Here is a 72,089-nt window from a genome sequence, read left to right on the forward strand (position 1 = left end):
ATTTCTGAAAAGCTTTGTGAAAATGCAAAATTGAATGATTTCTCAGTTTGTTTACTTCACCTTTTCTTTTGGTAATATTGATTGTTTTGTATGTTTGTCCTTTGCAGTTTTAACTCATTTAGTGAAAATAATATTTATCTCTAAGACATCATTTTCTATTCAGAGTCATTATGTGAACAAGAATATGAATTTGGCATAAATAGAAGTGAGAACTGCATTTTAACCAGAAACAAAAGCAATGCTTTGCCCACCTGAAAAGCAAAGTAGCTATTGCAAGCCGTAAGGAAAAAGAGGCTTAACTGTCACAGCATTCACCTAATTCTTATTCAATAACAAGAATCTCATTTTTTTATATTCAGTGAAAGAAAGTGTCTGCACTGATGTTTTAAAACATGGTATCTGATATTACTCTCATTTGTTTTGTCCCTTCAGCTGTAGGAGAATCAATAAACAACAGGCATAATATTAACATTTTAGATTGTATATAAAGTGATTATTCAGCTGGCCTAGATCTGTAAGTCTGGGTGGTGATTTTGCAATTAGTGTGTTGTGATGTTTCTAAACACTGATTCCTTTATTAAACACTGGTTCAGTTAAGCACTACTATGTTGGATTGATTCTAAAATGCCTTGTTCCAGCTCGGAACAGTAGATGGGACTGTGAGTTTGTTGTCATATTAATTTAATCTCACACCCTGGCAATTAGCCCCACATAGCAATCTTAATCATGTTCCAAAACAACTTCGTTAATAGTTTATTTCAGTAAAATGCACTTTAAGGCAAGAGGAATTGCACTGCTAACATACAAGGTCTATATTGTACTTTTCTTTAAAGACTTGACCAAGTTCATATGGCACTCATTAACTATTTTCCATTTCTTTCTTCTCTTTTAGATTTCTAATCTATTTGGGAAAGCTATTATATTAGCAACTGCCTTCTAAGACCAATATACAGATCCTGAAATTACTTCTGATATTCTCCAAGTCTTGATCTTCATAAAATATATAATTGCTGAACTCTATTTTATCATGTAAAAGCTATTATGTCACATAATTTAATAAGGATAAATGGAGTAACAATATAAACACCTGCCTACAATAGACATTATTTATCAAACATTAACTCCTATTAATGCCTTTTGTTCTGAAACTTTAATTTTTACTCATTCCAAACCTCCTTCTGAAGGAAAATCAAATGCAGTAAACTCAGGCACAAGAATGTTTTGTTTAGGTTAAGAGGCTCATGTTTCAATCCTTTCAATATGTAACATGCAATGAAAGCATGAATAGAACTAGGTCCTGAACACACTATTGGTGTTTCCTTTCCAGGTTCAGTGTCCTGTCTAGATTTAGATGGAGAAGGAGAGGAGGAGGAGGAAGCAGAATGAACAGAGGTAAGATGACCACAATCACCTAAAATCCAACCATCCGTCACTTCTACATAGTGTGTGTGTGTATGTGTGTGTGTGTAGTGATTACGCACACAGCTCGTATCTGAGTTTGCATGTTTAAGGGTTGAAGGCAGGGTCTTGCGCAGAGATAAAAAAAATATGAGACAAATACCCTTCCATTTATATGAGATATCACACTTGTGAGAATACTGTTTTTCTCTAACTTAAGTGCATGATCCCCACCACCATTTGAAAAAAATGTGGAACTACCCAGTATAATTAGAAAAGGAGGAGCATATTTGGAGCTTAGCATTCGTTCCTGCAGAATAAAACAAGACATGCCTGGCTCTCAAACTAGTCAGTTACCTAGTATAATTCTGTTTAGCTACATCAGACATAATAGCAACATGTGTAATGTTGAAATGCACCTAAATACATTTTATGAGGCTTGAACAGTGGGACACTAATTTATCATTATACACAATTCTTTGCTACCTGAACTCAATCAAGACCACTAAAGTTCCATAACTTAATCTCTTCCAGGCAGTAAATAGAAAGTGTCTTAAAAATACACATGCATGTTTTAATATATTTTTCTAACACAAATACTGTATTACAGAAGATTTTGTTTCAAAAATGAAAGTATGCTCAACTCTGAAAATAATTTGTAGTTAAAAATTTAAATCTTAACCCAAGTTTATTTATATTGGCACTTGTCTGTGTTCACGTTTTATTACCCAACAGTTTCTTAAGAGGATTTAGAGTGCTCCAAATAATCTCAAATTTCAGTAGTTTCTGCAATTATTTTTTAAATTTTTATAAACTGAACTTGTTTTCTGTAGAGAAAATGAATAGCTAACTTGAAAGCCTTTTAAAATTATTCTCCTTTATCATATGAATTTTACTTTTAATAAGTTCAACCTTGTTTTCAAAAGTTAATTTCAGATATTTCTGTTATTTAGAAATCGTTTGAGTCTTTTATGTTTTAAGATTAGTATGCATAGCCTAGAAACTAAGAGTATATTTGGTATGCCAATTGAAAGTTGTGTTTACAATGCACTCATATATGTTAATATAAGTTTACACATCTTGCTTACAGTACCAAAAAGTTGCAAGAAGAAACTGAACAATGGAATAAAATACTTAGAAACATTAATAAATAAACAGTTCAAAGGGCTTGGGAATAATGAGAGAGCCCCTGAATAATACAGAGATAAGACCAGTGCAAATGTGCAGGAGGACATTTCTGCAGATATAGAGATGTCACACTGAGCTTGAGCTGTTCTGTCATCACACTTCTCTTCATTCCCCTCAGCCAGGCTTCCTATTGATCCCCTTCTCTAGTCAGGTGTCTACTTGCAGCGTGTTTCCAATAACATCCTCTTTGCTTTCAAGACCTCCTACTCTAAGAGGAAAAAGGAAAAAGAAAGCATACACCTGCTTGTAACAGATTTTCCAAATCTATAATCAAATTCAGTGTATCTTTGAAATCGAATGGAAATTTTAAAAATAAAACAATATTTGTCTGTCTTTTTTCCTACTTACAAGATTAGCCTGAATCTATTATATTATTTCTATTATTTCAGTTCCTGTGCTTGGTATAGGAGAGAAAGCTTGAACTTTTAGCCATGAATTAAGTTCTAATTCTAGAATTTTAAGTTACTATTTTGATGGGCACTCAAATGCCTTAGTATTCCCATATGGAAAGCAGGGAGAGTAATATTCCCTCATAAAATGATACTAAAATATAATATATGGCTGTATGCAAAATACCTGGAAAGTATTTGGTCTTTGTACTGGGTTGAATTGTGTCCCCCTAAAAGATATGTTCAAGTCTTAACCCCCAGTACTGGTGAATGTGATCTTATTTGCAAATAAAATGTTGGCAAATGCAATTAAGTTAAGGATCTCAGAATGAGATCATCCTGAATTTAGGGTGGAACCTAAATGCAATCACCATCACCGGTGTACTTACAAGAGAAAAGAGAGGGAAATATGATACACACAGGGAAGAACACCCCATAAAGAACGTAAAGATGGAGGCATAGATTGTAATTATGAAGCCCCAAGCTGAGGAACATCAGGGGTTTCTGGTGGCCACCTCAAATTAGAAGAGAAGTTTGGAAGGGATTCTCCCTCAGTTCCTCAAGAAGGTATCAATACTGTCAACACCTTGACTGTGGACTGTGAGAGAACAAATTTCTGTTTCTTATGTTGTCTAGTTTCTGATTATTTGTTACAACAGCCATAGGAAACTAATACAGTCTTCAAAATTGATTCTAGTTCTTTTGTTTTACTATGAACTTGTATATTTTCAAGGGTGAGATCTATTCAGTGTGCACCAATATGGCTATATTGGTTAAGTGTGGCTGGCATTGCTTTGTTTAGTGCTCAGCTTGGTAAGATTTGGCCTGTGCCATAACTAGTGCATATTTTGAATATTATTCCTCTCTATTTATTTGATTCATCCTGAGCACTGAAAAAGTACCCACTGATGGGAATAGAGATGAATTTAGAAGGAGGAGAGGAATGCAACGAATTGTGGAAGGCAGAGGATGAGGTCTAACCAGGGTTATATTTTGCCTGGTAAGGCAGGACATACTACAAGTCTTCAGGTAAGAACAGAAATGTATGTAAGCCCGAATAGCATCTCCCTGAAAACAAAAAGTATTAATATTAAGCATGCCAAAGGCAGGCTTAAGAACAAGAGTATCTCTTAAGGTTTTTTCCTAAGGTAATATATGGCCAAAATTCTGTGACCTTTTGGCTAGACTCCAGCTACTCTAAGTCAGCTTCATACAACATGCATAATTAGCTTGGCAGACTCAGACAGTGTTCTAGGTATTTATGGGAAGTGGAAAGTGGACAAGACATTTCTTGTCCTCAAGGATTTTACAGTCTAATTAGAACAGTGAGATATATACACTAGAAAATGTTACAACAAGCAATAACAAGTTATACGTGTCATCTAAGAGTTAGTGACAGAAATCAATTACTGATTTCATTGTTCATTATGGATATAGACCAAGAGCTTGCTGTAGGCTATAGATACCGAAATGTACCCATGTAATGCATATGGCATTTCCTTTGCAGATTGGTATATTACTAAACACTCTCCCCAAAAACATACCTCTGGAAAATTAGGCAAGAGCTGCTTGTTGATAGTAACATTTTATATCTAGCTAGATAGTGTTGAATAATTTTTTTAAAAACTTAAATAACTGAGATTTCCTATTGAAAAACACAATTTTTCCCCTAATGAAATCTGTTTATTTATTGACTATTCCTACTTTAGGAACTGAAGATAGAATTTTATATTTAAAATCATTTCTGTTTTGCTTTCTTGCTTTATTAAAATATAAGATTTTTAAGATTAAAAAATAATATATAGAAGAAATAGACATGATTTCCTATAAGTACAGTTTATTGCCTTTCGTTTTGCTTCTCTTTAAGAACTAATTACCTAAATGGTACTTATTTAAACATATTCTTGCTCCATACAGTAAAAGGGAACAGAAGCAATATTTTTTAATATAAGAAAGGAGCTATTATCCACACTGAAAAAAGTAGGGGAGCAAAGGGAAAAATAACAATTGTCTTAGTTCAGCTGCTATAACAATTTACTAAAGACTAAGTGCCTTATAAATAACAGAAATTTATTTCTTACAGTTCTCGAGGCTGGAAATCTGAGATCAGGGTGCCATGAATTCTCTGATGAGAGCACATTTCCCTGTTAATAGAAGGTTGTTTTCTCATTGTATCCTTACTTGGTAGAGAGCAAAGAGAAACAAGCTCTCCCTTGACTCTTTTAAGGACACTACTCCCACTCATGAGGCCTCTACTCTTATGACTTAATCCAATCCTAATTATCTCCTAAAGGCCCAAGCTCCCAATATCATCACATTGGGGGGGGGAAGGGTTTCAACATGTGAATTTGGGGCGGACACAAACATTCATCCACAACAGTAATGCTCTGTAAAATAAGTTTTTAAAGTAAAATTTATTACTGAGTGGAAAATTCTCTGAATATAAAGCAGATACATCTTTGTATCTTTAATTATTTTTATGTCATGAAAAATAATTGGCAACAGTTACGTTTTCAGTTATGTTTTAAAACTAGAAAATATGCTCCAAAATATATGTGTCTCTGATCTCTGTGAAACAGATAAATATTAGAAATTTGTAATAATTTTCTCTACACACTCCTATTTAAATGTATATGGAAAAGGAAAAAGCATACAAAAAATAAGAAAAAGAAATACAACTGTATTCCGCTCTGGTCTTAGTTAGGTCTGAGTCCAATTTTCAGTGCCTTCCATGTGAGACCAATCTAATTTGGCAAAATTGATTCCTAGGCACTTTAGGCAAGAGTCTCTTTATTGGGGATATTAATTAAAATGAGAAAATTGTATAGACCATCTCTTCAATTCCATCTACCCCAACAGTTTTGAGATGCTGTGCACTTCATTGATGAAACCTGCTAGTCTGTGGATCCTTTTCCATCTAAAACAGCATCTTTCATGGACCAAACATTCTAAAACAGATTCCAGGAATACAATTTTCTGTGGCACCAACAGTTATTCATCCACTGATATTATCCAATAACAGAATTTGTCTCAGTGTATTCTGTGCAAAACAAACAAACACTGCTTAGAGTATTCTGTGACTTGACCAAGAGGCTCAAGATTTCCCCCTTTCTATAGAGGCTGGGACAGGGAAGAGTCTGATGTCCCAGCTATACTAAATGCCATTCTTTAATAATTATCTTTATTTATTACCCTGAAGATCCTTCTTGTGAATACTCCTGACCCTTGTTCAGACTAGTGATTCCCAGCATAAACACAATATTAGAATCACTTCTGGAGTTTCTAAACCTCCCGAGATCCAAGCTGTACCCCAAATCAATTAAAGCAAAATCTTGGGAGTTAGATCCAGGCATCAGTTAAATTTTAAAACTTCGAGACAGAGGGGGACGTTCAAGATGGCAGACATGGAGATCACCTTCCTCCTCACAAATACATCAGAAATACATCTACATGTGGAATAACTCTGACAGAGCACCTACTGAACGCTGGCAGAAGACCTCAGACTTCCCAAAAGGCAAGAAACTCCCCATGTACCTGGGTAAGGCAAAAGAAAAAACAAAAAACAGAGACAAAAGCACAGGGACAAGACCTGCACCTCTGGGAGGGAGCGTGAAGGGGGAAAAGTTTCCACATACTAGGAAGCCCCTTCACTGGTGGAGATGGAGAGTGACGTGGGGGAAGCTTCAGAGCCATGGAGGAAAGAGCAGCAACAGGAGTGCAGAGAGCAAAGCGGGGAGATTCCCACACAGAGGATCGGTGCTGACCTGCACTCACCAGCCCGAGAGGCTTGTCTGCTCACCTGCCGGGATGGGTGGGGCTAGGAGCCGAGGCTTGGGCTTTGGAGGTCAGATCCCAGGGAGAGGACTGGGGTTGGCTGCGTGAACACAGCCTGAAGGGGGCTAGAGCAACACAGCTAGCCAGGAGGGAGTCCAGGAAAGAGTCTGGACCTGCCTAAGTGGAAAGAGAATTGTTTCGGTCTCTTTCTCTGTGCGAGGAGAGGGGATTCAGAGCACTGCCTAAACAAGCTCCAAAGATGGGCCCGGGCTATCAGCGTGGACACCAGAGATGGGCATGAGATGCTAAGACTGCTGCTGCAGCCACCAAGAAGCCTGTGTGCACGCACAGGTCACTATCCACACCTCGCCTCACGGGAGCCTGTGCAGCCTGCCACTGCCAGGGTCCTGTGATCCAGGGACAACTTCCCTGGGAGAACACACAGCACGCCTCAGGCTATTGCAACATCACACCAGCCTCTGCCGCCACAGGCTCTCCCCGCATTTCGTACCCTTCCCTCCCCTGCTCCCCTCAGCATGAGTGAGTCAGAGCCCCCTAATCAGCTGCTCCTTTAACCCTCTCCTGTCTGGGTGAAGAATAGACGCCCTCAGGCAACCTACAAGCAGAGGCGGGACCAAATCCAAAGCTGAGACCTGGGAGCTGTGCAATCAAAGAAGAGAAAGGGAAATCTCTCCCAGCAGCCTCAGGAGCAGCCGATTAAATCTCTACAATCAAGTTGATGTACCCTGCATCTGTGAAATACCTGAATAGACAATGAATCATCCCAAAATTGAGGTGGTGGACTTTGGGAGCAACTGTAGACTTAGGGTTTGCTTTCTGCATCTAATTTGCTTCTAGTTTTATGTTTATATTAGTTTAGCATTTAGAGCTTATTATCATTGGTAGGTTTGTTTATTGGTTTGTTTCCTCTCTTCCTTTTTTTTTAAATATATATATATATATATTTGTTCCTTTTCCTTTTGCTATTTTTGTGAGTGTGTATCTATATGCTTCTTTGTGTGATTTTGTCTGTATAGCTTTGCTTTTACCATTTCTCCTAGGGTTCTGTCTGTTCAGTTCTTTTTTTTTTTGTACAGTTTTTATCGCTTGTTATCATTGTTGGATTTTTTTAAAATTTTGGTTGCTTTCTTCTTTCTTTCTTTTCATTTTATTACTTTTTATTTTTAATAATATTTTTATTTTAATAACTTTGTTTATTTAATTTATTTATTTTCTTTCTTTTTCTCACTTTTCTTCTGAGGCATGTGGCTGACAGAGTCTTGGTGCTCCAGCAGGGTGTCAGGCTTGAGCTGCTGAGTGGGAGAGCTGAGTTCAGGACGTGGGTCGACCAGAGACCTCCTGGCCTCATGTAATATCAAACGGCAAGAGCTCTCCCAGAGATCCCCAACTCAATGCTAAGACCCAGCTCCACTCAATGACCAGCAAGCTCCAGTGCTAGGCAACCTATGCCAAACAACTAGCAAGACAGGACCACAACCACACAAATTATCAGAAAGGCTGCCAAAAATCATAAGTTCACAGACACCCCAAGACACACCACCAGATGTGGTCCTTCCCACCAGAAAGACAAGACCCAGAGTCATCCACCAGAACACAGGCACCACTCCCCTCAACCAGGAAACCTACACAAGCCACTGAAGCAACCTTACCCACTGGGGGCAGACACCAAAAACAATGGGAACTAAGAACCTGCAGCTTACGAAAGGAGACCCCAAACACAGTAAGCTAAGCAAAATGAGAAGACAGAGAAATACACAGTAGATGAAAGAACAAGGTAAAAACCCACCAGACCAAACAAATGAAGAGGAAATAAGCAATATACCTGAAAAAGAATTCAGAGTAATGATAGTAAAGATGATCCAACATTTTGGCAATAGAATGGAGAAAATACAAGAAACTTTTAACAAGGACATAGAAGAACTAAAGACCAAACAAACAATGATGAACAAAACAATAACTGAAATTAAGAATTCTCTAGGAGGAACCAACAGCAGAATAACTGAGGCAGAAGAATGGATAAGTGACCTGAAAGATAAACTAGTGGAAATAACTACCACAGAGCAGAATAAAGAAAAAAGAATTAAAAGAATTGAGGAAAGTCTCAGAGACCTATGGGACATTAAATCCACCAACATTCAAACTATATGGGTCCCAGAAGAAGAAGAGAAAAAGAAAGGCACTGAGAAAATATTTGAAGAGATTATAGTTGAAGACTTCCCTAACATGGGAAAGGAACTAGTCAATCAAGTCCAGTAAGCACAGAGAGTCCCATACAGGATAAATCCAAGGAAAAACATGCCAAGACACATATTAATCAAAGTATCAAAAACTAAATTCAAAGAAAAACTATAATAAGCAGCAAGAGAAAAGCAACAACATACAAGAGAAACCCCAAAACCCTATAAGGTTAACAGCTGATCTTTTAGCCGAAACTCTGCAAGCCAGAAGGCAGTGGCAGGACATATTTAAAGTGATAAAAGGGAAAAACTTCAACTAAGATTACTCTACCCGGCAAGGATCTCATTCAGATTAGATGGAGAAATTAAAACCTTTACAGACAAGCAAACACTAAGAGAATTCAGCACCACCAAACCAGCTTTACAACAAATGCTAAAGGAACTTCTCTAGGCAGGAAACACAAGAGAAGGAAAAGGCCTACAATAACAAACCCAAAACCATTAAGAAAATGGTAATAGGAACATACATATATCAATAACTACTTTAAATGTAAATGGATTAAATGCTCCCACCAAAAGAGATAGACTGGCTGAATGTATACAAAAACAAGACCCGTATATATGCTGCCTACAAGATACCCACTTCAGACCTAGAGACACATACAGACTGAAAGTGAGGGGATGGAAAAATATATTCCATGCAAATGGAAATCAAAAGAAAGCTGAGTAGCAATTCTCATATCAGACAAAATACACTTTAAAGTAAAGACTATTACAAGAGACAAAGAAGGACACTGCATAAGGATCAAGGGGTCAATTCAAGAAGAAGATATAACAATTGTAGATATTTCTGCACCCAACATAGGAGCACCTCAATACATAAGGCAAATACTAACAGCCATAAAAGGGGAAATCAACAGTACCAAAATAATACTAGGGGACTTTAACACCCCACTTTCACCAATGGACAGATCATCCAAAATGGAAATAAATAAGCAAACACAAGCTTTAAATGGCACTTTAAACAAAATGGACTTAATTGATATTTACAGGAATTCCATCCAAAAACAACAGAATACACTTTCTTCTCAAGTGCTCATGGAACATTTTCCAGGATAGACCATATCTTAGTTCACATATCAAGCCTTGGTAAATTTAAGAAAATTGAAATCATATCAAGTATATTTTCTGACCACAATGCTATGAGACTAGGTATCAATTACAGGAAAAATATTTGTACATAATACAAACACATGGAGGCTAAACAATATGCTACTAAACAACCAACAGATCACTGAAGAAATCAAAGAGGAAATGAGAAAATACCTACAAACAAATGACAATGAAAACATGACAACCCCAAACATAAGCGATGCAGCAAAAGCAATTCTAAGAGGGAAGTTTATAGCAATACAATCCTACCTCAAGACACAAGAAACATTTCAAATAAACAACCTAACTTTACACCTAAAGCAATTAGAGAAAGAAGAACAAAAAAAACCCAAAGTTAGCAGAACGAAAGAAATCATAAAGATCAGATAAGAAATAAATGAAAAAGAAATGAAGGAAATGATAGCAAAGGTCAATAAAACTGAAAGCTGGTTCTTTGAGAAGATAAACAAAATTGATAAACCATTAACCAGACTCATCAAGAAAAAAAGGGAGGAGACTCAAATCAATAGAATTAGAAATGAAAAAGGAGAAGTAACAACGAACACTGCAGAAATACAAAGGATCATAAGAGATTACTACAAGCCACTATATGCCAATAAAATGGACAACCTGGAAGAAATGGACAAAATCTTAGAAATGCACAAGCTTCCGAGACTGAACCAGGAAGAAATGGAAAGTATGAACAGACTACTCACAAGCCCTGAAATTGAAACTGTGATTAAAAATCTTCAAACAAACAAAACCCCAGGACCACATGGCTTCACAGGCAAATTCTATCAAACATTTAGAGAAGAGCTAACACTTATCCTTCTCAAACTCTTCCAAGATATAGCACAGGGAGGAACACTCCCAAACTCATTCTATGAGGCCACCATCACCCTGATACCAAAACCTGACAAAGATGTCACAAAGAAAGAAAACTGCAGGCCAATATCACTGATGAACATAGATGCAAAAATCCTCAACAAAATACTAGCAAACAGAATCCAACAACACATTAAAAGGATCATGCACCATGATCAAGTGGGGTCTATCCCAGGAATGCAAGGATTCTTCAATATATGCAAATCTATCAATGTGATAAACCATATTAACAAATTGAAAGAGAAAAAACATATGATCATCTCAATAGATACAGAGAAAGCTTTTGACAAAATTCAACACACATTTACAAGAAAAACCCTCCAGAAAGTAGGCATAGAGGGAACTTTCCTCAACATAATAAAGGCCCTATATGACAAAGCCACAGCCAACATCATCCTCAATGGTGAAAAACTGAAACCATTTCCACTAAGATTAGGAACAAGACAAGGTTACCCACTCTCACCACTCTTATTCAACATAGTTTTTGAAGTTTTAGTCACAACAATCAGAGAAGAAAAAGAAATAAAATAATCCAAATCGGAAAAGAAGAAGTAAAGCTGTCACTGTTTGCAGATGACATGATACTATACATAGACAATCCTAAAGATGCTACTAGAAAACTACTAGAGCTAATCAATGAATTTGGTAAAGTAGCAGGTTATAAAATTAATGCACAGCCATCTCTTGTATTCCTATACACTAATGATGAAAAATCTGAAAGTGAAATTAAGAAAACGCTCCCATTTACCATTGCAACAAAAAGAATAAATTATCTAGGAATAAACCTACCTAAGGAGACAAAAGACCTGTATGCAGAAGATTGTAAGACACTGATGAAAGAAATTAAAGATGATACAAACAGATGGAGCGATATACCATGTTCTTGGATTGGAAGAATCAACATTGTGAAAATGACTATACTACCCAAAGCAATCTACAGATTCAATGCACTGCCTATCAAACTACCACTGGCGTTTTTCTCAGAGCTAGAACAAAAAATTTCACAATTTGCATTGAAACACAAAAGACCCCGAATAGCCAAAGCAATATTGAGAAAGAAAAATGGAGCTGGAGGAATCAGGCTCCCTGACTTCAGACTATACTACAAGGCTACAGTAATCAAGACAGTATGGTACTGGCACAAAAACAGAAATATAGGTCAATGGAACTGAATAGAAAGCCCAGAGATAAACCCACACACATATGGTCACCTTATCTTTGATAAAGGAGGCCAGAATATACAGTGGAGAAAAGACAGCCTCTTCAATAAGTGGTGCTGGGAAAACTGGACAGCTACAAGTAAAAGAATGAAATTAGAACATTTCCTAACATCACACACAAAAATAAACTCAAAATTGATTAAAGACCTAAATGTAAGGCCAGACACTATCAAACTCTTAGAGGAAAACATAGGAAGAACACTCTATGACATGAATCACAGCAAGATCCTTTTTGACCCACCTCCTAGAGAAATGGAAATAAAAACAAAAATAAACAAATGGGACGTAATGAAAGTTAAAAGCTTTTGCACAGCAAAGGAAACCATAAACAAGACGAAAAGACAACCCTCAGAATGGGAGAAAATATTTGCAAATGAAGAAACTGACAAAGGATTAATCTCCAAAATTTACAAGCAGCTCATGCAGCTCAATATCAAAGAAACAAACAACCCAATCCAAAAACGGGCAGAAGATCTAAATAGACATTTCTCCAAAGAAAATATACAGATTGCCATCAAACACATGAAAATATGCTCAACATCATTAATCATTAGAGAAATACAAATCAAAAATAGAACTACCATTCAACCCAGCAATCCCACTACTGGGCATATACCCTGAGAAAACCATAATTCCAAAAGAGTCATGTACCAAAATGTTCATTGCAGCTCTATTTACAATAGCCAGGACATGGTAGCAACCTAAGTGTCCATTGATAGAAGAATGGATAAAGAAGACATGGCACATATATACAACGGAATATTACTCAGCCATAAAAAGAAATGAAATTGAGTTATTTGTAGTGAGGTGGGTGGACCTAGAGACTGTCATACAGAGTGAAGTAAGTCAGAAAGAGAAAAACAAATACCGTATGCTAACACATATATATGGAATCTATAAAAAAACAAAAACAAAAGGTCATGAAGAACCTAGGGGCAGGACAGGAATAAAGACGCAGACATAGAGAATGGACTTGATGACATGGAGAAGGGTAAGGGTAAGCTGGGACGAAGTGAGAGAGTAGCATTGACATATATACACTACCAAATGAAAATAGATAGCTAGTGGGAAGCAGCCACATAGCATAGGGAGATCAGCTCAATGCTTTGTGACCACCTAGAGGGGTGGGAAAGGGAGGTTGGGAGGAAGATGCCAGAGGGAGGGGATATGGGGATATATGTATACTGATAGATGATTCACTTTGTTATACAGCAGAAACTAACACAGCATTGCAAAGCAATTATACTCCAATAAAGATGTTAAAAAAAAAACCTCCAGTTGCTCCAATGTTCAGTTCAGTTATTTTCTCTAATTCTGATATTTGAAAGTACTTACCAGACTCTACAGAATACACTCATATATGGCTTTCATTTAAAGGCAAAGGATAAGATGCAGCAAGAAATGGACAATAATGGCAGGCATTGGAGTTCCAAGAGATATTCCACAATGTGACTTACACAGGGCCAGCTCTTTTGCACACACAGGACCACACAGCCTTTCTGAATTGAATCCATCAAATTCCTTGTGAAGAATCTTGCCTTTGGGAGAGTCCCAAAAAGATGCACAGTATTTAAGTCCTTTAACAAGTCAAGCAATTCTTATCAAGTCGATTAGGCCAGTTGCAGACCATCCCCTTGTATCCCATGGGAATTTCAGATCTTAAACAGCACATCACAAAATCCATTGCACTTATTTTAGCCAAGAATAAAAAACCAGAAACCCAGTCTTCACCAGATATAAAGATTGAGCTCTCCCAGTCTAGCTGTAGACCAGCTCTTGTTCACAGCCATCAAGACTGTGAATCTACATATCTTAGGTTTATTGAATGTTGTTTCCTTTGCTTTTTTCCCAAGGATATCATACCATTTGTTTGCTATCATATAGAAATTTCCCCAAATTTGAAATTTCCTGAATGTATCTTCTTTTAATCCTCTAGTACTCTCATAACTTTCCTTTTTTCTTGTTTTTTATTAACATATTTTATTTCAAATGGAATTTGGGGTTGACTAGAGATAGATACCTGTGCTCAACCTCTGATATAGAACCAGAATTGCTCCTTTAATATTAGTTTATTTGCATTTATTACTTTAATCATTCTTTATTGTAAATCATGACTACTAAACATCATGAGATTATATCTGTATCAGTCAGTTAATTCAAAAGTGCGACATTTAGTAAACCAGAGAGGTATGATTTAAATAAATAAAAAACAGTCTGGGGCTTCCCTGGTGGCTCAGTGGTTGAGAGTCCGCCTGCTGATGCAGGGGACACGGGTTCATGCCCCGGTCAAGGAAGTTCCCACATGCCACGGAGTGGCTAGACCCATGAGCCATGGCCGCTGAGCCTGCATGTCCGGAGCCTGTACTCCACACCAGGAGAGGCCACAACAGTGAGAGGCCCGCGTACTGAAAAAAAACCCAAACCAAAACAAAAACAGTCTGGCATGTCTGTGATAAGTGTCTCATGTTTTGACTTATCGAACTGTTTTTTAATTTCAGTTTGTATAATGTTCTTCAGAAATGTATTTCCCTCTAGTTGAAAGCTTAAAATCCAATCTAATTGTCTTATTGTTAGTTAGCTTCACATTCAAGATATTGAGCAAGTTTCTTGATACTAATTACTCTTAACATCCACAATTCAATAAATACAAAAAGGATCTGGACCCATATTTTCTTCTTTTCTCATTTAATATTTTTGGAAAAATGGACTATAATTTATTAGGAATAATCTCTAACCCTTTGAAATCCTAGGTATTATTTCATTATATAGTCTATTTCTTCCTTTAAATCATGATTTTCTATTATCCCATGGATTAAATTCTATAGTCTCTGAAGCAAAATGTCTCTTTGGTACATTTTAAGAAATTTTTCCAGTGTGTTCATTTTCTCAAAAAGCTACTCAGTTGAAGTCATTAAACATATCTTCTTCTTACCACTAAGGTTATTTTCTTATTAATGACCTATATGGGAGGCATGACCTTTAGGGGAAGCTTGGAGACATCGTTTAATTATAAGCTTCTCATTAAATTATCTGGTTTGCCAATAGTTTATTTAATTAATGCATTTTTTACATTCTGAATGTTACAATGAACTAGGAAAGCATCAGAAAAAAGTACAAACTACTAATATTTTGTAATAAGCCAAATTGTAACTATGTAGTCATCACTATCCATACTCACTATCATGTTTAATAGCAAAAAAGAATTGCTAAGTAAATCTTATAGAGAAGATATCTGTCCCCCATGAGCCGATTTTACAAAGACTTTTGAAGGCACAATAGCCTGAAATGTTAAAAATTTTAGCAGCTTTATTTTGGTGCCAAGTCTGAGTAGAATGGAGGCACAAGCCATTTGCAAACCTAGATGTCATTCTTTTATACTACTGCCTTTAGAATTCAAATATCAGAACATCTCATTAGCCTAATAGTACTGTAAACTTATTAAGTTTTTATACATTCGTTTTTCTTAACTGATCTTCCTAGACATGTTCTTTGAGAAAAAATATAAAATTATTTTACTGCTTTGTAGCTCATTTTCAGCCATTATTGCTAAGATGGATCATTTTATATTCACCTTTCAAACCTGGGCTTTAGAAATTCAACAGTTAATATAGTGCAATTTATGAATGCAAAAGTGAAGCTATCATCTTGGTTATTGGTAGCTGTGGTTAAAATTTTCACCAATGAGTGATACATTGGTCAGGTTTTCCAATAACGGAATTATAAGCTCAAAAAAAATATAAAACTACTTAAAGAATACTTTGTACAATGTGCTATGAAAGAGCCTAAATCCTAACAATAAGACTAGAATTGAAAGAGCTCATATTAAGAGATTAAGTAGGACTGTTCTTGACTTCTTCCCGCATGGCTGTGAAGGCTCTGTGTCAATATTCCACCTACATTGCTTAAGTGGTTAATTAGAGAGCTATAGAAATATAAAATAAAAGAATAACCTTCAGTTTTCCCTGGAGAATATATTGACCTTTTCTAGGCTTTAAGCTCACTTTATTCTTGTTAATATTTAATTCATATAGCAAATGAACAAAAAGGTAAAGCTTTCAGATTTGTCAAACATCGTTGATCATTGCATAATGAAAAGGGAACCTGACTTGGTTACTTTCTCTGGTTTTCATATTGAACTAAGTCAATTTCAGAGCAGCCACCACGGCTTTTTCGATTTGTGAAAAGGTGAGGCAAACATCTTACCAGTTATATTTGCTATGCCTTTCATAGTTCATATATATCTGTGATCATAATCTCAAATTATTTTCTTTTAATAACTGTACCAAGAGACAGATATATTTGAATAGTAAGATGTTAGAAGAATATTCAAAATAAGTGCAACAACAAGAAGCACACAATTAACTCGTTGGATTGTGCTCACTGAAAGAGAATCCCTAAGCTTCAGAATATGTTTTTTTAAAATAGGCATAATGCCATGTTCTTATTCAAAGAAAAGAGCAATGACTAAATTTTTTGGAACATTTTGAACTGTAATGAAAAAGTGAAGATGATTATTTTCTTTTCCACAATATCATATGTCTCCCAAACATTATAGATATTGAGAATTTAAATAAATGGGTTCATAAGAACCTGTCTTTTCTCGAACTGATCGGCCACTATTAAATAGTGTGGGTATGGCAGGAGCCGGCCCCATCCATGAGGAAGTATCTGTGGTGCCTATGACTTAAGAAGTGAGAAAAGGAATCAAGTATTTAGTGAGACGTTAATCTGGGTTGATTTTTCTTGTCAGGTGTATTTTCTGTATTGAATAATTAATTGCAGAGAAAAATATCTGTGAGATAGAGAATGACTTTCTTTAATAGATGATGACACTGAGTCTCTGAGGCTCCTATGATCTACCATAGCATAAGAGGCAGAGTTGAAAGTTGACCCAAGTTCTCTTTATTCCAAAACTATATTGCCCAAAACTCGATCTTGAAATAAAAATTGATTAATTAAATATTAAATAAATGGCCATAATGTAACTATGGAGGATGATTTAGAGGGATAACTTAATTTACAGAAAGTCTATTTTATTTCTCCTTTGCTCATTCCCATGGTTCATCCTACTATTTGATACTGGGCTGTAAAAATGGAAAGAGAAAAAAGCTTTTTTTATTGGGTATAATAAATTTACAAGCAAACACCAATGACACTAGCTGCTGTTTTTCCTACTTCCTAAGTGTTCATAGGTGAAAGATCTTCAGGATGTGGATTGAATAGAACTGGACTCATTTTCAGGTATTTGGCTTTGACTTTATAGAGAAATCCTCAGAGAGAAGCCACATACATTAGGGGAAGAATCCCTGCCCAAAGCTCATCCTTTGGAACCTGGGCAAAGATTCCCTTGTCCCTGCCTCCAAAGCTAATTCCTTCAGAAATCAGAGTGAGTGTGAGAGGTGCTAAAAGGGCTGATATTTCTTTAGGCAACCAGAGACAAGTTTTGACAATACTATACATCACAATAACTCCTTGTCAGATTTTGCCAACAGTACAAAATTATTACAGTTCCACTGTACAGTTAGCAGCTCCATGCTCTTCTGGTCTATTATCACTTATCACCTACCAAAATGCCAACCAGTCTTCCATCTGTCTAGTAACGAATCACCAATGCTTCTCTGTGGTTCCCCTCTCTGATTAATTCCCCACTGTTAGCCACTTTTTGGACTCTCCTAACTACTCTCTGGAAACCTCTTATGTCTTCAACTTCTCGACTGAAAACTTTTCAACCCTGGGGAAAATTGAAACTTGTTTCCCCATCTACAGTACTCTTCTACCTCCCATGTCAGTGTTATTGAACAGTCCTGTGAATATTCCCCCCTGTACATGGGTGCTTTGTCACAGTAGCCATGGTATTCCACTCCTTTCCTAGTCCCATGAAGATACAGAATATCTTGTAGAACATTAAATCGGGCTGGAGAAATGCACTTAAACATGGCAACAGGCAGCCATAGGAATCTACATCATTCATCTTTGAGTTCCTAATAGGTAACTTCCCATGTACTTCTGGAAGGTTTTTTTTTTTTTTGCTTGCCAGCCCAAACAACATAACACGTGGCTATGCCACATTTCCTGAACTGTTACATTACCATTTAAGCACCTGGCTGATACTGGAATGAGTATAATTTTCTAAATTCTAGGGAAACAACTTTGATTCCGTTTGAGTGAATATTTTCCTCTAGTCTAATCATTATTACTGGGGTGAAATAGACTATCATTTTGCACATATAGTTGTGTGTTCAAACTGAGTTTGCACAGAGTGAAAAGACAATCTCCAGATGGTGAAGCTAGACAGATATATTTAAGCATATCAGTACTGAATGAGCATAGAGTAGTTATCTAGATTTGTATCACAATTTTTCACATAGTCTATTTCTCAAGAGATAATCCTACTTCCTACTTTACTGGTAAATGAAGCTTTCTCCTCTCTTGCATATAAACGCTTTTCCATCTGTTGCTGTGATACAGAAACAATTCTTCAACAAACAAAAAATTTGGATAGGTTGCAAATTGAGCTTATGATTTGAGCATCACTTTGATATCAAATCTGATGAAAATAACACAAAACAAATGAAATGCAGTAAAATGCCTCTAATGACCAAAAATGCAAAGTAGAAAATAAAGTATTAATCTCTGAAACAATTAAATTTTTTCCTTCCCTTTTCGGAGCTCAAATACCAGCTTCAATATATAGGTTTACAATTTCTGTTGTTTACTAAATTCCCACCTTTGTACTATATCCCATTTCCTCTAACCTACACAGGACACTACTCAAGCAATATATCACCCCACTCCACTCTTCACATCATCTATTTTTTTCTTCTATACTGGATTGTCCCATCAGCATACAGATGTTTATTTCTCCTATCTTAAAATAAAACAGATAAAACAAGAAGTATTTTTAGCCCCACTTTCCCTTCTAGGCACTAGCCCATAGCAAAATTCTTCAAAACAGTTGTTTATAATCATTGTTTCTAATTATTCTCCTCCCATTCTTTCTGAAACTTATCACTCTACTAACAGCAATCTTAGCAGCTGTTTCCCATACTGTTATCACTGATGGTAAATTTTCAGTCTTCATCTTACCCGTCCATCAGTGCCACTTAATACAAGGGATGTTCATTCAGTCACTCAGTCACTTGGTTTCCTTGACACTTCACTCTCCTGGTCTTTCTCCTACCCCACTAACGTTCCTTCTCATGTTCTTCTGCTAGATCTACTTTATCCTCCAGCCGCATATCATATAATGTCACTAGTTCATTTCTCAGCCCTCATCTCTATCTACAGTTACTCCTTTGATGATTTTATCCTGTCTGTGGCTTTAAATACCATCTATATAGTTACAACTTTCAGATTTATGATTCTATCCAGGACCTCTCCTAACAAATCAGACTCAGATATGCAAACCATCTGCACAAAATATCTACTTGGATATCTACTAGGCAACTGCAGTATAACTTGTCCAAAACCAATCTTCTGATTTCTACTCTCTCCAAACAAACCTGTTGCTTTTCAGGTTTTCCCCCTTCTCAGTTAATTTCAACTCCATTGCTCTAGTTTAAAGCCTTTTATTTATACACCCCATGTACAGTATTTCACCAAATTCTGTCAGTTCTACTTTCAGAACATTCAAATTCTGACAACTTCTCACCACTCCATTGTTTCCAGCCTTATCTGAGCCTCTAACAGCTCTTACTTGTATTCCTATATTCCCTCCTGACCAATTTTCTGATTCCAGCCCTGTCCCCTACTGTCTATTTTTAACCAAGCAGTAGGAAGGATCATCTCAAAACAAAATTCAGATCATCACACTTCCCTGCTCAAAACATTCCAGTGGGTTCATGCCTCACTCAAAATAAAAGTCATTGTCAATTGCCCACCGAGCCAGTAGCCTGTTCCCTCTCTGACCTCACTTCCTCTTACTTTCTTAGAATTTCTTATCCCTTTTCCCTGTTTTGTTTCTCCCCATATCAATTTTCAAGTGATACATTATATATTTTGCTTATTAATTTTCAGTCTTTCCTACTCTAGTATATTAATTCCAATGGGACAGATATTTTTGTGAATACTGCTCCCTGCTGTATCCCCAGCACTCAGAGTAGTTGGCACATAGCAAGTCTAAAAATATTTCCTATGTGATGAAAAATGTATTGAATGTATCTTCACTGTATGGAAAGCCTGGAAACTCTGCTAATTTCCTCCTGAGTTCCCTTTCTTACCATTAGTCACTACCAGAAACTTTGAGTAAGACTCTACTACTCTGGAGCTAATGAATGAAATAAGACAATTGTCCCTTTACCTTGCTGTGATATCCCTTCAGTAGCTCCATAATTACCACCCACGTAAAACAGATGAAGAGATTTTGTGGTTATTTTAGAAAGAAATTGGAGGAAAAGTAAAAGTTCATTGTCATTTATTAATTTGTTCTATAACTGTTAATTATCTGGAATTTCCCTTGAGTCTCAAAGACATTGCTACTAGGTATTTCAACTCTGTACAAGGAAATAGTCACCCTTGAGTTCTACATGTAGCCCACTTCCTTGGCCTTCAGGTTTTATCTCCCCTCAAAACTACTTTTTATTAAATATCCCTCCAAATCATCACAGCTCTCCCAAGCAATTTAATTCTCCATGATTTTAACCACCCTCCCTGCCACCTTCCCAAATGCACCATGGAAAATCCTAAGTACCTTTAAGTCCAAGTAGAATCCCCTTAAGGATTCACAGCTATTTTGTAAGGCCAGTGCAGCCAGAATCTTGCAATATGTGTATTTTATTGGGGAAGGGTGGTCGAAGTAGAGTGGAACAGATGAATTCCTCTTGGTTATATTTCCTTTATGATATTTTTATCTTTGTAAATTTAGTTGTATGTTCAACTATTGCATCTATTAAAAATTAAATATATAAACATCTTCATAAAGAGAAATTAATTTCCACAAGTACTCCAATCTAAATACGTGTTGGAAAAATAATTCTTTCCTCAAATAGCAAGTTTCTTTGTTTCCTTCCAACATCACAAAATTATTATGCTCATTTGGTGTAATGTCTATCACTATTCAAACAGGCTATTTTTTTAAAAGAAACTGACAAAGTAATACCAAAATGTATTTGCAGGAATTCAAAGGTAGATAAAGCTAAAATGAGTATTATTTTTTTTAAAAAAGAGAAAAAGGGATTTTTTTCTTCCTAATTTAAAAATGTACTTCATAAGGATAATGTTTAAAACAGTGTGGTACTAGCCTGCAAAAGAACATATTATACTCTGATTCACAATTAATATCCCAGAAAAGACCCTAATATGTAGGACAATCTAGTGTAATAAACATGAAATTTCAATAGCATGAAAATTGGATTACAATAAATTGTCCCCAAATCATTAGCTAGCTATTGAAGGAAAATTCAACTGCAAACTCATGCCTATACAATTTCCAAATATAAAGATATAATAGAAAGGAAAAACTTAAGAAAACATTGATCAGAAATGTTGTTTGAAATACCTTCTAAACATGACACAAAAGTCAGAAAAAAAAATCACCATTTGAAGTGCAGTGTCATGAGAAATACATTTTGGAAATCTGAATAATTTTTATAATACTAACAAGCAATATACATTTCTAAATATAAGAATGATTTGTCTTTGTATATAAGCTAAAGAGCCTGGAGCTGGAAAGCTACTGCTAGGAGTTTTATTCTCACGGGTCCTTTTCTTATTTTATTCCTCCACCAGCCCTAACTTAAAAGGGCACAGTACGAATCTTGGCAGCTTCGCATGCTCTGTCTAGTGTTCCTGAGATGCCATCTGGCACAGGAATCCTGACTACAGACAAAGCTTAATGACCATCCTAGCTGACAGCTATTATGGATGCAACTTTGCTACTCCTGCCCGATCTATATGCAGTTCTAACCAGAAGGATGACATTCACAGATCTCAACAGAGTTTTAGGTTGCTCTCAATTCCAAAAGCTTTTTAAGAATGCGATATTTAGCAAGAGTAAGCAGACTGGTTAACAAAGGTGGGACATGTCCTCATACATAATGAACTAGTCAGTAAAAAGCACAGGCACAATGCAGACCTCCATGTTCCTGTTCTGAGCTGCCCTGCTGCAGGACTCTCTTACTGAAAGTTAAGAACAATTCCTTTGCTCATAATTCAAATCCAGAAGCCAGCATTACTTTGAACTTCAAACAAAATAAAGATATGTGCCATCTCAGACAAGAAAATATCTATATGAATTTCTTACACAAGCTAAGAATTACATAGGGGCAAAAAATAAAAAGGAAACCAAAGAAAGCTGGAATAAGACTGAGCAATTTATAGCACAATTGCATAGTGAAATGGTGAGAACCACAGAAGTTATACTTGGATTCTAATTTTTACTAAAATAACTACCCATAACAATGTATCCACAGTCCAGGTACATCGGAGAACTTATATATGACCTATATCAGCATAAACTCAGAAATCTCATTAGAAGGAAACCATTAAAGCCTCTTTGTAAACCACATCAGAAGGACTATTTTATGTTTTGGAGCACTTCATTACCATGGCAAAAACCTATTTTGTTTCTGATTTTAAGACACTAACCCAACTGCATCAATAAATTATCTTTATTTGTAGAACTTTGCCCTTAGCTAAAAAATCAGCAGGAGAACAAAGAGAAATAGTATATTTAGTCCCTATTTTCTATCACCATATTGCACGCAAAATCATATTTAAATATTTATATAGTATCAAAATAGTACATTGAAATTTTGTATAAAGAACTGACTCCTTTTGCATAAGACATATGGTATGCTTTTATATAAAAATGGTTCTTTCATTCTTTCAGGGGAGGGCTTTCTATACACTATGTGTGTGCTCGGTGCTGGGCATACTAAGTTGGGAAAAACAAACAGCAAAAAGACATTGACTGTTGCCTCAAGGAACACATTGTTAGGGAGACATGTACTCTGAACATTTCCTAATAAATTTGACTAAATAAACATATTGAATTGTCCATCTTCTCTGGTCTCATTATATTTTGACTAATGCTGTGACTTTTTAAGATTGCTGACTGACAAACCTATAGCTTTGGTCAAAAAATAGGACATGGCCAGAGAAGATGGATATTCTTTGGTCAATAGAAGGAATTATGTTTAGGCATTTATGGTATACCAACATTCAACTTCAATTAGATTATACTTCTGAAAAGACCCACAAGGAGAGAAGGGAAGATCTCTTACTGATGGAGACTTAAGGTAGGCTCATCTTGTTGGAAACAATAATCTAAATCATATGAATGCTCCCATTGCCATCATTTAATTTAAAAGCAATGCAAGCTGCTAAAAATTCACAAAGCAGGGAACAGTCCATGGCCATTCTAAGAAATTATTGAGTGTTGAAATGGCTTGCATGAAACTAGAAAATGACTTTGGAGGTGGCGCTGACTCTCTATCTCTACGTGACCCCTTTCTTTCTGGCCTCAAGCAATATATTGTAAACTCCTGGAAGACATATACATAATAGATCAAAACATGTCAAAACATAATAATTACTAAATATTAATTATAACCTTGTTCAGAAACACACAGATTCTATATTTTGCAAATCAACCTGTGTAAGGATATTCATAATTTATTGTTTAACTCTCTTGCATATTACTTTACCTTTATTTCTATGTTTTCATAGATTTATCTATCATTTCTATGTTTGTGTATATACATGTGGTGTGTATGTAAATTCTGTTTAATGTCATGTTTTGAATGCGAAGTAATAAGGATTCTCACTTTTTTGCCAATGGGTATAAAAATTTAAGATTGTAAAAGCTATTTTTTCATGGAAAATTATTATAAAAGTATTATGGAAATATCTCAAATACATTATAGGTACTTTTGCTTTCTTAAATAATGCATTCTGAAGGCAGTGTACTTTAAAAAAAAATAGTGGCTATTGATCTGTACTCCTCTTAATTAACTCTATTTGTTAATAATACGGGGTGCTTCAGCAGCATTGTATCAGCAGCCTCCTAAGTCTTTAGTCTGCTGTGTTTCTCCCCATGCTAAAATTTCTTTATAGAACCCTAAAGTGATTGTTCATGAAATCAATTCACCATTTATCCGTTTAAAACAAACAAAAAAAATTAAAACTCTTATTTTTTAACATTGACTAAAGAATAAAGTCCACATTTCTTATAAGATGTGCAAGACCCTTAAGAGTCTAACTCCAACCTCTCAATTTTTATTTTCCATTAGTCTTTCAATGATGCCTCAGATCCTAGCTACATTAAATGCCTCAGTTTACTAAATGCATTTCATTATAGCAAATATTTATTGAACATTTGTTTTTAAAAAAAGAAGCAACTCCACTAACCTTTTATACATCCCATCTACTTTGCTTTGTTGACCTGATACAAATAGACTGCCAGCTATTTCTTCAGCAAAGATGGGTTTATTTGGGATCAACAGAGAATTGTATTTCGGGTCTGCAACAATGGTGACCCATGTACAATTATCTGACATGGCAAAGGAAGAAGAACTCTTATGGAGAGGAAGAGGAAGTTGGTAGGGCTATATAAACAGACTCCATGGCTTTTCACTGGCTGAGTCCTTGCTAGGAAAGAAGACAAGTTTTTCTCCTTTATGTTGGGCTCTGCTGTGGTCACAGGGTGTGAAAGCTCCCCATTCTGGTCTCCCAACTTCATTTAATTGAGTTTTCTGTTTTAAAATTTTTCACAGCTCAGAACGCTTTTTTCCACCATTCACACACTGGGCAACTCCCACGTGATTTTTATGACCCAGTATTACTGTCCACTGTCTTGCTCAGCTCCCTGCTCTGATATCCCACAGCACTTTCCCTGTTTATTTGATTATAGCTGTTCATTTATATGTCTGTATCCTTGTGAGGGAGGAGTGACTCTTCTGCTACCAGATATAACTCTTGTTTTCATATTTTATTTGCACTTAAGCTGAGGGAAAAGACAATCCTCATACGTTGCCATTTGGATCTCTGAAAGTGAAATCATTCATGGTGTCCATCAAATGAAGAAAAGGCATGTGTTTCAGAATGTAAACCCAAACTAAGAACCCTCTAAGGAAACCTTTGGGAAAAAAACAAACAAAAGCAAAAAATAAAACAAACAAACAGAATAACCTCACCTCTTGATCTTTTCATAATCATTTTGCATATTACTAGCAGATTGCTTCTGCCTAAGACCTTGTGTGGTAGGTCTTTCCATGAGGAGAGTGAAAGGGAGCTAAGAAATAAAGCAACAAGTTCTTGAAATCCTTCAGCGCTAAAAGAGAACCAACCCAGATGGTAACTGAATTAATATGAGGCTTCAAACTGTGAGACAAAATTAATTATGGAAGATCAGGAATGTGTCTTTTTAAATAGTTTTTTGAGGTATGATCCGTACCATAAAATATTCACCCATTTTATATGTATACTACAATGATTTTAGTAACAGAGTTGTACACCCATCACCACAATCCAGTTTTAGAATATTAGCATCACCCCAAAAACATATTTTCTGACCATTTGTGGCCACTCCCTGCTCACATCCCTAGTGCCAGGAAACCACTGATTTACTTTCTGTGTATGGATTTGCCTTTTCTGGACATTCTATACAAATGGAATCATAAAATATCTCATCTTTTTCTTCTGGCTTCTTTCACTTGGCACAATGTTTGTTTCATTTATACTGCAGCATGTGTCAGTAGTTTACTCCTTTTTAATTGCTAAATAGTATCCCATTGTATAATATACCACATTTTGTTTATCCATTCACCAAATGATGGACATTTTGTTCCCAGTTTGGGGTTATTATGAATAATGCTGCTATGTATATTCATGTAGATGTCGCTGTGTGAACATATATTTTCATTTCTATCAGGTAGATTCCTAGGAATAGAATTGCTTGTCATATGGTAAATTTATTTTTAACATTTTTATAAAGCAGATAAAATGTTTTCCAAAATATCTGTAACATTTTAAATTTCCACTAGCAGTGTATGAATTCCTGTTTCTCCACACCCTCAACAGCACTTGTCTTGCTGATTGTATCAGTTTTAGTGGGTGAAGATTCTCATTGTAGTTTTTTTTTTAAATAAATTTATTTATTTATTTATGGCTGTGTTTGGTCTTTGTCGTTGCACGTGGGCTTTCTCTAGTTGCGGGGAGTGGGGACTACTCTTGGTTAAGGTGTGCGGGCTTCTCATTGCAGTGTCTTCTCTTGTTGCAGAGCACGGGCTCTAGGCATGCAGGCTTCAGTAGTTGTGGTGCAAAGGCTCAGTAGTTGTGGCACACGGGCTTAGTTGCTCCGCGGCATGGGGGATCTTCCCAGACCAGGGCTCGAACCCGTGTCGCCTGCATTGGCAGGCAGATTCTTTTTTTTTTTTTTGACATCTTTATTGGAGTATAATTGCTCTACAATGGTGTGTTAGTTTCTGCTTTATAACAAAGTGAATCAGCCATACATATACATATATACCCATATCGCCTCCCTCTTGCTTCTCCTTCCCACCCTCCCTATCCCATCCCTCTAGGTGGTCACAAAGCACTGAGTTGATCTCCCTGTGCTACGTGGCTGCTTCCCACTAGCTATCGATTTTACATTTGGTAGTGTATATAAGTCCATGCCACTCTCTCACTTTGTCCCAGCTTACCCTTCCCCCTTCCATGTCCTCAAGTCCATTCTCTACATCTGTGTCTTTATTCCTGTCCTGCCCCTAGGCTCTTCAGAACCATTTTTTTGTTTGTTTGTTTAGATTCCATATATATGTGTTAGCATATAGTATTTGTTTTTCTCTTTCTGACTTACTCTGTATGACAGTCTCTAGGTCCATCCACCTCAATACAAATAACTCAATTTCTTTTCTTTCTATGGCTTAGTAATATTCCATTGTTTATATGTGGCAGGCAGATTCTTAAGCACTGCACCACCAGGGAAGCCTCATTGTAGTTTTAATTTACATTTCCCTAATGATTAACATTTTAAAAATATCCTTAGTAGCCTTTCTTATATCTTCTTTGGTGAAAATTCTATTAAAATAGAATTTTTAATTGGTGTAAGAATTCTTTGTATACCCTGGATAAAAGACCCTTACAAGACATATGATATAAAAATATGTTCTCCCACCCTGGTCTTGTCTTCTCTCTCTCTCCTTTTTTTCTCATGGTATTTGTTGAAGTACAAGTGTTATAATTTTTATGAAGTCCAACTTATTAGAAAATCTATCTCTCAGAAATCTCCCAGAACTATTCCACCCTTTAGAAGTCAAAGCACAGTTATATAAGTTTCTTGAGACAGAGGGCAGTACATTAAATGACAGTTTACACAATCCATATCTGCAAATACAAAGTAGTGGGTCATCGTGACTCCTTACAAGATCAAGAAGGTATGTTATCTTTCAAGGGGTTGTCTTGATGCTAGGAGAAAGTTGCTCTTTATGGTTGAGCAAGTATTTCTGCTGATGGGGAGGTTTGGTCTATGTATAATGCAGGTATACAATGCACAGTAGAGAGGAGAGAGGCGGCTAAAGGACAGAGAAAATTTATGTTTAAATTTTTCTTGTCTTGCCGAAAACTACGAATACTTTTTCACTCTGCCCAGTGTCATTCGAACTAATAGAACAAGACCAAGTTCGGTTCCGAAGCAAAGGAAAGCTTTATTCTTTGAATCAGATAATGGAGACCCATGAGCTCAGCTCTAGAGAACATGCTCTCCCCAAACGGCTATGGGCGGGGCCGCTTTACTGCGTTCTTGTGAGAGACGGGGGAGGGAGGGGGGAGTGTTCTCTAGGGTCTGGCGCAGGTGCACCGTTCACAGCTCGGGGCGTGGCTTCAAATCGCAGTGCCGAGCGCGCGGCGTCTCTGCACACGGCCCACCGCCGCCATCTTGAATGGCAGCGTCAGGCGCGCGGCTTCTGCACTCACGCGCGTAGCTGAGGTGTCAGCGCAGTCTTTTCGCATGGGAGCTTTGGTGAGGAGTGCCGGGTGCGAGCCCTCTGCACATAGCAGGAACCCTAGGAGCAAGTGAAACTAGACTAAACACAAGAAAAGAAAAAAAAAAGGTTAGACTTTATTTTATTACCCATATTCTATTTCTATTTCCTGGGAATTGTTAATGGGCTTTGCCAGTGGCAAACTGATCAAACCTGAGGAGAGAATCGTGGTAATCTCTGATTTATAGCTCCTCACCAAACGACAAGTTTTGTCCTAGGAATGTCTTTTGGACTAAATATATGTGTTTATTCTTCATGTTCTTTCCCAAGTAGTCCTTAATTAATATTTAGAAAAGACTTTTTAAAACCCCAATTAGTCTCAGCTGTACCAAGAGACCAAGTGAGGGGGGCTTTTTTTTACCTACTTGAGCCAGAGCTGTATTCTGGAAGCATTTTGTGGAGGAAGCAGATTGTGAGAAACGCAAGGAGATAAAATTTGAGAGACTGAATTAGAGTCACTGACCAGGAGCCTTTCCCCATACTGAGATTCTACTTTCTAAACCACCAGTTGAGGAGTCTGACTTCTGTTTTCCTACACGTGGTGGAAATACATTGTAATTTCTTAATTTTGATTCCTCAAGGATATGCATTAGATCTATTTGGGCTTAGTCATTGTGTTGTTCTGGCCCTTTTTACAGTGCCTGTCACATGCTAGCCTCTTAAGAAAAGATTGTTAAATGAATTCATCTGTAATTAATCTCCAATCTGTGTATCTAATATACTCTTCTTTATAAACAGATTCTCAAGGGCTATTGAGGCAGGTAGCCAGAACATTAGTGTACCACAAAGGGGTAATATTTTTAAATTACTTTCAGTTAGTTACTTATTGATTTTATTTTAAATCGCCCAGCACTGCGATTTGGAGCCAAGCTCTGAGGTCTGAACAGTGCAGCTGCGCCAGACACCCCCCCGCAAAATAAGTAACTATTTATTTATGTCTTTATTCTTAGTGTCAGAGTGTAATTTGTCCTTTTTCTTCTTCTTCTTAATCTGCAGTTAGGAAACTTCCTTTTAAGACTAGAACTCCCTTTGTAATGTACTCTTAATTTGGAAACGCTGGTGTCATTCTTTTATAGGAAGCAGTTAAAATGAAGCAAACTTAAAAATATCAGTTTGGCTATTTAGAAGTTCTTCCCTGCTCTCAAAGTTTAGTCTGAGTCATTAAAATTGCCAAGTAAACACTATTGCAGTTAGTGAGATTTGATTAAGCATTAGTGGTTGAAGGTAAGTATTTAATATACGCTTCATTCAGGAAGCTCTATATTATTTAAAAGGTTAAATATCAGTGGTGATAGTTGGAGTCATCTTGTGTTTCCTTCTCTACCTTGTGCACAAGTCCTTAACTGAATAAGGCTATTCTATATGCTCTTGATAGAGTGAAATGATTCACTCTATCTGAATGCCAAAGATAGAGATTCTTAAAAATATGTTAACATGAGAAAGCATAATTACTCTTCATGCTGATTCAACTATGAAGATGTATGGTTTAATATTTGCTTTATACATATTCTTACTTCTCATAACTGGTAGTTGATGCCTATATACATTAGACTGTTCGCTCATCAGATAGACTGGGTTTGTTAAATTTGCATGTGTTGTTGCTAATCCATGTGAAACACATGCCACCATATATCAGGTTACTTACTGAAGCTGGAAAAGTATCCATTCGAGAAAAGAATCCTAGAGCATTATTTGAGCAGTATTTGTCTCTCCTCAATGGAGTTGTTTTATTTCTACAATTCTATTTGTTTCCTTTTTTTCTGCTTTTGGTAATTTAAAATGTTTATGACATTTTAGCTGATGCAACGTGAAATGCCATTTTCTGTAATCCATAAATGATTATTTTAGGCTCTGAGCCAGATGTTAATTTCTTGGGCATAACAGTAAAATCCAGCCCAGCTCTTTATGTACAGTTTATTTTATCTTCTTGCAAAAAGTCTGGCTGGAACAGCTGTGCCCAGTTCTATTCTCAAAATGAACATTAGTTGCTACTCCATCTCTGTGTGCCTATGCAAAGTGAAGAGGGGCATTTGAATTTGGAATGATTTACTTTGCCAGGTTCAAGTTAAATGTTAACTTATTGGAGAAGGAATTAAAATAGATTTAGGGGACCAGCTCTTTACTGATTCATTCACGTGTAGAGAATATTCAACATTATCAACACCAGCAATGGAATACACACTTCTGCTCTTACATTTCAGAATCTTTGCTATTGAAAAGTCCCAGCTAAAAGTTGTACTTTTCACACTCTGGCTTATTTTCACACCTTCAGCAACCAGAAAAGCATATTCAAAGTACTGCAGTCAGCTGCTGGCTTATGTGAATCTAATATAATTTTGATGAGAAGCCTTTGTCTTCGCCCCAGTCGTCCTTTTTTGACACAAAAAGTAGTTTCACCATTTCACAATTCTAACATCAGTAAATGTTAGTAGATGTTGACTTGCTCTGTGAGCATAACACTTGTCAGATGTTTTTCTGAGGACAATGGAAAAGTATTCAAGTAAATGATGATGTAAATGACATTCTTAAACTTGTGTTTCTCCTGAACAGCATTTCTAAAGCCCATTGGCTTACTGATGTTCAATGTGGCCTTTAAGGGATTGTTGTTAAATGTTTTGGTAAATCACTCATATATCAAGTTTTCTAAATCTTTCAATAGGCCCCTACTCCTGCTATCTTCATCTTAATTTTGTAGTTATGTATTTTTTTCCCTAGAAAAATAAATGAATCTATTTTATATCTTAATAGAACCACTAATTGTACCAATAAAGCAATAATTTTTTTAGAGATTTATAAACGAATACCAAAACCATTCTTTATAGTCATCCTCATAATATACTATTCTTACAGAACATATGAGAGGGATAAGAAACTATAAAACCCATGCCAATAACGTCACACTCTGTCTAAAATACGTTCAGAATAGTAAAATAATATCAATGTACTTTCTGGAATTGAATCTGTATTTAATGATGCAGGAGTCAGGGATCCTTAGATGTCTGATTTGAAATGCTAGGCCATAAGCAGTGTTGAAATTAAACTTTGAAATAGCTCTGTTATCAATGACAACTTACAGCAGCATTACTGATATGGATATATTATATATTATTGAAATATCTATTATGCCAGTGGATGGGATTTTCATTCCTGATGTTTTGATTGTAGTGAGAGTGGTAATCTTACAGTTCTCCCTTTGGGTACGGTAAATTTCTTTCAAGTGAAACAGAATCAATCATAGATTGAATATAAACTGGGAATATTTTAATCACTACAGAAAGAAGCATTTTTTGACACTAAAGTTTCTTATCTCCCTACCCCACTTCAGCTGTTTGGTTTTTTTAAAATTTTCCACTTGTTAATGTTAGTATACACCATGATTATTTTCTTGCATTAGGGACAGCTCTAATCCTGTTGATAATTTGCATTCTAACCAGTAGGAAATCTGTTCTCTGGGTGCTAAAGAAAGGAATTATGAACTATGGTGCTAAAGAAAGGAATTATGAGCTATGTCCACAGTTATTTCCTTTAAAGTCAAATGAGCATCTTTTCATTAAAGGAGTAATGAAAAACAAATTTAAGATTGTATATAATTGTTGAAATATCAAAATACACACACAAACACAATCTCATATATACACTTATTAATTGTATTAGTTGACTCTTATGTAGCCCAAGACATTCATTCATTCAGTCATTCACCAATCCCTTCAAGATGCATTATACATTTATAGTGCAGGTGGTATGTTGGGCGCTTTTAACCAAGTTGAACACATGCCCTTTCCACTAAATGATATTTTTACTCATTGGCACGTGTCATGAGGGTATACACAGATAAATACCATCTAGATAGCACATATAGATGAATATCACTTTTTATTTTTAACCAAAAGATATATAGTCTATGGAACAATATTTTAGGTAGTCCAACAGTACAAAATTTTTCCAAATCTGATTCCACAATAAGTAACAGTAATATGCAAATGAAAGTATTGAATACAGATGTAACATTTAATTAGATAAAAATTCCAGTTTGAATGGGGATGCCTGTGCTACAGTGGAAATAAGAGTGAGTGGTAAGTTGTGGTGGCTAAGAACATGGTTCTGAACTTATCCTACCAGGGATAGAACCCAGGTATTTATTGGCTGTGACCTTGGGAAATTATGAAGCTTCTGGGCCTTCATCTGTTAACTTGCATAATGGGGATGATTATTATAACCAGCTCTGTAGGATTATATAAAATTGAAAGTCAACATGCAAGCAAATCCTTTAGCATAGTACCTGGCCTAGAGTAAATCCTTGGCAAATGTTAGCCATTATTGTTATTACAAATTTATAAATATAAAAATTTATTGACTTAGCAACCTCTAAAACTTTTTGTTTAGTTATTACTGAATACACAGATATTGAACCTTAGCATTTTAAGGATCAGGAAATATGACCACCATATGTCAAATAGTATACGTTATGAAATGGCAAATGGCCAATTAAATTAGACCTAAAGGAACATTTTTTAGAAGACAAGATGTTGTAGTTATTGATTTCAATATAAGTGACTGACCATGGAGATTTATTTCTTTGCTTTCCATGTATTATAATTACATTTCCATTAGAAAATGTCTAAGGAGAATAGTTAAAGATAACCCCTAGAATACCAGGAGTTATTTTATCTTGAAATGGCATTTTAATTATTTGTTTTTAACACTTGTGTTGACTTATGTGGAGCTATTACAATAAATAGGTTCCAAGTAACATCAGGAGATGTTACTCCTGAGAACATCAGGAGAGCAGAATATGTTTCCAGCAATTGGGAGATGAACATATTGTACGTTCTGTACATTCTCCTTTTGTTTTTATTAGCACTTAATAGCTCTTTACTACATATCTACGTTCCTGACCTCAAGAGCACAGATCAATAAAGTCATAATAGGCTTTGCAGCTCCAAATTTGATTATTTACATGTAGCATAAGTATGTAGATTTACAATTTTTGATAACTTGTTCCATAAAAGACTTACGGAGAGCACATATAATCACAGCAATATAACTAGCAAGGTATTAGAATAGGACTCAGTTTTGACTGAAGCATGAGAAAATAAATGCAAGGTACCTAAGTGAGTATATGAAAATCACTTCTGCATACACAAATTTTACAAAGAAAAAAGTTCAGAGAAATTGTTCTTTGCATCTCTATCAAGAAACAGGCCTGGGATGTGGCCCATGGAAACTTGGAGGGTAAGAAAAGTGTTGGCTAACTAGCTTTCATGGTAAGAGGGTTGAGAGTGGATGCTGTAGTGACACTTACCAAAATTCCTGGAGATTATTAACTCATGGGACTTGTTTCCCATGGACCAGACACATCCATATGGAGTGTGTGGTAATCTTGGCTCTCATCTCTTAGGACCCCTGGTAATTGATAGCAGTCCTCAACATAAAGATGATTTTCTGTGGATTGAAAAAGGAGTCACCAAATACCTCCACTTACATCATTGCAACTGAGAAGAGAGGGGTCCAGCAGGGAACCCTGAACAGCCACCAATAGTGCGCTAAAAGGCAGGGTATCAGCTTTAACCACCTTCTAGACCCACCCAGGGATGTGAGCTCTAGCATCTGCCAAACAAGAGAGAAAGAAACCATACCCAAGACAGAATTGCCCTATCTCCCCTACCTCTCCACTTTTCTCTGCTTAGATTCTGGGGGGAAATGAAATTGCCTCCAGCAAATGGAGGAAGATGATTCTCAGAAAATGTTTCCTGTGTAAACAAATAAGCATAATTGTATTTGTCTTTTCTTTATGTTCCCTTGAGATATTTGTTAATCTAAGAATATATCTATGGAGTAAGAACATCATTTTTTTGATGATTGTTATTTTTTCATTTAAGATGTGGTGAGAATTTGAGATGCAGAGGTATTATGAGAATGATGGTAAAGAAGATTAGGTTCTTCTTTATTACAAATATAATTTGAAGTCTTAAGAGATGTAAAAGTTTCTGTTTTCTCAAAAAGTAATCTGAGGTTACATTAAAAAGCCTTGTAAGCTGGACTACTTAACAATATTCATGGGGTTTATTTATACACTATTATAACATGAAGCTAAACGGTTGTAAATATACTATTTGCATGTCTAGTCAGATGTGGTTATTTCCATGACAGATAAATACACTTTTGCCACTTGCTAGAGCAATTGTAAAAATATAATAAATATGCACATTAGGATTTCCAAGGATATATTTTTCTCCATAGCAGATTTAGGACACATGAAAATAAAGCTTTAATGGTGCATGGTAGAGTATTAAAATTACTGCAGAGTGCCTGCTCTTACTAATGTAAGCCAGAAACTTGAACCATATGCTAAGCCATTGGTTCCCTAACTTGCCTATATGCCTCAGTAAAAGTAAAATACGAAAAAAAAAAAAAAGAAGAAGAAGAAAAGAAAAAAGAAACAAGTGAATGTCTCTGTTTCACCCCCAGAGATTATGACTTAATTGGCCTGGGGTAGAGACTGTGATTTAATTGGTCTGGGGTGGGGCTTGAGCTTTGAAATTTTTAAAAGATTCCCAAGTGATGCTAATGTGCAGAAAACTTTGGGAACGTCTGAACTAAGCAATCATTCTTGTTTTATAATGTTTGCACTCACATGCAGCAAGAACAATTTCCTAGTCGTTAGTGAAACTGCTAATTCTGTAATGAAACAAAGCTAAAGCTCCATTCCTTTCTGTAAACAGAATTATTAGGCCACTTCCAGAAAGCTCTACAGTAAGGTTTAATGTTGCATGGACTTGCTCTGTTAAAGATTCCTTAAAAGGGAGCTTTATATTTATTATGATATGAATAGTTTACTAAGTATTATGTCTAATTCAAAGATTTTAGCAAAATTTTGCTTAAAACCTGCTCATATCTAAATACAATAAGACTACTTTATCCCAGCTTATTTTATCAGAAAATCGAAACTGCATTGCATAAAAAACAGTGTCCCGAGAAAGACAATAATTTATATATCTACCTCATTTATTCATATAATCATTTATTAATTCACTCATTCTTATATTCATGTTTTAGATTATTATATTTTCAGCTTTTAATCAGTGACCATTATGTGGCAGGTCTCGTGCAAAATGGAAGAAAAAAAAGATAAAAAACAGTATTGTTTCTTTAATTTTTTGGAAATTCCATTATCATTCTGTTATCCTTTGGCATAGTTATTTTATTTATTATAAATTATCCAAAGGAAATAATCAGAGATGATCACAAAGTATATATACATGAATGTTATTCAGCACACAAACTATGGCAGAAATTTCAGGAAAGGCCAATTTGAAACTTATAGTAAATCCACATTCAGGGATTGGGGCTAGTTTACACTTTTCACTTTCTTTTTTATTTTTCCAGCTTTATTAAGATATAATTGACATACAACATTGTATAAATTTAAGGTGTACAACATGATGATTTGATAAATATTTATAATATGAAATGATTACTATAGTAAGGTTAGTTAACACCTCCATCACCTCTCATAACTATCATTGTGTGTATGTGTTGTGAGAACATTTAACATCTACTTTCTTAGCAAGTGCTTTTAATTTTCAGTAGTCCATAACTATTCAAGTATTGGGAGAACTCTGTGGTTTTTTAAGAACACTAACTTACAATTTGAATTATATATTATATGTCAGGCTTGTGATAAATGGTCTATGTTAAATATCTGCTACTAATCTTCACCACATCTCAATTACATAGGTTATTTTTAGCCTCATTTTATATTTAAGAAAATTGAGGAACAGAGAGGTAAAATAACTTGTCCAATGTCATACCTGTTAAATGGCTGAGCTTAGTATTAAAAGCCCAATGCATATACTCTTGGCTATTGAAGGGTAGCAGGCCATATAACTTCATAGATAATAGATATAAAATTTCATTTTATATACTAAATGCTTCATTACAGGGGGATAATACATAATTTCTGCTATCTTTTTCCCTCATTTCTCTCTTCCTACTTTTTTGTATTTTATGTAATGAATACAGATTAAATTTATAATCAGGAAAACAAACATATATGCAAAGGTAGTTGTACCCTCCAGGAGTTTCCCGTACATCTTAGGAGCAGGAAATCTCCCTCTCTTTTCAGGCCTGCCTCAGGCTGGGCATTTGCAGTAGGGGAGATGGTGCTTTCTGTCCTCTCTCTCAGACTTCATCTCCAGTCATTAGCAACCAGTGTGCTCCTTGCTAGGTTCAGAACCTAAGGAGGAAGGAGAAGTAAGAGGATAGGATGCCCCTATGTAGCTGGCTAGTTTCACTTCCTTGGGCCTTACATATATTTTAAGTGGCCTCCCTGGATGGGCCTGTTAGGTGAGAGAAGCCTATTTGTTTGTGCTCTTCATATATTTCTTGTTGGGCCTTCTCTTCAATACTTCCTTGAGGTGGGCAGAAGCACCTCGAATTTGGGTGCCTTTGGGGGCTTCTTCCACAGCTACTGGGCATCAAGTGTGAGACTTTCAGGCGTTTCTGCTGAGGCCCCTGTCTCCCCACTGGACCCTTGTTAAACAATAATCAGTATCAAGGCTGCAAAGAACAAAGGGCTTTATTTGGGGTCCTAAGAATTGCAATTTGGGAGACAGATTCAGGTAAAACTAAAAGTGTTCCAGGGAAGAGAATGAGTTAGGGGCTTATAAGGGCAAGAACCACAAGGTTGTTAAAGTTATCTGGCAAGAATTATGATCGATTCTGACAAAGAAGGGAAATATTTGTCCTTAAGGGATAGGTTGTCACAAATTATTTTAGTGTAAGGGTTTTATAAATATCTTGAGTTTCTGAAATGTTGTCAGGTGTTCTGAATGCCTGCTTTAAATCAACGTGGTCAAAGGTCACATTCCACTGGGCCGAGATGTACATAAATTATACTTTCTCCCTGGCTTCTCAGCTCCAATTTAGCTCTTAGCAATACTGACTCCATTGTAATTGTCCTTTCACACCCTATAGGACAGGACAATTGACCAACCCCACATGGATTTTTCTCTCTTGACATCTAATCAGCAGGAAATATTCACCCATCCTTTGTCCCAGCAGATTTTAGGCAAGCAGGCTTATTTCAGTTATAAGGTAAATATACATATAAACAGAAAGAAAGAATAATAATTTTCCCTGGTGCCGAAAGAGAAATAGACCCTCCCTCTTTTTCTTTCAGAATATTTTTTTTAGAAAAGTTGTAATTGTAAATTCTTTTTCTGTCCCTTTGAGATGTATGCAAATTATTTTTAAAGACTAAATAAGCCAGCTTTAGAACCTAGAAATGTCTTTCTCAAGGACCTGGGGGCTATCTCTTTGATACATAATCGAGGAAGATAGCACCTCTATCTCCCAGTGGCAGGATAGTGCCACCTAGCACCAAGTTGCAAAGCTAACTTCTGTCATAAAGATATGAAAGTTTACTTTTCTTTTGGATAAAGCCAACTAGCTAACACAGAGGGTTACCCCAATTATCAGGTGAATATAGGATGAACTATGTGTGATGAATGTTGCTGTCAAGTCCTCACATTTGAGGGCTAGTTATTGTTTATCTTCACATCATGTATGCAATGCGTTGTATCTCATTGGCTATGTGAAAAGTTGAGATTCCTTTCTGTCTTTGCAGCCTCTTTAGTGGATTGCTTTAATGGGCTTCATTAAATTCTGGTTTAATCTTTGTTCAATAATAAAATTGTTTTATTTTCTCTTTTGTGGAAAGGATTTCTGGGCTGGGAGGATATTTTGTTTTTAATTGTATTTCCCTAACTCAGTCCAGCAGCCCTCATTCTCTGGCTCCACCACTGAAGCAGGTAGTCTATCCTTCCCTTGCCTCTGTAAGTCCTCAGTCCACTGTCTGTTTTCTTTTCCTAAGTTAGGCACCTAACCTTGGCATTTTCCATAGGTTACTTCCTCTTCCCCTTCCCTAAAAAGGAAGGATAGGAACTATGATTAGGGTAACAACTTTCTCTAAAGCAATTTATTCACCAGTCACTTCTTTTCATGGTCCCTGACCCCTTCTTAACAAATTTCATTGGTCTTATGGGTCTACCAGGATAAAGGAAAGAATTTCTTGGAAACTTAATTCTGTACATGGAAGTGAAGGATTCGGTCATTTTGGTATTCTGACATTTATACTGTGGAAAGCTTATTCAAATGTGGGGAGAGAAGTGTTGTATTCAAACATTCTGCTCCAATTACAATACCTGCAATAGTAAAATATGCATGATGCTTAGGCAATATAGAAAAAATTTATTTAATTTGCCTGGACATGAACTACAGGCTTTAATAGTATTAAGTTCTCTTCAGAGGAGTATTTTTCTCTTATTTTTTAGCTTGGTTTGTTATGTGAACTTTATGCCGTGTTCTCTTTAGTAGCAACATACTCAAACGAACAGATCTCTCTCTCATACACACACACACACACACACACACACACTCACTTACTTTGGACTTTCATACTCATCATTACTAGTGTACTTATAAACTGAATTAATTTTTTAAATATATTATGATTGACTCCCAACAGCCAAGGCATATTAATTATAATTATTTTGGTGTAATAATGGTTATCATTTAAACTACTTCAATCATAGACAGGATGATATCAGGTAAATAACAGTTCAAATTAGAATTTAGGAATTCTCCAATCTGAAATTCACTGTCCAGAGTAGTCACATACATTTTAATCTGAAATGTCACTCTAGAGACAGCTACAAGCCTTGGCTATCTTTAACTTGATCAACACAAGAGGTTTAGCTCTTTTGCATAACTATAATTGGTTTTCATTTGTAAAATTAATGGTTTATTAGCTAATTATTGTTAGATATGGGTCCTCATTGGTGTAATTAATAATATTGGAAATACATTGTCTAGACAAAGGATTTTTGGAGACATCCTTCTAATTTGCATTAATAGGCATAAGAATTTAGCCAGTCTAATTAATATATGTTCTATACACTGAGGCATTGCTCTCTAGGCTTGATTGCAAACAAACCAGTTCAGATGAGGCTTGGTCTCCCTTTTATGCAATTTGAATATTGTAGAATTTGCTCTAAGCAAAAGAAAGGAAAGAGGATTTTCTGAGCTCATAAAAGTTATGTGACTGTTTGATGAATTCTTGGGGGAATTTGGTGGGAGAGCTTGCTTGTGCCTAATTAGTTTCAGGTTACTGGGAATAACCATCTATTGCCTACCTCATACTCTTGGAGATCTGCATCACAAAACTATTTCAGACCAGTTCAGTGCAGCCAGTGGGAGATGGAGTAATAGGGATCACAAAGAGGAGAGTATATGGAAGCAGAAGATGCATATTGAAAAATGAATAGTAATTTTCCAAGTGTGAGGGGAAATATTTCATCTGGGTAATATTATGATATTGTTCCAAGGTGAAAAACAGTATGGCTTATTCGTTCTACTGCTTATTCATTTATTGGCTGAAACTTTGGAGTTTTAGGGTAGAAAAATAGGCGAAAGTAAGACTATAAAGGGATCTGTATGATCTACGGAACTGCTTTTCAAACTTTTTAAAACACAATTCATAGTAAAATACTTTTTATATTATACAAGCATAAACACAAAAAATTAAAATTTCACCAAATATTGCATCTTACTAGGTAATACATACTAACGTGTTTTAACCTATTCTTTTTAGTATATTTCATTTTATTTTATTTAAAATGCTGGTTTTGAACAAGTAAATTGCTTTTCTGACACATCATTGGATCACTTTTCACAGTGTGAAAACTACCCAGAGGAAGCTCTGCCCTGTAGGAAACTGGGAGCTACTAAGATATTTTAAGCAAGCGTTTGTGATGACTGGAAAGATTGTTGTTTCGGTAGTATAGAGAATGGATTAGAGATGTGAGACTGGAGGTGGAGAAGAGTGCTAGAAGATTATCCCCATAGTCCTAACAAGAGATTGTGAGTACAGAAACTGGGCATTAGCTTGTGGATTGGGGGCAGGAAAGATTTGAGAGATAGGTAGATAGCATTAGCAGGATTTGGTCACTGATTCTATGTGGATGTTTGGTGTTGATGAGGGAGGTGGAATGACAGAAAAGATTCAAGAGTATTTTCTAGACCAATGGATTAGATAACATGTTTGCTATATAGGAGGGATTCACAAAAATACAGTATACAAGAGAGCCACAGTTCAGTTTTATTTATTTTCTAATAAGAGAAGCTTACCATATTCTGTTGTTCTCAGTGTGACTTGAAATTTTCCATGATTCTGTAGTTTTTTTAGTAGAACATATCTTAGGAAGTATACTGGCTATTTAGACCTTAACAGTTGTCTGATCCAGTGGATCCCAAATCTGGTGCTTCTTTAAACCGAGTCCCTCTGGGAGGAGCATTCAAGAGCATGTGCTGTTTAACAAGCTCCCCAGTGGATCTTTGCAACAGTCCTATTGCTGGAATGTGGCTATCGCTGCTTTTTATTTTAAGTATGAGAAAACTGTGTTTCTGTAGTATATAGTGATTTCTACAATTCTCACTGTTTAGATGCTTATCTGGAACTAAAATCCACCCAGTTTAGTGCTTTTCTCCATGTCAATGCCTTCCTTAAAACACTCATACTTTATTATTTACTGATGACCTTGCCTTATACTTTTAAATATAGACTGCCTGGCAATTTCTCCTTAAAATATTTCTGTACTTACACATTTTCAATCTTCCTTCAATTCTGTCAGTAAGATGTGCCCTTCTTTATTGCTAAGTGTCCTCTCGAGCTGTTTTTTATGGCTCTCGCTGACCCTTTTATCTTCCCAGATCAATGTGTTGTTCCATTTGCTTTCTAAGATCAATATTTTTCAGATGCTCTACCAGCATGTGCTCTTTGTAAGTACTTCCTTTGACTAGCTATATTACCCCCACTTCTTTGTTGTTAGAAACTGCTCTTCTATATTGAGTTAGTTAGGGTAGAAAATGAAATGATCTTTAATTTTGGATAAAATGCATATAAAACTCATCTTACCAGCTTTAGCTTTATTTATTTATTTATTTGTTTATTTATTTATTTATTAAAAAGCCCATCCTTCCTAGGGAATTAAACACCAGTAAAGATATGATCACCAACAACCTAAAATATTAAAGAGAAGTACTACTGAGCCTTATGTTTGTTAAAAAATCACAGTGTGTGTGTGCGCGTGTGGAGAGATACTTATTTCACTCTATTTGGAATTTCTATTTATTAGAGTAATATATAAAATAAAGACTAAAATAGAGTAAGGATTTAAGTTATGAGTACTTTAGTGATGCCTGTATAATGCACACTGTGGTATCTAGTGAATTTAATTTATCAACAAAGGTCAATAAAGTACTCTGTCTTATGTTTTAATTTTGAAATAGTGAGGGAAGGGTAGTGATGATCTGGAAGGTAAGAGTGACATATGTGTGCTGTAAAGTGAAACCTGTCTAGTTCTGTGATCTTAGCTTTTACAAATTAACTTTATAAAGACCAATTATAGAACTACCTGACTATCAAACTATCAAATCTCTTATTCAAATACTTCTGTCAAGTTCTTTTTTTTTCTTTTTTTTTTTTTTTTTTTTTTTTTTTTTTTTTTTTTTCGGTATGTGGGCCTCTCACTGTTTTGGCCTCTCCCGTTGCGGAGCACAGGCTCCAGACGCACAGGCTCAACGGCCATGGCTCACGGGCCCAGCCGCTCCGCGGCATGTGGGATCCTCCCGGACCGGGGCACGAACCCGTGTCCCCTGCATCGGCAGGCGGACTCTCAACCACTGCGCCACCAGGGAAGCCCTGTCAAGTTCTTTATATCTATAGACAGTACCTCAATAGACCAGATCTTTTCAAGAACAATACCAAAATTTAGTAGGTAGAGTCGAAAGAACCCAATTTAAATTTGTCTCCTAAACGTATACTTTATTTATTAAATAATAAATCATATTCTATTACCCTGTAGCCTATTTTTGAAAAATTAGAATTTTTTCATTTGAATGCATTGTTAAGAGCAAAAGAGTTGCAAGAAACAGATATTGGTTGAATATTGGATCTGTCATTTACTACCAATATAACTGTTTTTTTTTTTTTTGGTTAAAAGTAAATAAAACATTTGTTTAACAAAGCTGTTGTTGAATTTATAGATTATTCATGCAAAGTAATGAGGATGTTGCACTCACACATTAGGCGCTAAATAAAATAGTGTTGTTTATAAATGACTATTTCCCCAAAGTTGGAGTGACATCCCTTTAAGGGTCAAAATGTTAACATTTTTAAAACATTTTATTGAAAATCTTTCTGTAAAGACTGAAGAGTTTTCTGACACTGTAAAGTGTGTAACAGAATGGAAATATTATTTTTAAACAGGACCTACAAACACAGGGTTCCTTAAAGTTGTTTCAGAGACCATGACTGGAAGGACAAGGGGGTGATTGCATGGGTGACATGCTTCAACCCAGTACAGTTGTTATGGCTGCTTATATATGAGAGTTACTTCTAAGATTTTCTGAAAATATTGGTTTCTGCTGCTCAAAAATGCACAAAAAATCAAATAAATATTGATATACTCTTTCCCCAAAACTTTTCTTTGAAACACTTTATACCTACAGCAAGGTTGAAGAGTAGTATAATAAACACCCATATATCTTCATCTAGGTTAATCAGTTATTAACATTTTGTCACATATTCTTTATATTTCAGTTTGCTTGTCTCTCTTCCTCTGTTCTATTTCTGTAGATGATAGATAGATAGATTATAGATAGATAAAAGGAATCTTCTCTCTTTCTGAACCATTGTGACAACTCACCCCCTAAATATTTCAGCATTTGTCTCCCAAGAACAGTATAATACCATTCTTCTACATAAGCCTAAGCCCAATATAATGATCATATTTAAGAAATTTTATAATAGCATATTGTAATCTATATTTATAATGACTGTACTCAAAATTTTCTCGATTTTCTCAATAATGTCCATTGAAGTCGTATTCGAAAATTCAGAATACTGTATTGTATTTAGCTGTCATATCTGAAGCCATTCCTCAGCCTTTTTTGGCTGCCTTCATTACATTCATGTCTTTTTTTAAGAATTCAGGCTAGTCATTTCACAGAATGAGTCTCAAATCAGAACTCTTTGTTTCCTTCTGATTAGATTGAGATTTTTTTTAAATGTTGACAAAAATGCTCCTAATATCAGTTTTATCCCATTATCAGTGATTATAAGTTTAATCACTTGGTTAAGGTGATATCCACCATATTTCTCCATTATAAAGGCATCTTTGCCAATCTATTTAACGTGTGATCTGTGGGGTGATACTCCGAGGCTTTGTGAATATCCCATTCTCAGTATAGTTTAGCCAATGGTTTTGGTATCCATCTGCCATTCCTTCTATATTAATTAGTTATCCACCTTCCATAAAGATTTTTCCCTTTTTGCCTCATGGTTTAATTTATTTTTAACAAATTACCTATGTGGACTACTGTACACATTTTAATTCATTATGTTAAAATCCATTATTGTCATAATTCATTTTCATGCTAAAATTGGCCCACATTGAACCAATGAAAGTTCTTCAAGCTATCACCTCTGTTTTTTAAGCGTTTCCTTACTTTCTGAAGTAAGTTGCATACCAAACTTATGACATAAAAGTAGAATCCAGGCTTACTTTTCCTTTTCTGCCCCCACCCTGGAATCAGCCTTTTCTCCAAGGACCTTGTTCACTTTACCTGAGAATGATTTTTAGAAGCCAAGCTTCAGGGCTCTGGATTTGCTTGTTGCTACTTGGGTGTCATTGCCTCTAGGCCCTCTCAGCAGATATTAATTCCTATATGTACACATACACATATATATGATCATTTTTGTATATAGCTAGTAAGCTAAATGAGTGCATACTGATATTTTTGACTCTAATCAATACCACAAATTTTATTTTAGCCTCTCTTCTTGCTTTCCTGTAACTTCCCTGACAGTAAGAAATCTGGCTTCCAACATTTACCATTCATTTACGTATTTGTTCAACCCTCGTATACTTGTAAAGCAGTTCAGAATTGTTAACTCCTACCCCCATAAGAAACAAATTTGCCCTCTGGTGTACAGTGTTTATGTATAATTTCTTTAGTTTTTACACTGACAGTTTCTAGTCAAAACACAATTTTATAAAGTTAATTAGGTCAGCTCCTTTTTGACCCCAACCACTTAAGTGCAGTTACGTTATACATTTGTAAAATTGTTAAATTTATTTGTCAAACTTGGCATTTCATTCACGGATCCCCTGACATCTGATTGATTTGTTATTGTTGTTCTAGTTTGCATAAACTAAAGTTCATTCTTTTGTAATGTACAGTGGGTTTTGACAAATGTACAGTGTTCACTAACACAGTACCATACAAATTAGTTCCTTCACCCTAAAATTCCCTTATTCATTCACTTTGTTGACAACCACCCTACCTATTACTCCAGTTTCTGGCAACTACTGATATTTTCTGTCCCTATAGATATGCTTGTTCAGAAACATCGTATGAATGAAATCTCAATATGTAGCCTTTTGGTCTAGCTTCTTTCTCTTAGCAAAATACCTTTAAGATTCACCTATGTGCTGCATGAATCAATGGCCCCTTCCTTTTTATTGTTGAAGAGTATTCCATTGTGTGGATGTACCACAGTTTGTTTATTCATTCCCCTATTGAAACTATTGAAGGACATCTTGGCTACTTTCTCTTTTTTTTTGTTGTGTGTGTGTGTGTGTGTGTGTGTGTATATATACACACACACACACGCACACACACACACATTACACATTGACTAAAGCTGAAACAAACATTAGCATACAGGCTTTCGTGTGGACATAGTTTACAATTTACTTGGGTAAACAACTAGGAGTGTGACTGTGTGATTGCTGGGTCATGTGCTAAGGTTTAACTTTAGAAGAAACTGCAAAACTATCTCCCAAAGTGGAAGACAGCAATGAATGAGAGTACCTGTTGCTCCCCTATTGGTTTTTGTAGGTTTATTTTGTATCCTGGTACATTACCAAATTATTTTTTCTTTGTGTATATGAGCTAGTCAGGAAGTTTTAGGTATATGATCGTATCATCTGCAAATATAACTAATTTCACTCTTTTTCCAGTTATTGTGCCTTTTACTGATTTCTCTTTAATTATAGCAGCTAATATCTCCAAAAAATGTTCAGTAGCAGTTAAGATCATGAGTGTGTTGCCATTTCCTTCACCTTAGTTGGATTGTCTCTAGTGTTTCTCCAATAAATAATTGTGAATGTGTATGTGTCTGTGTCTGTGTGTAAGCATCCAACAATTCCTATTTCACTAATCATTTTTATCAGAAATTGACATTGGATCTTGTCAGGGTCCCTCTCCATTTAATCATGATACATATTTTCCTAATATAGACAGTGAATTTGGTTTGTTTTTATTTTCTTTAGAAATTTTTAGGATTTTTCCATGGATATTTTTAGTGAGGCTACTCTATCAATTTTTGGTGCTTTCATTTTCTGGTTTAATTATCAGTTCTATATTGTTTTCACAGAATTTATTTTAAAGTTTTTCATTGTTTTATATCTGGGATATAACATTGAAATTACCTGATCTCTTAAGTTTAATAGAATTTTCCTATGAAATTATCTGGGTGTACTGTGTTATTGTTGTTGATATTTTTTCTCCCTTTCTTTTTCTTGTGAGATAGTTATTTAATAGCTTTAATGATTTTTATGATTTACAATCCCTATGCTTCTTTAAGAAATTGCTGGAAACTCTCATCAAATACAATTAATTAAAAAGTTTTTTTCCAATTCATCTGAATTCTAGATTTCCCTGATCTTTCCTAGGCAGTCTCAAGTGGCTCATTCACCATGTCTGAATTGCTGTTGGCTGTGGCCTTCATTTTCAGCCCTTTATTATTCACTCATTATTTATATAGATGTTCATTTTAACCAATTTAAAACTCCCTTTAATTTAAGTACTCATCGTTGCTATTACTAAGGAGAGCAGCTTTCTTCCAATGAGTGCAAAAAAGTGTTCATTAAAGGAAATGGCTGCATAATTCTCCAATGTTTTGTCTCTTCAGTTATGAAATTTCCTTTCCTGGCTGTGCTAACTGTGTTTGCATTCTCTCTGCTGGCTGCTATAAATCGAGGGGTACTTTAAATTCATGTTGATGGAAAAGTCATTTCCTGGTCAGAGTCTCAGTTTAAATTTTTTAAAAATCCATTTCATAGCAGCATGACATTCCTGTGTCTGTTTATGCTATTAAAACTCAAAACAAGCAAACAAATCTGTTCTTCAACTGTACTAAGTCTGTTTAAAAGTATTTAACAATAAGTTAATAATATATGTCATCTTTTCTTCTTTTGAAGACTTCCCCAAATTCACTCCAAGTTAGTCTTGCTACTTACTGTGCCTCTATTGTTGCCATCACTAAAGAGTTCTACTCAGTTCATGGTGTTTATATTTGTATGACTGAGGCTTCCAATCAGTTTTCACACCTTGCCAGACATAAGAATGAACTGAAGAGTGGATTTCAGAAAATAATGTGTTAGACTAGGCTAGACTAGTTAACGTCTGGATGCTTCACTTTGGGGAATAATTTTGAGGAATAATCTGGGTTTATCAACAATTAATTCCATAAATCACATAATTTCCTGATTTCAAAACACTTTCAGTCTCTCATATAGCCAGAGTCTTGGCACAAGAAGAAATGTTAGGAAGGTGTTTAGAATTGGAATGGTTTCATTCTTAGCAATTACAGAGCTTCTTCTAAGGGATAATACTACATTACTCACCTCTTCCATGTTATAAATTTTGTTCAAAGCATCTAAAATCAACATGTTATATTATAGTACTATTATTTTCATTATATTATTAGGATAGAAAAAGATTTCATGATCAATTTTATCTCTTCTATATACTAATCTCTCCTACTCTACTACAAACACAAATTAGAATAGCTCAGCCCTACCACCTACCCCCTACTATGGTTAACATCTTTGCCAATACTGAATAATGGTGACCTATGAAAAGATACTTCCAGGTTGTTTTATTTTCTTTTTTTTTTTTTTTTTTTGCGGTACGCGGGCCTCTCACTGCTGTGGCCTCTCTGGTTGCAGAGCACAGGCTCCGGACACGCAGGCCCAGCGGCCATGGCTCACAGGCCCAGCCGCTCCACGACATGTGGGATCCTCCCGGACCGGGTCACGAACCCGCGTCCCCTGCATCGGCAGGCGGATTCTCAACCACTGCGCCACCAGGGAAGCCCTAATTTTTTTATCTTTAAGAACAATTTCATGGCAATGTCCTCTTGCTGTAAGGATTAAGGAGCAAGGAATATATGTAAGGAATTCCATATATATATATATATATATATATATATATACATATATACACACACACAAACATAAATATATATGCAATAAGAGGACAAATTATTCCCTTTGGCCCTCTCTTCCTAGTCAAGCACTAGATAACAAATAGAATGGAAAGAAAACAAGAAAAATGTTCAGTTATTTTTATATGCTCATTGAGAAATGGACAAAATTAAACGATTGCTTAAAAGAGCAAGATCATTATATCAAATGTATTTCTTATAGATTTTAGGATCCCTTAATGTCACTAAAATTATTTCAGAAATCTATGGCTTGTAGATGACTAGCTGTTTTCATTTCTATCATAGGGAATGGCAAATGTGAATTAAGAGACAGAGAACTGGGATTTTAAGTGCTTCTAGCATCCATCCTGTTGTCCTGAAATTATTGTGCACTTTGGAAATGATTTCCTCTTATGTATAACCTGTTTGTGCTAATTATGAGTTGGCAAACTGCCACCCTTGGGCCAAATCCATACTTCTATCCAGTTTTGTAAATAAAGTTTTATTGGAACACAGTAATGCTCATCTGTTTGAGTATTGTCTGGCTGCTTTCCCGCTACAATGGCAAAGTTGAATAATTGTAAAAGATATCACATAGCCTGCAACATCTAAAGTATTCACTACCTAGGCTTTTATAGAAAAAGTTTGCCAACACTTGTGCTGAGTGATTATGGTTGGTTCCCTTGTGCTTCCCTTGCTCTGTATCTATTATCTGTTATTTTCTGGTTTAAACACTGTTTGTAGAAAATAATATTACCAAACAAAGGCCAGGCTCAGAAAGGCTTTCTGTATTTCCATTGACTGTTACATGTGAAAGTGAACAATACGTTTAGTTATCTTCTTCTATGTCCTCAGCTTCAAGAGGGTGGTAGTAATGAATTGATAGATCGATAGATTGATAGATAGATATTATTTATCCATATGGATCTTCAATGTGATTTATAAATATTTTCCAATCAACTATATGTTTCAATGAATTCGTGCTCCTAGGCATTGTCAGATCCTTGTTTCTTCAGGAGCTCACCCAAGTACAGCGAGTTAGGTCTATTCCATCTTTATCATTTTTTTCACCAAACCAAGCTCATTTTTATTCTATAATATTCTACCTAATTGCTCCACTAGGTGTCCAGAGCGGATCTATCCTATGTGGCAATTTATCTTCCTTGTAGGAACCCAAATAAGATATTGTACAGGAACAAATAAGGAAGGAGAAGTAGAACAGGAAAAGATTAACTGTGGAGGGGAAATGTAAAAACATATTTGGAAGACCAAGCATGGGGCAAAGAGAATGACTAAGGAGACAGAAGAAGCTACAATCTGGTGACTAAATAAGAGGTTAGAGTTTGCAATTGAGAGATGCAAAGTGAAAAGCCATTAGTGGAACAACTGGGGAAATCTTAATAAAGTCCCTATTTTAATTAATAGTATTATACTAATGTTAATTTCTTAGTTTTGCTAAGTATACTATGTTATGTAAGATGTTAATATGAAGGAAAGCCGGGTGAACAATTTTTGCAACACTTCTATTAGCATAGAATCATTTCAAACTAAAATGTTTAAAAGGTATATATTCTTGATATTAAATAGCTCAGCAACTAGTAGAGAGAAACAGAAAAATTAACAGCAGACAGCAACAAAAAATAACATCATGCCAAAAATGCTCTGATAGTGGTTTTCCTCAAGGCACCATGGAAACACAAGTAGTTATTGATAACCCAAATGACAGTTTAGGAAATGGAAGTGGATAGATATCAGGCAAGTCTTCCTGGAGAAGGTATTTCCAAACTCTGTTGTAATGGATGAGTGGAAGATGTTCAGGCAAAGAAGAGGATAAAGAATTCCAGGTTGTTGTACCACCATGTTTAATGACATGGAAACAGGAACAAACATGACACATTTGGGGACATTTAATAAGAATAGAAATGATTTTTAGAAGTGGAGTGAAAAGAGATGAGACAGTAGAGACTGGCAGTAATTATAATCAGCAGGGACTTGTATAGTATCTTAAATAATTCAGCTTTTAACTTGAAGAAAATAGAGTTGATCAAAGTTTAGCAGAGGTTGATATGATCAGTTTTATGTTTTACAATGTTATACAGAAGGCTATGTGTAGCGTGGGTTGGAAGAGATCAATAGTGGAAACTGAAAGACTAAGACTACCTTTATTCGAAGTGAGCTAGAGCACTGGAGATATGATTTGAAAAGAGTAGAAGGTTTCAAACACTATTAATTAGGTGGAAATCAGCATAATTTAGTGTTGCTTGAATTTGGGTCTATTGAAACAGGGAAAACTAGAATAGACCCAAGCCATTATTCAGAAAACTAGGTGCAGATAAGTATTAGTCATCAAGACTTAGAAAGAAAGAGGCAAGCAGATTTGGTTCCATTTTTACCTATTATTTTTAGTTGCTTTTAGAACAGAGTCTGTTGACATCCACCAGAGTCACTCTATATGAACTATAAATTTGGAAGTCATTGTGTGGTTGACTATATTAGTTGACTTTCTCTAGTTAGGGAAACTTTGAAGTGAAGAGAAGAAAAAATAAAAATAATACTCTGGGAAAACTAACATTTGAGTGAAGTGAAGAAAGAATAAACTGCAAAGAAAATTAAGAAAAATTTACCTCTGATTTCTAGAAAAATAAAACAAAGACAGTGGTTTGACAGCAAGTAACAGAAGGAATTTCAATAAAAAGGGAAGGCTCAAAATTCTTAAAAGTTTGGCATATCAAATAATAAAATGATTGAAAATGCCTTGGATTTAGTAATTAAAACTCATTGATATTTCATCTGTACCATTTTTTTAGATTCCATATATAAACGATATCATATGATATGTCTTTCTCTGAGTTACTTCACTCAGTATGACAATCTCTGGGTCCATCCATGTTGCTGCAACTGGCATTATTTCATTCTTTTTTATGGCTGAGTAATATTCCGTTGTATAAATGAACTTATTTACAAAGCAGAAATAGAGTCACAGATATAGAAAACAAACTTATGGTTACCAGGGGAAAGGGGGAGATTGGGATTGACATATACACACTACTATATATAAAATAGATAACTATTAAGGACCTACTGTATAGCACAGGGAACTCTACTCAATACTCTGTAATGACCTATATGGTAAAAGAACCTAAAAAAAGAGTATATATATATATATATATATATATATATATATATATATATATATATATGTATAACTGATTCACTTGCTGTACCCCTAAAACTAACACAACATTGTAAATCAACTATACTCCAATAAAAATTTTTTAAAAAATGTGAAAGGAGGAAAATAAACCTCGATAAACTTGGGAGAGGAATTTTAAAAGCCAAAGTGGGGTCTATTGAATTGGATCAAGAAATAAAGAAGAAATGACACTATTGACTTCTGTATGCAAATGATAAAATACTATTAAAGTGACTTTTAAGATGGTGTGAATCATAAGCATGTGCATATGATGGATACAAAGTGCAAGTAGAGATAACTGATGGTAGAAAAGTCCTCCGGATCTTAAAAGAAATTGAATCCTGGGTCCAAGTGTAAATTTTACTGTTGATCAGGAGACAAAACTCCTTTAATATATGAAAAAAGTAGAGAAGAAATAAATTATAGTGGAACACCTCCCCGGGCTTTGAAGAAAAACATCAAGCTAAAATGACTTAACCTGTTAGGCAACTTTAAAGTACAAGATAAATATCTGTTTTCTACAATCTCAGTAAAGTGTTTAAATTAGAAGGAAAAAAACTTTAGAGTTTGAAAAGATAAAAGAGGGCTTCCCTGGTGGCGCAGTGGTTGAGAGTCCGCCTGCCGATGCAGGGGACACGGGTTCGTGCTCCGGTCTGGGAAGATCCCACATGCCGCGGAGCGGCTAGACCTGTGAGCCATGGCCGCTGAGCCTGCGCATCCGGAGAGGCCACAACAGTGAGAGGCCCGCGTACCACAAAAAAAAAAAAAGTAAAGATAAAAGAGGTAACAAAAGTAAATGAAAATAAGCTTGGAAATAGAATGCTCCACTGCCTGCAACACAGGAAACAAGAAAAGATGGAGGAACAATATGTCCACATTGTGAGAGAAAAGAACTGAGATCTAATAGTCCCATCCCTTCTCAGACATGTGAAGACTGAAATGTATCCTTATACTTTTCAGAAGAAATTTCTCAAGTTAACTTCTCTGGGTAAATGGCCTCCCCTCAGTCATTTCATTCATGACATGACTATTTAAATGGCACCTTTTAAAGACGATTTTCCTGAATACCACAGCTAACCTTGCATCACACTCTGTCATCTTAATGGTGTGTGATTTTCTTTGTGTCATCACCTAATAATATACTATATGATTATTTGTCTATAGTTTTCACTGCTATTTCTTTATTGCCTACAACAGCATCTGAAATCTAAGTGCTCAATAAATATATAAACCAGCAGCTGAAAAATGAATTCCATGGCCTTTATTGTCTCTTACAAGAAAGAAGGAATATTATCTGGTTTAAAAACAAGAGAACGTGATGAACTTGTGAACATGAGGAAAGTGGTCCAAGTCAAATTGTTTTGGACAGTTGAAAAGTTAATTAAATAAGGCATACCGAGAGGGATTGCTGAAGAGCCTTAAATGGGTCATTTATTCATTTATTCACTTTCATTTCCTCAGTTCTTACTGTGCTAACATTATCGCTTCCCTCCTGCCCTCTCAAGGACTTGGCTCTTTGGGTCATTTGAGATTGGTGTCATTGCTCTCTATTTCTTACTCATCACTCTCCCTTCCTATTGGGTGTTTCCAGCAGTCATATAAACACGCAGGAAGCAATCCCATTCTAAAAAGTGTCTCACCCTAACTCCACATCTCACTTGAACTTCTACCCATGTTTTCTGCTGCCTTTCACAGCCAAATATCTCTAGTTTATATTATCACGATTATTCACTATTTTTTAAATGTGGAAAATGTTTTAAACTATCAAAGAGTACAGTGACTCATATAATATTCAGCTGTGCGACACCATAATTGGAATTACCAAATGTTAATATTTTGTCATATTGCTTAAGATCTTTTTTAATTCAAGGAAATAACACATAATTGATAAAACTGAAGTTTCTTTTTTATCACTTATTATCATTCCCCTCCTTCTTAGAAGCAATTGTTATTATGAATTTGGTATTTATTTACCCACTACCCAGTTTATGTTTAAATATATAATAATATTTGTTTTTAATTTATGTGAATTTAGCATACTGTAGGTCTCTTTGTATAACCAGCTTTTTGTATTTAATATGTATCTGAGAAGTCCCTATGTCGACATGTATAATTTAAGTTCATTCATTAATTACATTATATTGCTCCTTCATGTGCATATACTATTTTTACTTATCTATTTTCATACTAATAAATAACTTTCCACTTTTCATTATATTTTATATCATCATTCTTATGCATTATTTTTTGCAAACTTATCTTACATCTATCATGAGTTAATATTGTAACAGCTTAAAACGTCTTCCATGAGTAATTTTACTTAAGTAACTTTGTTTCCATATTCCACCAACATTATCATGTTAAGGGATGTTTATGACAATTTGGAGGAGAAAAAGAAGGCATTGAAAGGGTGACTGGAGGAAGAGGATTCAGGATGCTCGAGGAGAACAGTTAAGAATGCAGGAGAAACTGTTATCATTCATGCCAAGGGAGTGTTTTAGGCAGAAGGACATGATCAGCAATATGTAACAATTGGATCCAGAATTTTAAAGGTTATTGATGGCACTACCAAGTATCATTTTAATAGAGTGATGGGGTTGAAGCCATATTAAGAAAGATTATTGTAGGCTAATGAACAAATAGGAGAGAAATTGTCCTTCCAAAGAATGTGGCTGAAATACACATGCGCACACACACACACACACACACACACACACACACATAGCTGAAGAAGGCTGACTTAAAAACTTGCTATCTTAAAGGAAGAGAAAGGAAGTTCAAATCACAGGAAGGAGCAGCGCATACAGGAAGACTTGTTTACACTGGATGAGATCTTCTTACAAGATTAAAGAAAGATGACCAGAAATTACTTTTTGTTTTAATGTTAATTTACTTTGCAGGAAAAACAAGTTGTGAAGTGGCAAAAATGCTCACTTCAGTCTTCATCACAACAATGTTAAGTGCATAACACTGTGAATGACTATCTAGACCGATGATTTTTCTGAGTATTACTCAAACATTTTAATCTCCTTATAAATGAACCAAACATTCTCAACATTCAAGAATTCAGTTCATTATTTAAAAATTAAAATTAAAAAAAAAAACACTACTCAGTGAGTAAGATTGTGAATGACACCTCCATGGTTGTAAGCATTAAACCTTAAATTTAAAGATAAAGATAAATTAAATGTTAATAAATTTGAAAGAATTGATACATATTATAAACCTGAATTAACAGAATGATTAAAGTAAAATGAAAGTCCAGATCATATGTGAGATATATAAAAATATTAAACACCAAACAATGTTCGATATAAAAAAATGATTTTATGACTAGACATATCTATATTAATAAATATAAATAGATTAAATGTTAGTTTTATAGATTATAAATCAAACTTATTTCTGAAATAACAGTTGGATTGAAAAGGAAATAAAAATTAAAATATCAGAGAATATAGAAAACAATTGATACTGAGACAAGTGTATATTAGAACGCATGAGAACTAGCTAAAAAAATGTTCCCTGTAAGGGTAAATATGAACCAAAATTAAGAGGCTTAATTTTCCCTTTTGAAAATAAGAGAAGAGACGTCCCATCCCTTCCCTTTTCCTAGATCATTTACTTTAGAGTACTCGTAATTGTAAGGTCTTCATTTCTTTGAAAAGTATGTAAATCTTTTTAAAAGGCTAAATAAACCTCTTACCAGCTTTACAACCCAGGACTGCCTTCTTAAGAACCTGGGGAAACCATCTCTTTGAAATGTAATCGTAGGGAAGATAGTGTCCCTATATCCCAGTGCCCTTAGGAGAATAAGAGCCTAAATTTTCTCTGGTGCCTAGCTGGCAAAACTACCTTCTATCATAAAGGGAGTTATTTTTTCCTTCAAATAAAACCTATTAACATGGATGGTCACCTCCAATTACCAGGTGAATTTAGGATAAACTGTGTGTGACAAATGGTGGCTGTCAAGTCCTTTTACTTAAGGGATAGTTATCGTTCATCCTGAGAACATGTATATAATGGATTGTGTCTACTGGCCATATAAAAAGATGAGATTTCTTTCTGTCTGCAGTATCTTTTAGCAAGTTATGTGGATGCCCCACGACATTCTAGTTTAATTCTTATTCAGTTATAAAATTATTTCTTTCTCTCTAACTTGTGAAAGGTTTTCTGAGCTGGGAAGAGACCTTATTTTTAATTATGTTTCCCCAACTCCAGTGGAAGATCCATTGCTTAAGTACTCAATTACAAGATTTCAAAAGAAAAATGGATTAAAAATTAAAGCTATTTGTTAATATTTTCACAATATTAGTAAATCAGAAGAAAACATAAGTATATAATCATCTTTTATTATTTTTAATAAAAATCGTCAACGGTTATTTGGAATTAATTTGTTTTATGTTGTTATTTCCTTGCCATGCTTTTTATAGTAATAAACATCTTCTTACCATATGACCCAACAATTGCATTACTGACAAAAAAAACCCTTCATTTATCCCAGAAAAATGAAAACTTATGTTCACACAAAGTCCTATACACAAATGTTTATAACAGCTATATTTGTAATTAACACCAAACTAGAAACAATCCAATGCCCTTCAAAGGATGAATCATTAAATAATGGTGCATCCATACCATGGAATACTGCTCAGCAATAAAAAGGGAAAATTTATATATGCAACAACTTCGATGGATCTCAAAGAGAATTATGCTGAATGAAAAAAGCCAATCTCAGATGATTGTAGGATCCCATTTATGCAGCAGTTTTGAAATTAAAAAGTTCTAGAAAGGGAGAACAGATTAGAGGTTGTCAGTGGTTAGGGAGGTGTGGAAAGAAGGGAGGTGGCTGTGGTTATAAAAGTAGCAAAAGGGATCCTGGTGATGGAATTGTTTGCATGTTAACTGTGTTGGTAGTCATGCGAACCTAAAAGTGATAAATTTGCATAGAGCTAAATATGCACATGCACACACACGTAAAACTTGCAAAATCTGAATAAGGTTGAAAATATGTATCAACATCAATTTCCAGGTTGTTGTACTTTAGTTAAGTGAGATGCTACCATTGGGAAAAACTAGTTTAGGGTATCTGAAATCTATTATTTCTTAAAATGTATGTGAACCTATAATTATCTCATTTTTTTTCTTTAAATTGTAAAACATTTAAAGCCAGAGCAACTCAGCAAAGGACAATTGCTTTGTTTTACTTAGCAGTAGCATTCTGTATTTCTATTGCAGAAAGGAATTTTTATGGAATATTAATCATAAATAAGCCATGCCAGAAATTACCCCCTTGGTAACACAATACACTGTGAATTCTTTTCATGAATCCAAAGTCACAAAGTTGATGCTGTAAGCCCACCACTGCTGAGAGAAGAACATGCTTTTACTAAACACATGATGTTCCTCTAATCTAGTGAATGATCTATTGCTCACATAATCCTTGTGTAGAATTCAGTGATAAGCATGAGAGAAAAATACTAAATATTAACATTTTTAAATACATTTTTAATACATTTTTAAATACAAAATATTAACATATATGATTTCTGTAGAAATCATATATCAATACATATTTACAAAAATAACATCCACACACACAGGGTTTAGATGTTGTAACATTCCACAAAGCAGTGGTAACTGTGCACTTAGTATTTTGGAAACACTTTGACACAGTGTCACACGTTTTAAAAAATAAATGAAAAATTTATAAAATGTAAATTCTAACTTTCTACAGAGATGCATATTCTGAGCAAACTATAAGAAGTATTTTTCAAAGAATTGGGTATTTTCCAATAAGCTGCAAATATGAAACCAAGAATTTTTTTCCCCAAACTGCTAATTTATTTCACCCTCCCCCATTATCCACTTTGGTAGCCATAAGTTTGTTTTCTGTCTGTGAGTCTATTTCTGTTTTGTAAATAAGTTTATTTATATCATTTTTTTAGATTCTATATATAAGTGATATAATACTGTATTTGTCTTTGAATTACTTAATATGATAATCTCTAGGTCCACCTATGTTGCTGCAAATGGCATTATTTTATTCATTTTTATGGCTGAGTAATATTCATTGTATATATATATATATACCACATCTTCTTTATCCATTCAACTGTGAATGGACATTTAGGTTGCTTCTATGTCTTGGCTGTTGTAAATAGTGCTGCTGTGAACATTGGGGTACCTGTATATTTTCAAATTAGAGTTTTCTCTGGATATATGCCCAGGAGTAGGATTGCAAGATCATATAGTAACTCTATTTTTAGTTTTTTAAGGAACCTCCATACTGTTCTCCATAGTGACTGCACCAATTCACATTCCAACCAACAGTGTACTTTTTCTCCACACCCTTTCCAGCATTTATTATTTGAAGACTTTGCCTCTCACTGTTGTGGCCTCTCCCGTTGCGGAGCACAGGCTCCGGACGCGCAGGCTCAGCGGTCATGGCTCACAGGCCCAGTCGCTCCGCGGCATGTAGGATCTTCCCGGACCAGGGCACGAACCCGTGTCCCCTGCATTGGCAGGCAGACTCTCAACCACTGCACCACCGGGGAAGCCCTGTTTGAAGACTTTTTAATGATGGCCATTCTGACTGGTGTGAGGTGATACCTCATTGTAGTTTTGATTTGCATTTCTCTAATAATTAGTGATGTTGAGCATCTTTTCATGTGCCTGTTGGTCATCTGTCTGTCTTCTTTGGAAAAATGTCTATTTAGGTCTTCTGTCCATTTTTTGATTGGTTTTTTTTTTTTTATAGATATTGAGCTGTATGAGCTGTTTGTATACTTTGGAAATTAATCCCTTGTCAGTATCATTGTTTGCAAAGATTTTCTCGCAGTTGGTAGGTTGTCTTTTTGTTTTGTTTGTGTTTTCTTTTGCTGTGCAAAAGTGTTTCCGTTTAATTAGGTCCCATTAGTTTATTTTTGTTTTTATTTTCATTACTCTAGGAGACAGATCCAAAAAAATATTGTTGTAATTTATGTCAAAGAGTGTTATATATTTACCTCTAGGAGTTTTATAGCATCCCATCTTACATTTAAATCTTTAATCCATTTTGAGTTTATTTTTGTATATGGTGTTAGAAAATGTTCTAACTTCATTCTTTTATATGTAGCTGTCCAGTTTTCCCAGCACCACTTATTGAAGAGACTTTGTCTTTTCTCCATTGCATATTCTTGCCTCCTTTATTGTAGATTACTTGACCATAAGTGTGTGGGTTTATTTCTGGGCCTTCTATCCTGTTCCTGTTTCTATCCTGTTGAACAATATGTCTGTTATTGAGCCAGTACCATACTTTTTTGATTACTGTAGCTTTGTAGTATAGTCTGAAGTCAGGAAGCATGATTCCTCCAGATTTGTTCTTCTTTCTCAAGATTGTTTTGGCTATTTGGGGTCTTTTGTGTTTCCATACAAATTTTAAAATTATTCTAGTTTTATGAAAAATGCCATTGGTAATTTGATAGGGATTGCATTGAATTTGTGGATTGCCTTGGTTAGTATGGTCATTTTAAAAACATTGATTCTTCCAATCCAAGAACATGGTATATCTTTCCATCTGCTTGTGTCATCTTCAATTTCTTTCATCAGTGTCTTACAGTTTTTGGAGTACAGGTATTTTGCCAATAGTAACCAAGCATTATTTATACAATAAAATATAGAAGTCTATTTATAAAATATAAATTTTAATTTTCAATGAAGCCATGCATTTGAAATAAATCATCTCTTGGGGAATTTAAAGCACACAGTGATATAATGACAAAGCATGTTGTTATCTGCAGTAAAAACATTTAGTATCCTTTTGTATCATTCTTTATCAAGTTTGAGACAAGAAATATCTGAATGATACCTTGAGGAGTCTACATTACAATAAGGATTAGACATCTTATAAAAACATGATATCTCCTAGAGATATCATGATTGATTGATAAGTCATATTTTAAAAGCCTTGATACATGCAGTGAAGGAATGAAAATAAAAACTACATGAAAAGCTTTAAAAATAAAAGGTGACGTCAAGTCAGAACCAGAGTAAAAAATTATGGATGAAGAAACACCAAAAAAAGTCTAAATTAAAACATGAAGCTGCCCTGGAAAAAAATACTTGGCAGTTAAGTCAGTTACAGTATTACATAAAAACTTCATTGTCCATGGCCCCAATGCCAGCAAGATAAGACTAAAAGAAATTTGAATGAGCCATGAAAGGAATTAGCTTTATTGGATTTGACTGCCTTAGTCTTGTGAGGGTGGGTTTGATGAGAGTAACATATACATTAGTGAATATAAAAATCATGAGTGTACTTTCTAAAGAGAGCTAGTTTTCCTTTCTAGTTTAAGTGAAGTCTATGAAATAAGGATGATGGTGGTATGAAAGATAAAAAAGTTACCATCTGAACATCCTGTAGGTGAAAAGGAATTTCTGGATCATATTATTGAAATATTTAAATTGTAACATAGAAACTTGGTGTTTATTTGAGCATACATTTGAAAATAGAACTTATCCCACAATAATATTATTTTGTTTTATCATTATTATTCTAAAGAAACTTTAGGCTTAAGAAGACCTCAGATTTGGGCAGCTAAAATTCATGAACTAAGAGCATTGAAAAATATGACCTGGAATATAAATAAATGTATTTCCACCATAAAAAAGCACAATGATTTATAGAATTTGTATATATGGCCCAAAGTTTTATTTCTCAAGATCATAAAGAGAAAACAGACAAAAAAGCTGGTCATAGGTCATATGCATTGATCTAGTAAGACTGTGAAAGGTGCTCAGGCACTTGAAGGATAAATACTTATTCTTAACTGAGAAGGCAAAGAAGAAATAACTTTGAGACTGAAAATTGATAGGAGAGATTATTATGGCTGCCTTGTAGAAATTCCAAATTGTTAATATCCAAGACACCTACTTTACTTTCTTTAAACCTTCTGAAGAAAAAGCGCAGATAATGGAGAGGATATTTTTCTCTCATGATTCTTAGTAGTAAAAAGAAATTATTTCTTTATTGCATTAGGTAAATGCTCCTAATTTTAGTGAATCATTTGATCTTTGAATTCTATTTGCTTTGCAAAAAAGAAGTTTCCTGCAAAAATGTGTCTTAATGAGTCCTTCAACAAAACAAACTACACCCTAAACACTTAGATTTTCAGTGTGATTGACGTTTTACTTGCATAGAGTTCAATAGGGTCCCTGACAATGAAAACTCCTGTTTTGCCAAGTTAGTCACTATTTTTGAAGGACAATCATAAAGACTTTGTTCTAAAGATAAGGGTTTGAATAATGAGCTATATACTTTATGTATTGTATATACTGGCCCCTGCCTTCAAGAAGTTTTTATTTGAGTATGCATATGAGCCTAATGCATTAAATCTTTAAAATAAAAAACAATCACAACATAGAATTATGTGCTTCATTTACTTCTGTAGGTGTGTTGTCCTACAGCCATGGTCCTCAAACTTGAATATGCATCAGAGTCACCAGTGTGTTTGTTAGAACACAGATTGTGGAGTTCACCCCAGAGTGTCTGGCAGAGTAAATGTAAGGTGGAGCCCAAGAATTCTCATTTGTAACAATTTCCCAGATGATGCTAATACTGCCAATCTGAGGACTACACTTTGAGAACCACTACCCTAGGGGAATTCAGAAGAGGAAAGATATCATTGTAAACTAGGATAGCTGAGCGTGTTTTGTGTAGGAGGTGGTTCTTACACTGTGATTCAAACAGATTTATACTGAATAACAATCTTATTCACTGTAACATTTATTCAGACTGGTGATGATAAATGCAATTTAGTTATTATTCTTACCTTTATTCCTTCCTGATCCTTTTTCTTCTTTTCTTCGTCTTTTGGCTGAGAACAAATACTTTCATCAATTCCTCATTGCAATCTTCACTTTTGTCCAAAAGAAAGGGTGTACTTGTCACAGTTGTTTAAACTGGTACTGTCCTATCCAGTCCAGACCAATTTCCCAATAACATTTCCCAGGCTATATGTATAACTCGTTTTGGACATAACTGTCTTTTCTATAAACTAATCAAACTGTTTCCACGGACCAAAGCAAACTTCATTATTGAAGCAAGGGAGACCAAGTTGGGCTACACTATAATGAATGTCATACACAGATAAACTCTGCAACGTCAGCAATGTTTGCTCAATATTTCCAATTGCAAAAGCAACGTAAATAGTGAAATGTCAGGATAAAGATATAACAGGATGTAGGCACACAGGCCAGATTTTCATTTTACATTATTCAATGGAAAATTTTACCCACAGGAACTCTTTTTTAACTTCAAGGAACGTTTATTTTTTCTAATTAAAATATATCCTTTTTATATAAAAAGGTAGTGCTTTGTGTTCTCCTCTCCAAATTATATCTTTGGTGCTCTTCCTGGAAAGGGAGAGGTGCAGGAAGATTCACTTTTTAAAAAGAACTAAGGAGTATTTTCAAAAAAACAGAATATACTTTTAAGATATATTTGCCAACATATTCACAGTACGTATTAAAGTATATTCACAGCAGTTATACAGGAAGATGTTGATTATATATGTTTTTTACATCACTCACATAAACATCATTTTGTGAGTGATAAAGTCTTCAAACTGTGGCTCAAGTTTTACTTTATGAGTAGTGAAAGAAAAGAATCATCTCTCTGGGCCCAAACTAATGTAATAAAAACAGTTCTTCTGGACATCAAGGGTTTGAAGTAAATTGGACAGTGAGTGGCAAACACACAGCAGCCTCCACTGTCCACTGCCTGACCAGGCGGCTGAGCGCTCAAGAGGTATCTGTTCCAATGCACTGTTGCAGTTAGCTTCCCAGAGTCTATCCAGGCCACAGTTCTCTCTTGGAGCTTTCAGCCCAGGGAGCAGGCACAGCTTTTCATCTTTCATTTTTTTTCTTCTTTCCCTTTTGCTTTTGATAAGAGCTATTTGGGTAAGGTGCTTCATTATTCATTTTCTAAGAGCAAAGGGAAAACTCCATGAACCTTAGTAATGCAGTATTAATTAAGCTGAGACTTTCCCAATCAAGAGATGTACAGCCGTAATTAATATATCCAATCCCAGTGTACACTAAATATAGCAAATGGACAGACTTCAAAAAAATTTTTCCCATATGTAAAGCAATATTTCTGTTACCACAATGCTTTCTGTGAAAGCACATATTTCTTAAAATCCCAATAGCTAAAGAGTCATGCTTCCATAACCAGGATAAATTTTAATTGGTTCAGAAAATCTGAGGGATGCCTTACTTATAATGATTCTAGGTAGGTAAAAATTATTGCCACAACAATAATAATTATTATTCTTTTAATTATTTTTCAAGAGATGTGGACTTTTGAATAAACATAAAATACAGAATAAGGAAAAAAATGTTAAGTAAATTAAGAGCATGCAAACTTCAGATATTTCCAGCTCATCCTCAACCATGTCATTATGCATATTTATATAGAGCAAAATTGTAAAAAATTATATAAAGATTAAATATTAAGAGAAAATTGATATATATAGACTTGAAAGGATTTATTTCTTATAATTTCCCCATAGCATTTTCAGGTCTATTTATTTTATGTGTTATTTATATATTCTTATGACTCCAAAATCAATAATGACAAAATATTGCAATCTAATCTATCATTTTATTGGCCAATATCCTAGTAGAAATAGAACCTCAAAATTTTGAGCCTTGTCATTTTCAGTTCCACAAATATTATACCATTAAAATACATGTGTAATGTCTCATTAAAATTTCTTCAGGAAAAATGAGAATGAGTTTTTAGCCTATACACTGAACAAATCTGACAGGTTTTAAAGCTAGAATTCTTCTTAGCTGATTGATACTGAATAGCTTGCTTACACTTCATTCAACTCAAGATCTTTCTATAAACCAGTCACCTGAGATGAAAAATTTTCTCATTGTAATATACAGTGTGTTGTCTCCTCTTTAATCATTTTTCTTTTCACAAAGGTATAAATAGAAGCTTCTCAATTTAAATGTCTCCTGCACGTATCTATTTGTATTAAGTATGATATAAAATAAAAATCTGTTCTTTTGTTTCTAATTTATACACACTAGAGTTCCTTTTCATGTTTTCCCCTACTAAAATTTAGAAAGGTTGTTTTTAAAACATTATAAGAATTCAAAATGCTATTTTCAGAATAGTTGTTTCTGTGTGTGGAAGATAACTTGATATTTATTTACTTATGATTTGCCCCTCGAGTTAGACTTAGAGGGAAATGATAGAAATATTGATTGTCAGCTTGTGGATCAGCTTTAATCTTTATAAGTGGCACAGGGCTGATCTCATATTTCTACAAAAAAAAAATTGTGGAATGAATCCAATATATACCTTTTGGAAATAAAACTTTCTAATTTACAAAAAACTAAATTTTAAAGTCACTAGGCCTAGAAGAGGTAGCAATTGAAATACAGCTAGTACTGCTATATGAGCCTTTACAACTTTTTTGCCTGAGGCCCCCTATGCAAACTCATCTATTAGGAAATATCTAAAAGGAAAACAACATGATGTTTTATTTCTAGGTTAAGCATTGAGTTCAGCATAGACTTGAACACGTCTGTTAACAATATTGACATATTCCCATTTCATCCTGGAATATTAATTATAAATGTACTCCTTAAGAATATAAAAGAGATATATTTTCTCCCAGGTCCACTCATCACACAAAAAATGAAAAACTTCTCCTCCTCTATCTCCATCCTGATCCTGGGGGATCATTAGGATTTTGTGTCCTAGAAGTCTAGACATTCCTTATACCCATGGATAACCAACAACATTTGCCCATTTTTAGGAAGAAGGATGAATCTGACAGAGGTAGGTTACCCCTCTATTAAGATATTACATCTGATGTGCCAAGATAAAAACATGAGTGTGTTGTATAATGGTACTGAAGAAGGCCTCAGTCACACCTGGAAGGCACTAAGGTCTCTGAGAACTGATAGAGTTTCTATAACAAGCATGGAGATCTGAATGTGCTTCAGAGGAACACTTGGAGAGGCAGAACAACATGTGGGAGGGACATGTGGATGCCTGTAAGAACTAGACAATGGATTAGGGTTAGGCTTAAGGATAGGGTTAGGGTTAGGGCTGTGAGTTACTGGAAGGAAGCCTCATTGGCATGGAAGAATGGAATCACCAGGAAATGAATTTACCCTGACACTGCCTTAGTTCTTCATACAATTACACTCCACTGACTAGAAAACCTAGCTACATTGAAGGGATATGAATTGAGGAGTAAATAAAGGTAGGAGGAAAACAAAGGAAACTGACTATCTCCTCCATTTTCAAAATTCTTTACTATCACTGAATGTCTTGGTATCCACTTTCATAGATATATCTAAATTCAGCACAAAATTTAAGAAGCCTTGAAGAACTTATGAAAAAAGGAAGAATGTTTGAAGTGCAATGTAATTTTATTATGCAGTTTTTATATAAGATGTATAGATAAACTATGTTCAAATCATGAAAGGGGAGGTTAATTAAATAAAATATGTTTAGGTTATATGGCATAGCTCAGCACATCCCTTGATACCAGTGTATAACTTGGTTACAATTATCTTGAGTCATCTTAGTCAGTGGCAAGGTCAATACTCTTAAAATTTAATGTATTAAAATTTCAGCTTATGCCTGGGTTGTATAAATCTTCAAAGAGCAACAGTTAGATAAACTCTTCAGGCAGAAGGAATATGGATTCAGATAGAAAAGTGGATCTTCACAAAGAAATTTTGAGCTCCGGACATGGTAAAAATGAAGCACAAACATTAAGCTATTTCTAAAGGTTTTGTTTGTTTTCTATTTTATACCCTATTGTTTTACTATATTAAGTCATGGAAAGTGTTACCTTTTAAACTTTCATGTTGTTAGCTTATAATTTACTTGCCTTATAACAGCATTTTTTAAAAAGAGAAAACCATTAGTGTCTTGATTGTACTGTGTAGAATTGGTCAAGCAAAAAAAAAAAATCCTATAAGTGAATCTAAGTGAGTAAACATTTCTATCTGAACTTCAGTGATTGCAAATATTATTTTGGGAAAAGTCAGACAAATAATAAAAGAATAATTATTTTACATGTAAAAAATTATACTTATCTAAGAATAATGGCCAAAGAAATACAAGGTGACTTTTTAAAAATTTTGGTATTGTCTAAGGTAAAAGAACTGCTTAATAACACCCAGAAGCATAAAATAATTTTAACAGATGGGTGAAGAATAGTTGTCAACAGTAGCATAACCTTGCCTTATTTGAAATGCAGCCAATGTACTCCTTTGGCGTGGCTCAAAGTCTGTTAGTTTATTGCTGTCCGTTAACTATCGCTCTGTAAATGATTTTTTAGCACTTGTATTTTGCATCAAAAATGGCCAAGGGGAAATAAACTTTCGTTGAACTTCCATATGTATCTCATTAAGAATTCACAGATTTTATTTGCCAAATAAAAAGCAAAATGTCATTTTCCAGAATCAAAGTGAAAATTATAGTAATAAAATGAAATTTCTCCAATCACAATTATTAGTATGTAGATTGACACTAAATACATAATGAGTTACTTATTCTCTCACACTCAAACAAAATATTGGAGAAGCATCAGAAATGAGGGCCTAAGGAGTCTATTCATTGTATTATGCTCCTGAAAATAATAGTCAAACATAACATATAAACTTTTTGTTCATTGTATGACTATCTATAAATGAAAAGTATTTTAAAAAGAAGCAGAAATGGTGCATAAATGGTAGTATTCCAATGTCCCGATATATAGAATGAAAGATGCCTGATAGTTTTTTCTCTTTTATTACCAATTATCCTATTCTATTCAGTCTCAAATACTAAAGGGAAGACTATCAGAAATGTGCTCTTAAACTGTGTTCTTTTTTTCTTTCTGACTTGTTATCTCTTAAAGCTTGGCTTAGACTCAGTTACTTTATCTACAAAGGCCGTATTCTATCATCAAAATTGCCTTACGTAAGCTCTCAGTGAGTGACTTTGCAGCTTCAGGATCATGCTTGTGAGTGCAGGACATTTGACAAAATTGGGACCTCTGATGCCCATGGTTTAGCTTCTATAGATCCTGCATGCATCCACCTTTCCTGAGTCGTACTCTCTTCCCAGAGTTCCATCACTTGACTTGGTTCACTCAGCTCTCCCTACCGTCACCTGCAATGAGCTTAGACTTTTAGAGAGGACTGAGGGAGATGGTTCATCTATTATTTTCTCTGAAGCCAGCAAATACTAATAAACTAGAAGAAGCTTGGATTGGGGCAAAGCTGACTCTCTATTAGACTCTGCCAATAAGGGGTGTTAGAGAGAGACAAAAAGGCTGGAAAACGAAAATAAGTTACACATCCCTTCCTGTTTCACTTCAGATTTTCTTTTCCCTTTCTGTTCCTGTTATTGTTACTTCAGTAATGCTTCTTCACCCTGAAAGTGGCAGATAGATAGTTCCAGCAGCAGCCATTTTCGAGTACTCATAGAGTAAGGCTCATGACACTCCCTCACATGTCCCAGCACCAGCCATCCAGCATCCTTCCTCAGAAATGGAATTTCAGCCCTGAAGAACTCCTTCATGCTTCTAATTTTTAATCATTTCAAACTCTTCTTTTTGTTGTTAATCCCTAAGGATGCTAGATGCTTCTTGTAGTTCCTAACCTCTATGATACCTTAATTTTCCCTTTCACCTTTTTTATTTTTTCAATCTCTAGTTAGCAGTTCTTTATATTAAATTCTTTCTGTTAAAATAACTGATGTGGTATCTTCCTCCTCACGGGACCTGACTGGCTGATTACGATATTGGTACCAGGATGGGGAACTCAAAAAGGAGACCCTCAAAGATGGAGATTTGGTATCAGTTTGGTCATGTCTTTGGTCAGGAACAGAGAGAGTACTGAGCATCTTACAAATGAGAAAATAAGATGCAACTAATCCACATCGTGTAGTGACATCAGAATTAATTACATTATCACCTATGTTTTATGATGACGAATCAAGCTCCTTGAGGGACTAAGTGACTGCTTCAGTCAACTGTTAACTGTAGTCATGATGACCCCAAGGAGTACACTGGAGCACTTACAGGAAGAAAAAAACAAGTTCAGCTCTTTAAACTGTCATCTCAAATTAGAGTCAGATAACTGTAGAGATTCGATGGCAGTCCCAAAATAAGCCCTTATTCTTTGTAGCCACAGGCCTGGTCTTAATTAAAATCACACCCAAACTTTAATTGAATGGGTTGTGAAATTATAACAAGTTGAATTTGCAGCCTCATCAATTTTCTCTCTTGTAAAGTTTAAGGCATTGTTTGGAAGAGACTGGGATTCTCATACTAGGAAACGGTTCATTGGGATGGATACGGATAAAGCTCAGGATCTTCAAGCCTGAGTTACCCTGAGCTTCCCTTGCCAGTAAAAGCAGCCTGCTTTCTTGTTTCTGCAAATATCAGCCTTCCCTTATTTGAAGGGCCTGTAATAACCTCATCTGGTGTCTTGAAAATTGATGCTTCTCAAGACCATCTTATTGCCATCTGTCCACAGCTAGAGTCATATCACAGCAAAATCCAGGAAGGCAGGTGCAAAGTAGGACTAGGAGGAAATAGCTTATACATCAAAAAAATTGCAGGAGTTTAGTGCACTTATATTGGAAGAAATCTGGGAGTGTGATTTAGAATTAGATCTATTTCTAATAATGGATAACTAAGCCCCAAACTAACTTTTATAACTTATAGTAAATTCTATAAATGCCATATATTATTTATAATATATGCCAATAAATGGTACAAGTGGCTTGTACAGTGCTGAATTCTCTCATATATTATTGCTTTTAATTTGCCCCAATCACCAGTAAGATTGACAGCTATTATCCCCATTTTATAAAGAAACAGACTCACACAATTAGCTTATTATCTGAGGTCAAGTGGTTATTTAGTGATATAGATTGCATTAAGACCTACATCTATCTGACACATATGGTTTTTCTTCTTCCCTAAACCCTATTTTGAAGTAAAACTTTACAATTAAGATTTATTTCTCTCATTGACACAGTGCAAGGTGTCACAAAAGGAACTTGGCGGATTAAGTTCAGAATATGGGAAAAAGTACAGGCCATGAATATCCTTTGTTAAATAACATTTATATTTGAATATAACATATATATATTTCTATTTGATTTAAGGACTTGCTTCATTTTCTTTTATTAGAAATCAAGGTAATTTAATAATCTTGCCTGAACCCAGAATCTCTTGTTCTTATATTCAAGATATACAGTTTGTGGGGCTTCCCTGATGGTGCAGTGGTTGAGAGTCCGCCTGCCGATGCAGGGGACACGGGTTCGTGTCCTGGTCCAGGAGGATCCCATGTGCCGCGGAGCGGCTGGGCCCGTGAGCCATGGCCGCTGAGCCTGCGCGTCTGGAGCCTGTGCTCCGCAATGGGAGAGGCCACAACAGTGAGAGGCCCGCGTAACGCAAAAAAAAAACCAAAAGATGTACAGTTTGTGGACTATTGAACACAGATAAAACAAAGCCAATATTTTCTATCATTTTACATTCTTATAAAAGGTACCATTATCTTTTATTTGTTTCATTCACATTCAGTGCCTTTTTTCTATCCCATCTCATCTTACAATGAATTCTCCCCCAAATGCCGTCTAGTATTGAGCAGGTGACAGCACCTGAAAACTTCATCTCTGGCCATTTCTAACGTGTCATTAGGTATTAGAGTTGGGCAGTCTCCACAATGGAGATGAACATGGACACATCACCAGATCACTAGGCAGAAATATTGCTCCTATTTCCTCCCTTCCTCTAAAAGTACTCAGTATTTCAAAGATAAGAAAGTAGCAGAAGGATCTGATTGATCATGTACTTTGGAGTATGGCAGACTTTGGGTTCAGTTCCACTCCAGCCACTTGCACCTATGTGGATCAGGGTCCATCACTGAAACCCTCTTGGTTTCAATTTACTCATATGTGCAAAAAGAATAATAATCCTTGCCCCTGAAGTTACTGGGCAGACCTGATGAGATTCAAGCATAACCTCTAGCTAACACGGTACCTGGGAGATTTATGTACCCAGTATTAGTAACAGGCTACCTTCTGAATTAAATCAACTAGTACTCCCTCTACTGTCTAGTAGCCAAATGACTCTGTGGGGGTGTGTGGGGGGAGGAATCTGAGAGAAGGAAATGGTAAATGAAGGGAAAGATAAGAAAACTTGTATATATGGATAACATATTTTAGGATTAGAAGATTAAATGTGTTTTCTATTAAAGCAAAATATTTAACTTTGGTTACAGAGGCTATCAAGTCTAGCCTTTTAGGCATAGACTATTATCAAGTCTATGATGACATTGGAAAAAATAAAGTGCAAATTTAAGGCCATTATTGCCTGTGTTTCAAAATTTGGTACAAGTAAGTGAGAGAATTAGAAATCTGAAATCTAAAGTTAACTAATTAAATTATTTTCAGGTTCCTTCTGACCATATAATTAGAGCAAAATAAAACTTTTGAATGTTAGGAAATGCATAGATTACTGACATTTAGTTCATTGAAAATTGAGGGCCAATTCAGAAATATTGTGTAATTAAGTGTTTATAGAAAATATTGCTATCCTAGTCTGTTTAAAGGAAGGCACAGCAAACCAAACAGCAGAGGTTAGCATGACAGATATCATATGAATTCACTTTTACCAAAAATATTCAAAGATTGTTTATTTTAAACCATAAAATGCAGCTCATTCATCTCTCCACATATTTGCAGAAGCTTTCTGGTTCGATTAGGGAACTCAGTATGACTGTGAGGCTATTGACGGAGAATAGCAGTAGTCCTGGCACAGTTGCATTGGCCTCTTTCCTGGTGGCCTTCTCGGAAAGAGATGCCTTTTTCTTCCCACAGCTTGGTGTCCGATCAACCACTGAGCATCTGGTACAGCAGATGGGCTCTGCCCTGTACCTGGAACAGTCACCAGTGAGTGCAATCAGTGTTTTCTCCACTTCTGCATGAATTTAGTTACATGTTCTACTTTCAAATCATTCATTCTAGGATATATTTATTGATCCCTAGATTTGTTCAAGGCTGTAGAGATTACCAAGGTGAATATAGACATAAGTCCTTCCCTTAAGAGCTATGTTCAATTTTACATCCAAATCTTATTTCTCATGTTTCCCTGATCAGGCTTACTTCTGATCTGGCACAGACTGGATTAATTTATGCATAATACTTTTATTTTTATATTGTGTTCCTTCTTCATGCTATATGCCCTTTCTATGTTCTTGCTTTGTTTTATAAGCTATCCCAATCTCCATGCCTTGTTGCAACTTTGGAACTTATTTCTTTTCCTGGGTTTACTGTGGAATGGTATCAGGGATAGAGATTTATTAATCATTCCAAAGAAAACTAAGGAAAATTTTCAACATACACATGCCCTAAGTTCACCCTAAGAATGTCCAATTTGGTAAATCCAGCTGGTGTCCTGGTCTTATGCTTTCTGTCCCATTTTGTTCATATTACCTATTCTGAAGTGACCACCAGGTTATGAGTGTATCCTTTTCTTGAACTTTATTATCAAGTACCCTGGTGTGATTCTGGTAGTAACTGTGTATTTTGTTTACAGCATTGAAGGGGAAGAGGAGGTGAGGTGGAAGGAAGGATACTATGTGTAGGGTATAGCAAAACAAAATGGTATTAATATTCAGCCAAGGAATACAATTGATAGAGGCTGGCTAGATATATTCAATATACATAAAACATGACTGGACAATAAAATATCCTTACAGGCTAACAATTTGTGATCATGGATGTGCTTTCTCTTTGCTCTAAAGACAGAATCATGCAGTTCTATAGTCAGCTCCTTCAGGTTCTGCCTCAGCTTTAGCCTTTGTTACCAAATCAGATTTGTTCTGCCCAATACACAGCAAGACAAAATGCTGAGAGGCTGAGGTTTGCAGCAGAGAGAGGGTTTATTCACAAGGCAACCAAGTGAGGAAACAGGAGAACAAGACTGAACCTCCTCAAAGGCAAGGGGCTTTAGATATTTATGGGATAAAGAATAAAGAAGCAGCACAGTCTGAGGCATGAGGAGCATGGGGAACATGGAGAAGTTGATTGGAAAAAGGTGCAGTAATCATTCTGCACAGGCATAACTAAGCTGCAGGCCTCAGCCCATTCAAAAGTGGAGGCACTTAGCATGATCAGAGGGTGGCGTTTTCAGCCTTCTGACATCAAAATGTCACTGAGCAGACACTTTTGCATGCCCAGTTGGAGGGTTGGTGGTTCTATCCAGTCATAACTGGCTCAGCTTGAACTAGAAAAAACTGACTCCAAGTTCCTGGAAAACAACTTGGGCAAACATCTTATTGTTCAGACTACATGCCACTAGGAGGACATGCCAGTCTTTTGTAGCAAATTAAAATTACCTTGACTAATGATGGCGTGAATTGCAGATGAAATGGATTTAGCTAATGACTACCCACCGTTTCACCTTGGCAAAAGTTACAGGCTTCCCAGGATAGCCTATATCCAGTGGCATCTAAAGGCCTGGTCATCTCACTGAAGCAGGATGTGGAGATGAGCATTCTTGCTTTAGAGCTCCCCACCAAGTTGGCTGAGGCTTTGTCAAGCCTGCATAGCACTTGAACTTTTTTCTGTGCACAATGAAGCTTCCTCCGCTCCTCCCTTTACAGGAGTTAGGTCCTAATAAACATCTTTTAGCATCTGCTTTCAGAGGACCTAACCTGTGACACATGCAGCAAATAGGAGTATAATATGCAGACCCCCAAAAATTAAAATGTGAGATTATTATCTTGTAATGTGAGGCTCCAAGTTCCATTCAGATACTAGTATTGTTAGGAGATAGCTAGTTAGGACATAAAATTATTGTGCTTACAAGAGGTGAGAAGCAATAAACAATTCTAATATAATAAGCCATAAATACCTGGCTAAATAAGTTTCTGTAGCAAAAAAAGACAAATTGTAGTTTTGGTGGATTCCTCTTTTTCTGCATCAATCCCATTGAAGCCAGCATCTGTTCTTCTCTCATGTGAGATAAGAAACTTAATCTAAAGCAAAATATTCACATATCTGCATCTACACCCATCATAGTCTCCTTCCTTCCATTTGGGATAAAAATATTCTCCTCCTATCTGTGGCCCACCCGTCAGAATCCTGTTCCCTTCCACAGTCTCTGAGACTTTATCCCATCAGTTTAGTCTTTTTTTCCTTTCTCTTCAACCTCAATCTCCTTGTTTCTAAATATGTTCAAGACTTTCCCAAAATAATTAAGTATTCATGTACACACACATTCAAACACAACAAAAATATTGAAATAAGTCAAAATTAAAACAAAATTAAAGCTATATTTCAAAGGAACAAAACAAG

The sequence above is a fragment of the Phocoena sinus genome, chromosome 9, assembly GCF_008692025.1.
Source record: "Phocoena sinus isolate mPhoSin1 chromosome 9, mPhoSin1.pri, whole genome shotgun sequence".
Lineage (NCBI taxonomy): Eukaryota > Metazoa > Chordata > Mammalia > Artiodactyla > Phocoenidae > Phocoena > Phocoena sinus.